The sequence below is a fragment of the Dendrobates tinctorius genome, unplaced genomic scaffold (genome assembly GCF_039654945.1).
Source record: "Dendrobates tinctorius isolate UK_male_01 unplaced genomic scaffold, ASM3965494v1 ptg000158l, whole genome shotgun sequence".
Lineage (NCBI taxonomy): Eukaryota > Metazoa > Chordata > Amphibia > Anura > Dendrobatidae > Dendrobates > Dendrobates tinctorius.
In genome coordinates, this window is record NW_027361825.1 from 42,256,360 (window position 1) to 42,328,448 (window position 72,089).

Sequence of the window (72,089 nt, forward strand, 5' to 3'; positions counted from 1 at the left end):
GATCCATTATTAGCATGGTCTATAGAGCACAGGGTCAGAGTCCCCCAGGAAGCCTGAGAGCCCACTCAACTAGGGCCATGGCCGCATCATGGGCAGAGAGGGGGGGGGAGCCTCGGCAGAACAGATCTGCAGGGCAGCATCTTGGTCCAGTCTCAGTACTTTCTCTAAGCACTATAAACTAGACGTAGCCTCCACACAATTGGCATTTGGGAGAAAAGTACTCCACGCAGTGGTCCCACCCTAGGACCAATATCCTTTGGTACTACTCCAATGAGCTGTCAGGTAGTGACCTAACGGTAATTGTGTTTCCAGGAATCCATCCTGACAGCACTATTCCCTCCCTATGACACTTTCCATACGACTGTGATGTAACATGTGTATGAGAAATGTTGGTTTAAATAAAGTCTATGTTTGCATCCATCCAGATGTGTTACTTTGTGAAATCACTGAAGGGTGGTAGGGGGAGGATCCTTTTAACCCCTTCACCCCCAAGGGTGGTTTGCACGTTCATGACCGGGCCAATTTTTACAATTCTGACCACTGTCCCTTTATGAGGTCATAACTCTGGAACGCTTCCATGGATCCTGGTGATTCTGACATTGTTTTCTCGTGACATATTGTACTTCATGTTAGTGGTAAAATTTCATTCAAATAACTTGCGTTTATTTGTGAGAAAAACGGAAATTTGGCGAAAATTTTGAAAATTTCGCAATTTTCCAACTTTGAATTTTTATGCCCTTAAATCACAGAGATATGGTACCCAAAAAACTTGATAACTAACATTTCCCACATGTTTACTTTACATCAGCACAATTTTGGAACCCAAATTTTTTTTTGTTAGGAAGTTATAAGGGTTAAAAGTTGATTTCTCATTTTTACAACACCATTTTATTTTTACGGACCACATCACATTTGAAGCCACTTTGAGGGGTCTATATGATAGAAAATACCCAAAAGTGACACCATTCTAAAAACTGCACCCCTTAAGGTGCTCAAAATCACATTCAAGAAGTTTATTAACCCTTTAGGTGCGTCACAGGAATTTTTTTGAATATTTAAAAAAAAAATGAACATCTAACTTTTTTTCACAAAAAAAGTACTTCAGGTTCAATTTTTTTTTATTTTACCAAGGGTAACAGGAGAAATTGGACTGCAAAAGTTATTGTGCAATTTGTCCTGAGTACGCTGATACCTGATTTGTGTGGGGGAACCACTGTTTCGGCGCATGGCAGAGCTCAGAATGGAAGGAGCGCCGTTTGACTTTTTCAATGCAAAATTGTCTGGAATTCAGATTGGATTCCATGTCACGTTTGGAGAGTCCCTGATGTACCTAAACAGTGGAAACCCCCTACAAGTGACCCCATTTTGGAAACTAGACCCCCCAAGGAACTTATCTAGATATGCGGTGAGAACTTTGAACCCACAAGGGCTTTACAGAAGTTTATAACGTACAGCGGTACAATTAAAAAATCATATTTTTTCCACAAAAATGATCTTTTCACCCCAATTTTTATTTTCCCAAGGGTAACAGGACCCTAAAAGTTATTGTGCAATTTGTCCTGAGTACGCTGATACCCCACATGTGGGGGTAAACCACTATTTGGGCGCATGGCAGAGCTCGGAAGGGAAGCAGCGCCATTTGACGTTTTTGGCTGGAATTGAGATCGGACATCATGTCGCGATTGGAAAACCCCTGATGTACCAAAACAGTGGAAACCCCCCACAAATGACACCATTTTGGAAACTAGACCCCCTAAGGAACTTATCTAGATGTGTGGTGAGAACTTTGAACCCCCCCCAGTGCTTCACAGAAGTTTATAACGCCCGGGCGTGAAAATAAAAAATTCGTATTTTTTCCACAAACATGATCCTTTAGTCACCATTTTTTATTTTCCCAAGGGTAACAGGAGAAATTGAACTGCAAAAGTTGTTGTCCAATTTGTCCTGAGTACGCTGACGCCCCATATGTGGGAGAAAACTACTGTATGGACACACGTCGGGGCTCGGAAGGGAAGTAGTGACGTTTTGGAATGCAGACTTTGAGGGAATGTTCTGCGGGTGTCATGTTGCATTTGGAGAGCCCCTAATGTACCTAAACAGTGGAAACCCCCCACAAATAACCCCATTTTGGAAACGAGACCCCCTAAGGAACTTATCTAGATGTGTAGTGAGCACTTTGAACCCCCAAGGGCTTCACAGAAGTTTATAATGCCCGGGCATGAAAATAAAAAAACGTATTTTTTCCACAAACATGATCAATTAGTCCCCAATTTTTTCATTTTCCCAAGGGTAATAGGAGAAATTGGACCCTAAAAGTTGTTGTCCAACTTGTCATGAGTACGCTGACACCCCATATGTGGGAGAAAACTACTGTATGGACACACGTCGGGGCTCGGAAGGGAAGTAGTGACGTTTTGGAATGCAGACTTTGATGGAATGGTCTGCGGGTGTCATGTGCGTTTGGAGAGCCCCTGATGTACCTAAACTATTGAAACTCCCCACAAGTGACCCCGTTTTGGACACTAGACCCCCCACGGAACTTATCTAGATGTGTGGTGAGCACTTTGAACCCCCAAGTGCTTCACAGAATTTTATAACGCTCGGACGTGAAAATAAAAAAATCATTTTTTTCCACAAAAATGACATTTTTGCCCCCAATTTTTTATTTTCCTAAGGGTAACAGGAGAAATTGGACCCCAAAAATTGTTTTGCAATTTGTCCTGAGTAGGCTGATACCCTACATGTGGGGGTAAAACACTGTTTGGGCGCATGGCAGAGCTTGGAAGGGAAGGAGCACCATTTGACTTTTTCAACTCAGAATTGGCTGGAATTGAAATCAGACGCCATGTTGCATTTGGAGAGCCCCTGATGTGCCCAAACAGTGGAAACCCCAATTCTAACTCCAACCCGAACCCCAACACACCCCTAACCCTAATCTCAGCCCTAACCCTAGCCCTAACCCTACCCTAACCCTAACCGTAATGGAAAAATGGAAATAAATACATTTTTTTTATTTTATTATTTTTCCCTAACTAAGGGGGTGATAACGGGGGGGTTTGATTTACTATTTATGGCGGTTTTTATATTTGGCAGCTGTCGCACACTAAAAGACGCTTTTTATTGTAAAAATAGTTTTTGCATCACCACATATTGAGAGCTATAATTTTTCCGTATTTTGACCCATCGAGTCATGTGAGGTCTTATTTTTTGCGGGACGAGTTGACGTTTTTATTGGTACCATTTTCGGGCACGTGACATTTTTTGATTGCTTTTTATTCCGATTTTTGGGACGCAGAATGAACAAAAAACAGCGTTTCATGAATTTCTTTTGGGGGGTGCGTTTACACCGTTCCGCATGCGGTAAAATTGATAAAGCGGTTTTATTCTTCGGGTCAGTACGGTTACAGCGATACCTCATTTAGGTCGTTTTTTTATGTTTTGTCGGTTTTATGCAATGAAAACTATTTTATATAAAAAATAATTATTTTTGCATCGCTTTATTCAGCGAGCTATAACTTTTTTATTTTTTCGCTGATGATGCTGTGTGGCTCGTTTTTTGCGGGACAAGATGACGTTTTCAGCGGTACCATGGATATTTATATGCGTCTTTTTGATTGCGCGTTATTGCACTTTTTGTTTGGCGGTATGATAATAAATCATTATTTTTGGCTTTATTTTTATTTTTTTAAGGGGTTCGCTAAAGGGGTTAACTAATGGGACAGTTTTATAGGGCGAGTCGTTACGGACACGGCGATACCTAATATGTACATTGTTTTTTTGTTTTGTTTTTTTATTTCCAAAAAATGGGTTTATTTGGGGGAATATTTTTTTTTTTTTGTAATTTATTTGGCGATTTTTTAAAAATTATTTTAACACTTTATTTTTATTTTTTTTTTACTTTATTAAATAGTCCCAGGTGGGACATCACTGTCCTGTGACAGATCGCTGATCTGTCACATCACAGATCACTGTGACAGATCAGCGGTCTGTCACAGGCAGTGCACAAGGCTTCCTCATGCCTGCGCTTTGCAGGCACTGAGGAAGCCAGCTTCCTGCAGGCCCCCGAAGGCCCCCGTCGCCATCTTGGATTCGGGGGCCTGCAGGAAAGGAGCCCCCGGCAGCAGCGCTGCACATTGCGCTGCCGTGGGGGGCTCAGGGAAGCACGGAGGGAGCCCCCTCCCTGCCGATGCTTCCCTTTAACCCCCGGTACACCACGATCATGTTTGATCGCGGTGTGCAAGGGGTTAACATGTCGGGGGCTGTCCGTGACCGCCCCTGACACATTGTGCCGGGTGTCAGCTGTGATAATCACCTGACACCCGGCCGCGATCAGCGGCGCTCACCACGTGGGCGCCGCTGATCGCGGTAGACATACTATCCCGTCCATGGGCATAGGGGCCCGGGTCCCATGGACAGGATAGTACGTCTGATGTCAGGAAGGGGTTAAGCTCTCGTGGTTTCCTGTCCCACTGCGGATAAGAAGGACGTCCTCCAGTGTGCTGTCAGGATGGATTCCTGGAAACACAATTACTGGTAGGTCTAATTACCATTTTTTTCCAGGAGCCGCCGGCTTTCAGTAATGCAGTCGTGCCCAGAGCAATTATAGTCATCGCTCACGGCACTGAGAATGGCGACTGGAGTACATTTCTGGAGCAAGTTACTAAATTGGATAACGTTTCATGAATTTTATGGGTGGGTGTAGCTGGTGTGTGAATCTGTCAGCAGGTTTTTGCTATCCAAACTGAGAGCAGCATAATGGAGGGTCAGAGATCCTGATTCCAGCGATGTTTCTCTTACTGGGCTATTTACTGTAGTTTTTATAAAAATCACAGTTTTATCACTAGAGGACTAGTAACCTACTGCCAGGTCATCATCCATGTTTATGAGCTCTGTATAACCCCACCTCCACTACTTATTGACATCTTTCTGCCTATGCACAGTGCACATAAAAAGCAGCCAATCAGTGGTGTGGGTGGGTTATACAGAGCTCAGCAGTCAGAGAATTGCAAGATCTGCAGCAGATAAAAAAACTGATTTTATCAAAACTGCAGGAAGCAGTCCAGTAAGTGACATATCGCTGGAATAAGGCTATCTGCCTCTACATTACGCTGCCCTAAGATTTGGTGGCAAAAGCCTGGTGAGAGATTCCCTTTAAATAAACGCCAGTCGACGTGTGTAGGTAGATTTGCTCTAGTTATAGCCAGAAATGTACGCATGTAGGGTAATGGGACCCTTGGGTTTTTCTACCTTGTTTGTTCATATGATTTTGTCTCTAAATGTAGCTGGAAGTGACGCCAGGGCCCCAGTGGTCGGCACTGTTATTGCAGGTCTAGCATACGAATCTAACCAAGACCGGTACCTGTATTTTCTTTGCAGTTTCTCCTTATATTTGTGTGGGTTCTTCTTCATTGATCCACTTTTCTTCTACACCCCAAAACCGTACTTTGTAGAGAAATTAGTTTGTGAGCTCCATATTGGGACAGGGACTAAAGTGAATGGTCATTGTCTGCAAAGCCCTGCGAAATATACTGCGCCCATGTTGTATCTGTTACATAAGCAGCATGAAATAAATGAGAAAGAAACAGAATATATTTAGACGTTCATTCCGGTCATTTTTATTAAAAGACTGTGAAAAATGAGGATAAATGAACTCATGGAGATCAACATCCGACACTGCGGAGACACCATCACGTTTCTCAACGCAGTGATTCTAGAGCACTGCCCCCATCCCTTATGGGAAATATGTTTCCTACTCCACACTGATGAGGGGCAATACCCCGAAACAGCTGTCTGTGGATGGATTCCATGTTTTGGCATAGGTGGTTTCCTTCATTGGAGACTGCCCTTCCCGTGGTTGTTCCTTCTCGGGGAAAGACCTGGCCAGTCATTGCTTGCGTTGAGAAACATGTGATGGTGTCTCCGCGGCTTGTGTATGTTTTACATATTTCCCATAAGGGATGGGGGCATTGCTCTAGCATCACTGCGTTGAGAAACATGTGATGGTGTCTCCGCGGCTTGTGTTTTGCATCATTTTATTAAAAACATATAGTGCTCTTTTCGTTAAACTGATATTACTAATATACAGAAAAGTTCACAGGACATCACATATTTGAGATGACAATCTCACTGAGCAGGCGTTCAAAGTGTTTAAAAAAAAAGTATTCATATTTCTGTCTATATCATCTATTTATAAAAGTAAAAAAAACCCACAAATATTAGACTCCAACTTTCTGTTCTTAACATGAACATTAGCAGCAATACACTGACTCAGAGAGGAGATGACAGTTGGTGCACGCAAGACTCTGACAGGGGAGGAGCTAGAGGCTGGCACCGACATTCTGCTGCAAATTCTGCTGAAGCGGCAGTTACAGTTCTCCATAGAAATTTATGAGCACCAACTGACACCTCGTAATCCAGTAATGGAAAAATCTATAGTCACTGACTGAAGACACATGGTATCCGTGAATGGATGATCCATCTAGAAGAAAAGAAGCAGATTTCTCTAATAATACAAATTATAATCTTGTTTTCACGTGTTCTATTGATTTGTGAAAACAAAAAAATAAAAGGCGGTTACTTTTTACACTGGGTAAAGGTCATTGTGAATGAGGAGGAAGGAGGTGAGCTGTGACTTCACCTATTGTGATTGGTGGATCCTGTGTTATCTACTGTATATGGAGGTGTTATTAGTCATTGTACAGGAGGAGGAGGTGAGCTGTGACATCACCTATTATGAAAGGTAGATCCTGAATTATCTTCAGTATATAGAGGTGTTATCAGTCATTGTACAGGAGGAGGTGAGCTGTGACATCATCTATTGTGAATGGTGAATCCTGTGTTATCTACTGTATATAGAGGTGTTATCAGTCATTGTACAGGAGGAGGTGAGCTGTGATATCATCTATTGTGAATGGTGAATCCTGTGTTATCTACAGTATATAGGGGTGTTATCAGTCATTGTACAGGAGGAGGAGAGCTGTGACATCACCTATTGTGAATGATGGATCCTGTGTTATCTACAGTACTGTGTATAGAGGTGTGATCAGTCATTGTAATCCTGTCTGTGATGATAATGAGACTGCTGAAAAAACACATATACAGACCGGGAAGTGACAGTCTGATATTATAACAAATATAAGTCCAGTTCAGCGTAGAAGACATCCTTTGGTGTTTGGAGCACAGGAAACTCTGTCAGAGCATAGGGCAATAACATAAACTGGAGAAAATCCAACTCAACGGACTTGTGAACATAACTAAGTGTGCACAGTCACCTGAAATGTGTCGATGTCGCATATCATGTAACTTGCATCGCTGATTGTTTCATCTGCTACTGAGCACTTTGGTGAATAAAGAAAAAGTTTTGTTCACAAATCCGATGAGCTGCATTTTGTCCTGTTTATGCGAGTCTAATATGCCTCGTGGCCAGTGTGAAATTGGCTAGATTTTTGTTTTATAGACACAGATATGGAAACTTGAAAAAAAAATATTTAACATAAAAATCTGATTTTAACAAGAAGTCATTTTCTAATGAAGATTTCCAATATTTTTGGATAAAATGAGAATTATTTTTGCTAAAGTGAGAAATTCCACTACTACAAGGCCCTGTACAGTCAGCATGTGTGACCCCCTCATCTTGGGAAGACAGATCTCAGTTCTAAGAAGAGGAAGCCAATAAATGGATGAAGGTGGATGAGAAAGAAAAGACGACCATGAAAAATAAAGCAGATCCATGGAAGAAGGAGGAAAAATTCGAAGGTTAAACTGCTGAGACAAAGCTTGGTAGATAAAGGGCAAGATTTGGGCAGAAACTGGGAAATTGATTGGACTTTTTCAGGTGGAAGAAGAATATAAGAAGTAGGCATGATAATCTAAAGGAACGCTCTAAAGGTAAAGTTTGAAGAACAAACACAAGCCATGATGGATACTTTTACTGATTTCTGAGAAGAGACTTTCCAAGATGATCAAGTAGCTAGACCTCATGGACTACGCCTTATGTGTTGAGGCGTATACAACAGCTGCAGGCTTATGTTAAGGAGGTACCATTCAATCATTAGTAGACAGCAGTTGGCACTGTGTTCTAGACTATATTGTATGATCTCGGCTTGTTTTTTTTCAATGGTCTTCCTGTAACCCTCCATGTTACAATGATGTAGATAATGGTCGTCTTGTGTAAAACAGTTTATTATCCCACGTTGTCTGAATGCTGATGATTCTGCTGAAATCTGAAATTCTGCACCAAGAACAACGATCTTGCATAACGTAGCCTTAATTATTATCCAAGGACCTGATGGAAAATACTGTATAACCAATATAGCTGCACTTACTATTCAGGATAATGTCTCCGCAATAAAACATAAAAATGGCAATATCTCAGAATCAATAAGAAAATATTATTAATTAACCGTGGCTGCCAGAAAAACGTCTCATTTTAAAATAGGTGTCCATTTTTTACATTTTTGGTGGAAATACGCTTTAGGGTTAATTGAATGTCTTTATCAGACTGATGATTTCTATTAGAAATTCAAAGAAAATGTGAAATATTTGGAAGAGAACTTAAGAGAAAATGTCATCATCTGATACATACAGAGATATCTTGCTCTTTTTTAATATATTCTCTTTGGATCCAACCCCAAGTTTTGTAGCTTCTTGTTTGCCAATCACTTGGGCAGTTGCAGGGACGGCAGGAGGTGGAGGAAGAACTCCTAGGAAGTACACACTGAAAAGGGTCCAGTCTCCAAGACCCATACACAACACATCTTTTATCTCATTATTATCGCTGTATACAAGAGCTCTGCCATTTAGGTTGTGGTCCTTAATCTTCTGCTTATAATTTTGGAGGTTCTCATCTCGAAATCCTAGCTTGTTCATCTAAAGAGAAGAAAAGATAAGAGTGTTACATTTGAGTCGACGTGCTCCTCGGGGGCGGGTCATAACTGTTTAATATATTACTTTGAATTTCAGTAAAAGAGAAGACTATCTCCAATATAGGACTGCAGAGTTGTAGGGTGAAACAATCTAGTCCCTTGGGCACCATTTTAGTCCTTAATGTTAAATTGAAAAATAAATATAGAAGGGTATACAAAGATAAAATATAACTAGGTGAGCTTCATTTATGGGCTATTTATGCAATTGGGAACATCAGTGGACTGGATCTCATCAGTAGAGATGCCAAGAGTGTCCTTTTGTTGTCTGCTGGGCTGTTATATAGTGGCCAATGGGCTACATATGCAACTGCATCCCATACAGTTACATAAATATGATGTATGCATCAAGGACACTCCCCAACATATCCGTCAAATAGGTGTCCCAACATTGATGTAAATAAACTCTTCGACAAGTGTGTCTCAACCAAGATTCCTTAGACACCTGTTATTCCTGGGAAGTTGGTAACAGGTCCTCCCTAATACAGTAGCATCAACAGCCACACATTTACAGCAGAGATGACAAATTAACATTAAATGGTTATTCCCACAGTAGAATTTTTTTTTTACGAAATGTAAGTATCTGCATGTCTATCGTTAAAGATTGTTCGACCTTAGGGTACAAGTCCGCGTGCTGAGTATTCTCTGTGATCGGGTGGTCACATGGCCGAAGTATGTGATTTGCATACTTCCAGACACATTCCAACTAGACGTGTCCAGCCTCGCTCAATATATTACGTCTAATCGGCACGTGACCCCATGTGTACTAGCGCATTTCTCTCTGCGCAGGGTATTCCTTTCAGTGCACAGTACATGTGATGTGAAGATTCACAAGTCTGCAGTCACACAGAATGCTTGCAGCTTCGAATCAAAAGGCCGGACAACCTCTATCATACAGTACAAGCCCACTATAAAGTTTCTTTCTTGCACCTTTATCTCCTTCTGCCTCCCTGTGTATCTAGCTTTGTAGAGCTGAATGACTGGTTCTATTCTTATCTGTCAAATCTACATTTCCCAGCAACACCCTGCTGTTCCTCAGTGCTGCAGGCCCGTCCTCTACTTTCATCTGTGCTTCCTGATAGAGATAAATCTCAACATCGGCAGTTCTTATATGCATTAGGCAACAATTAATAGTTTTCAGTGTAGTGACTGCGATCCACTATTTGACTGATATTCATTACTATTTACAAACTCCACATTTCATTGATGGTTCATGGGGATCTTCAGAGCATAGTTATGTTCGGATAGAATAGCTGAGCTGCACTACAATACAGCTGTCATTGCAATGAGGATGCTGTAAGAGAATCTGGAGAATGTTTTATTAGGGTCATAGGTGCATCTGTTTTTCTTGAATTCGGGTCATAAAGTGCATATGCAGCTGGTAGCAGTTTGATCTTCAGCATAGCATAGCTGAACTGTACTACAACCTGGCAGTCAGAGCTTTTGATTTTAGAAAGGGTCAGTAGGTACATCTGAGTATGCTCGACCGACTGCTTGAGCATGGCTAATGAGAGGGCTGAAGGGTCATCATTTGCTAGTTGCAAACCAGTGCAGATTTTCAAAAAAGGTTATATTGGCTCACAGGATTGATTCTATTTGTACAAAAAACTGAGACTACATTATCATTTTTGCAATAATCTTTTAAAGGGATTTTCTAGGAATTTAGTAATGATGCACTTTTACTAGTATGAGTTATCAGTTTCAGATCAGTGGGATTCCAATTCTCGCCACCCTCACAGTGAAATGATTGAATGGGAAAACGCTTGCATTACCACTTATGGCCACTATGCAATTTACAGAACAGTACTTTTCTGGGTGCGCAGCCGCTTTTTCAATCAGTTTGTTTGTGGGGGCGCTAGGAGCTGGATCCCCACCGATCTGACATTTATGTCAGCCTATGGATAGGATAGCAATATTAACCCCTTAATGACAGCCAATACGTCTTTTTACTGACCTGAGATATAAGAGAATATCATCCCCACACAGGTGACAATCCAGCAGCTGTCGGCTGTCCACTATAGCTGACAACTTGCTGTATCACAAACGATCAGTGTTCGCACCGTCCATATCTGTTTAACCCCTTAGTTGCTGTTGTCAAAAGTGACTACATCGGAAAAATGGTTAAAAGATTGTGGGGGCTTGCACTTTAATCTAATTGACACACCGAGATCATGATTGTGTGGTCCTGATGTTTGCCATAGCAGTTCATGGCCAAATAGCGGCCTTAGAGTCTCCCGGCTATAGCGACCGGTTCAGAAGTCAGCAACATTTAGGTGGTAAACAAACATTTTTTCATTCCTGCGATACCACTTTGCAATAATTCCTGAAAATCACCTGAAGGGTTAATAAACTACCTGACAGAAGTTTTCAATATGTCAGGGGGTGCAGTTTTTAAAATGGTATCATGTTTTGGGGTTTTCCAATATATAGCACCCCCAAAGTCATTTCAAGCCTGGATAGGTCCCTTAAAAAATAAATTTTGTAACTTTCCTTGAAAAAATGAAAAATTACTGCTACATTTTTAAACCTAAAAGCCTAACAAAATAAATTAGCGTTTTAAAAATGATGCTGATGTAAAGCAGAAATGTGGGAAATGTTATTTATTAATGTTTTTGTGTAGTATGACTATCTGGATTAAACGGATAATCATTCAAAATTTGAAAATTGCAATTTTTTTTTTTACATTTTTGTCAAGTTTCTGATTATTTTTTATAAATAAACACAAAACTTATCAACCTAAATTTACCATTATCATAAATTATAATGTGCCACGAAAAAACAATCTCAAAATAAATGGGATTTGTTGAAGCGTTCCAGAGTTATCACCACATAAAGTGATATTGGTCAGAATTTTAAAAATTGGCTCCGTCACTAAGGGGTTAAAGAGGAAATCCTTTTAATGATAGTTTGCATTGAAGCAGGTAAAAAAAAAAGTCAGCACCTCTCACTAGGACATGGAATACCTGACCAGCTCACTAAGCTTTTTTGAGGTTTGAATGGGAGGAGGAGTTCCCATGAAATATATTCAAGATTTCACTTGTAAAACAGCCATATTTTTTTGCAATCCCGTACAATTCCCTTTAAAATAAAATGATAGGTACCAGACACAAAACTCCACACTTACCTCTTTGCAAACTTCTTCCACACTCATGTTCAGCAATGACAACATAGTCACTCGGTTGCTTTTCTTTAATTCCCACATATTATTACTGCCTCTTAAAAGCTCCATTTGTCTTTTAATGGAAACATCTAAATTCACAGTGAACGGCACAAAAAAATTGGCATCTTTCACAGTAAAGCTCTCATACAAGAGGTTGTGGAAGATCTCAGGATCTCCATCCAACTCCAGTAGTCGATTGAGACTAGCCTTCATAGCATCCAACTCTTCCAAAGACTTCTCAAAAACATCCCAAAGGAAAGTTCTGGAGTATGAAGCATATTCACCGTTGGGTTCTTGCTCATCCAGGCATCTCCTCTGTTGCTCATCCTCAATGCACTGCAATATCCAGCTGAGACGACACGGCCATTGAGTAGCCAGGAGCACCCATTCGGTCACTTTTCGTGGTTGTATTTGGCTTTTTGGAACCTCCCTGATCATCAGTCTGATGGTTATGGTGATAGTATTTACAATCCTTCTGATATGTACAACGTTGTCAGTGATATAGTCCCTCATGCTCTCGTCAAAAAGATAATCGAAGGCTTCATCTATTAGATTTTTTGTCGTTGGCCCTTTTTCTTGGAAACAGCTGTTGTGCTCATCATTTAAGGTTCTCACTGTCAGTGGGTCGTCACTGGTGTTATGGTCGGTGTTGGGGACAGTTTGTTTGTATAACAGGAAGTCTTTCTCGTTTGAAGCCTCGTTCTCCAACGTGTTACCTTCTTCAGTGTCTCTCACCAACTCGCCTTTGCCGTCAACAATATTTTTCAGTATGGATAATTTAGTGTCACAGTCCATTCTCGGGATGCAAAAAGGTAACGTGATTATTCGATTTAAGATCTGATAGCCGTTGTTGGCCATTCCTTTTAAGACCTGAGAGCTTTCGACACAATCAATGATGATGTGAGGATCCACGGCCAAAATGGAAATAAATGGGGCATTTGGATCAGACAGAAGGATATTCATGGCATTTAGGACCCCTATCACTTTGTCTGGCATGCATCTGTCCAAATTGGTGATCTCAAGTACAACTTTGATTTTTTGTCTTTGGAAGATTTCCATGAGTTGAAGGTAACGGGTGATGATTTTGACCTCCCTTTTCACATCGCTCATGAAACCCAACTGGGAGCTCATATCGGTTCGATTCATTTTTTGTTCCACTTTACCTTTCTGAGTCACAACGGCATTTCTGATCACCACAATCGCTACTCTGATAGCTCCTGCCGCCGAAAGGCCAACCACGGTTGCCCCAACACCTTCAGCGGCAGCCAACATATCTCCGGCGGGATCACCAAATGGAAACCCAAATACCAGGATCAGGACACCCACTGCGATTCCAATGAAGATCACCAGCAAAGTGGCAACCCAAAGCGGGATACAGAGGAACTTCTTACTAACCCATTCCTGCTTGAATGGACCTTCTATAATTTTGGTTTTCCTGCCTACCGCTCGGTAGATACTAATAGGTGCCAGGCCAAAGCAGTTTTCGATACCATCACAGAGCGTGGTAATCAGCCCGGCCCAGAGTTGGTCACTGCCAGCAAATTCCCATGCACTAAAGCGGATAAAGCAGTAATGTATATTCTCTCGATGCTTGTGTTTTTCTGTGATCACCGGATGGTAAAATATCATAAGAAAGATGAGTTTGATGAGATCTTTTCCTTTGCATTTTCTTGTCCGTTGTCCAGTCCTCTCCACTTCTTCCTTCTCTTTCTTCCATGCTTCTAGGCACAAGTATGCTGCAATCACAGTGGAAAATTCATGTCTACATTTATAGGAAATTTTTATTAACCCGTAACCTCTTTTAGCTGTAAAATCTAGTGTAAAATATGTCACTAGTAGTACATTATTTCCCAGGTCAATATGATCACAGTGAAATCAAACTTTTTATATTTATATATTTATTAATTTTTGGGGGGTGTATATGACATTTTAATCGCTTTCCATTGAATTTTTTTTTATAGAAGAAAAGCAATTCTGGCATTATTTTTTTCTTCTCATAATTGTGTTTACTATTTGAGTTACTTACTTTTTTATTTTGAAAAATTAACATTTACAAACTTTTAATGGACTTTTTAAATAGGCTTTTTTAACGTTTTAATCTCTTTATTACACTTTTTATTAATAAAGAACAAATTATTATCCGTAGATGAATCTGAAGACCACTTTGGTCATGAAGGGACCTTTTAGAGACTTTTTTTTTTTTTTAAATGTATTGTTTATTATTATTTTTTTTTATTATTATTAATTTTTTAATAAAACTAGTTTATTTTAGAAATGTGACAATTTCAGAAGGGTTTGATCTTCATCAAGCATTTAGATTACAAGGGTTCGCTGACGCCTCTGTTCTTACGCCCCGTTCTGACATCAGGTGTGGAGAGCTGCTGCAGTATTAGGGCAGGACAGTTGCCGAGGAAACAAGATGGTTGCCGTGGAAATTGCCCCGCCCACATATAGCAGCAGCTCTCCACACCTGATGTTAGAGCTGGAGGAGGATGGAGGCGCCAGATAGCCCCCCTATCATACAAATCATAATGATATATTCTAGAAGATGTGTATTAGACATCTAGAGGAGGTCTGCAGCTTTATGGTGGTCCAGAATCTGTCTTATTGTCAGAATTTAGCGCCGTGGTTGTACGTTGAAATGACTTCTTCCATTATTGTGTCCTGAGATGACAACTTTATGGCAAATTGATAGGAATCGGACTTATAGCCATTTACTCACATTGGACTTTGTTGAGAAGGAAATCTTTGCGTCTTCCCCACGGAGCATAAAACCCGACCGTCACAGGGGATACAACGTAATACAAAGCTTTCGCCAGCGAGTAACAGTAGACGTCATCTTTTGTCTCAAAGCCTTAGGGATGAAAGCAAGAAAGACTATCATTTAGTGCCATGTAAGAGAGCCCACCCAGACAATACGAGCCCATGATACGGCGGTGTGCATGAGGCCTTAGTGTTAGATGCCATGAGTCCAGGTCTGAGGATACCGATGTTGTTTCTACAGTAAATATCCACAAGACAATCCTCTGATAACAGCCGTTCAAGTGATCTGTAGTAATACATGCCTGAAGGTGTAGTAATACATGCAAGATGGCCATACTTAAAGGGAATCTGTCACCAGGTTTTTGCTATCCTTTCGGAGAGTAGGGGCAGAGACCCTGATTCCAGCAATGTGTCACTTAATGGACTGCTTGCTGCGGTTTTGATAAAATTGCAGTTTTCTCTGCTGCAGATCTGTGACAACTCCTGGCGTGGACCCTCTGGGTCGTGATACCAACCCACCCAGGGCAAGCGGACCTAGTGAGGATCACCCCATATACAGGGAGTGTCAGGGGCAGACCCAGGGGGGCAAAGTACCACGACTGCTGGAACCAAGTGGCCGGCTCACAGAAGACACGAGTGAGTGTGTCTAGCAAGGTACAACAGGGAACGCGCAGAATGCAAGAGCGTGCAAAGCATGGATGCACGCAGGGTATAGGATAGTACAGGGTGTGTGCACAGAAGTACGGAGGGTTGAGGACAGTACAGGGCGTGAACATGGGGGTACGCTGGGCACTGGGTAGTGCAAGGCACGTACACGGGAGCACGTATTGCATGCAGTGATAAGCACGCCCGGGTATGGAGCAAAGCAGGGCGCGTGCAGGATGGCACGCCTGAGTACAAGGCTAGACAAGGCACATGCTGGGAAGCACGCCTGGGTGAAAGGCAAGGCAGAGGGTGTGCTAAGAAGCATGACAGGACACAAGGCAGGAGCAGAGCGTGTACTAAGAAGCACGCCAGAGCACAGGGCAGGAGCAGAGCGTGTGCTAAGAAGCACGGCAAGAGCAGAGCGTGTGCTAAGGAGCACGACATGGGCACAGTACAGGAGCAGAGCACATGCTAGGAAGCATGACGGAGCACAGTACAGGAGCAGAGCATGAGCTAAGCACGGCGGAGCACAGGGCAAGGGACCTGAATACAGAGCGCAGACAAGCAGGGATATAGGGCATGAGCACTGGGACTTCCGGGTCAGGTACTCCAGGACCATAAAGATGGCGTGGCTGCAGTCAGGGCAGAGAGGAGAGAGCATGCGCGCTTAGCAACACAGTGCAGCCATAGGATCAAGTGCGAGAGGTACGCATGCGCACCAGACGGGATCCCCGGTGTGGCCACGGCATCAGAAGTAGTGATGTCGAGCGCAGAGTCCCGGCTCAGGGTGAGAGCGGCATAACAAGATCTAGCAGTTCTCTGGATGCTGAGCTCTGTATAACCACGCCCACAATACCGATTCTGTGTACACTGTGCAGAGACAGAAAGCTGCCAATCAGTGGTGGGGGTGTGTTGACTACCTTGCAGCAGGTTTACTGGTCCTCAAGTAATAATCTTCTGCTGATAAAACCATCTTTCTATCAAAACTACAGGAAGCTTCCCAGCAAGTGACACATTGCTGGGATCAGGGACTCTGCCCCTACATTATACTTCTCTCAGCAAAACTCTGGTAACAGATTCCCTTTTACGGCTTCCCACAATGCCTCGTTGAGGAGGTTCCATGAACTGAGATCCTCCTGCCAAGCCACGGTGCATCATCCACAAGGTGGGGTGCATCACACTCTTCTGACAGCAGGGGGCGCCACATTTGTAAAAATGTAGCTGGCCCTGTAGAATGCCTGCCGCTTTGGTAGTCAGATCAGGTAAAGGAACAATGGCATCACAGTCATATGAAGTGAATGGGTCCTCAAAACAGCCACAGCATGGAGACTGGAGTCACTGCAGAGGAGATAAGAGACTGAGAACTCTGCTCATAAACTCCCTCTGATCTCCTCTACGTTGGGCAATTACCCTGTCATTTCTTCTAGAATAAATATGAATAAATTGACAACTGGGTGTTACCAGTTAGAGCTGTGTCCCTATATACACTAAGGCCAGGGTCACATGACCATATATTTTCTCATCCGAGAGAATCGGGTCAATTATGCTAATAACACTCTGATCAAACTCTGATCAGAGTGTCAGCGTCGTGTGATCCGATTCTCTTATATGACATAGTCAGAGCAACCTGTGAGGAGAAGATGGAGAGAAAAAATTCTCCATCCTCTCCATTCTGTCAGTGCGCAGGAATATTTCTCAGATGCCATCCAAGTGCAGTCCTATTTTTTTCACAGGCTCATTGACTTGCATGGCAAAGTGCAATCCGAATTTTGGATCAAATTCGGACATACTGCGATTTTATCCTCATAACGGTTCGGTCTGAGGATAAAATCGGACTTGAGCACAGCCCCATACACTAACATTTGCCCACCATTTTGTTGGATCGCGCTTAGGATGGGTTCACACTTGCGTTGGGCTGGTCTCCGCATGGCTGCGTACGTCCTCCCTTAAGCTCCGCCTACTTCCGCAGGCGTCCTGCGTACCTATCTTTAACATTGGGTACGCAGGGACATGCGTTGTATGCGGAACGCAACGCACGGGAACGCAACGCGGTCGGCGGGCACGTCAAAACGCCGCATGCGGACGCATCCGCATACAACGCATGTCCCTGCGTACCCAATGTTAAAGATAGGTACGAAGGATGCATGCAGAAGTAGTCAGAGCTTAGGTGGAGCTAAAGGGAGGACATACGCAGACCAGCCAAATGCAAGTGTGAACCCGGTCTTAGACCAATAATAAGGTGGTGCGAGCCCTAACACTACCAAATCAGTGCTGGCAGTACATGGACACATCCTCATTAAAATAAGAACAGTAACATAACATCCATTTGTCAAATTGAAGATGCAAATCCCAAAAAGAACTAAAAAATAAAAGTAAAAAAATAATGTTCTTAAAAATAAAAGAATATGAAAGTTTAAATGAATCACCGTCCATTTCCCGGCTTCAAAAATAAAGAATAAAAAAAAAACATACAGTGGGGAAAAAAAGTATTTAGTCAGCCACCAGTTGTGCAAGTTCTCCCACTTAAAAAGATGAGAGGTCTGTAATTGACATCATAGATAGACCACAACTATGAGAGTCAAAATGAGAAAACAAATCCAGAAAATCACCTTGTCTGATTTGGAAAGATTTATTTTTCAAATTATGGTGGAAAATAAGTATTTGGTCATTAACAAAAGTTCATCTCAATATTTTGTTATATATCCTTGGTTGGCAATAACAGAGGTCAAACATTTTCTGTAAGTCTTCACAAGGTTGGCACACAGTGTTGGTGGTATGTTGGCCCATTCCTCCATGCAGATCTCCTCTAGAGCAGTGATGTTTTGGGCCTGTCGCTGGGCAACATGGACTTTCAAATCCCTCCAAAGGTTTTCTATGGGGTTGAGATCTGGAGACTGGCTAGGCCCCTCCAGGACCAGGACCTTCATATGCTTCTTACAAAGCCACTCCTTTGTTGCCCTGTCGGTGTGCTTGGGATCATTATCATGCTGAACGACCCATCCATGTTTCATCTTCAATGCCATTGCTGATGGAAGGAGCTTTGCACTCAAAATCTCATGATACATAGCCCCATTCCTTCTTTCATGTATACGGTTCAGTCGTCCTGGTCTCTTTGAAGAGAAACAACCCCAAAGCATGATGTTGCCACCCCCATTCTTCACAGTAGGTATGGTGTTCTATGGATGCAACTCAGCATTCTGTTTCCTCCAAACACGACAAGTTTTGTTTCTACCAAACAGTTCTACTTTGGTTTCATCAGACCACATGACATTCTTCCAAAACTCTCTTCTGGATAATCCAAATACTCTCTAGCAAACTTCAAATGGGCCCGGACATGTACTGGCTTAAGCAGGGGGATAGGTCTGGCACTGCAGGATCTGAGTCCCTGGCGGCGTAGTGTGTTTCTGATGGTAGCCTTTGTTACGGTGGTCCCAGCTCTATGCAGGTCATTCACTAGGTCCCCCCATGTGGTTCTGGGATTTTTGCTCACTGTTCTTGTGATGATTTTAACCCCACGGGGTGAGATCTTGCATGGACCCCCAGATCGATGGAGATTATCAGTGGTCTTGTATGTCTTCCATTTTCTTATTATTGCTCCCACAATTGATTTCATCACACCAAGTTTCTTGACTATTGCAGATTCATTCTTCCCAGCCTGGTGCAGGGCTACAATTTTGTTTCTGGTGTCCTTTAACAGCTCTTTGGTCTTCACCATAGTGGAGTTTGGAGTCAGACTGTTTGAGGGTGTGCACAGGTGTCTTTTATACTGATAACAAGTTCAAACAGGTGCCATTACTACAGGTAATGAGTGGAGGAAAGAGGAGCCTCTTAAAGAAGAAGTTACAGGTCTGTGAGAGCCAGAAATCTTGCATGTTTTTAGGTGAACAAATACTTATTTTCCACCATAATTTGCAAAATAAATCTCGCCAAATCAGACAAGGTGATTTTCTGGATTTGTTTTCTCATTTTGACTCTCATAGTTGTGGTCTACCTATGATGTCAATTACAGGCCTTTCATCTTTTTTAAGTGGGAGAACTTGCACAATTGGTGGCTGACTAAATACTTTCTTTCCCCACTGTAATTAATATTTCCATATCTGTAAAAGTCCAAGCTATGAAAATATTAAATTAATCCATACTGTACACGCCGAGGTAATAAAAATCGAAATCCCAGAATTAATTTATTTCCATCACTGCACCTACACCTCAAAAAAGTGATCAAAACATCATATTGCATGGGAGTGTGGTATTAATACTTACATCATCTTGCCACGTCACAAATAAACCCTCATACTTGTTAATCAACAGGAAAACTAAAAAGTTATAGAACTCGGAAAACAACGACACTAATTTTTTTTTTTGTTGACCTGTAGAATTATAATGACTGCAGTAAAAAAACGAAAAGCAAGGCGGAATTGTGGGGTTTTTTATCACCATTTCACATCACTTGGAATTTTTTTTTTCTGTTTTTTATTTAGTACATGACATGATGAAGTGAATGATGTCATTCAAAACTACAAATTGTCCTTTAAAAATATAAACCCTCGTACAGCTACATCCGCTAAAAAAGTTATGGCTGTTGGAAGAAGAAGGGAAGGAAATAATGAAAGTGTCAAGAGAAAAAAGTTCCCATTAGGAAGGGGTTAAAGAATGTTCGAAATTCAAACGGCATTATCCATGGATTCGTAGGGAAGACTGGGTGTGTTCTTTTTGCTTACTATATATGTAATGATTGAAGAAGTGCAGATAAGCGGAGGGGCAATATACAGCCAATAAGATAACTCGGATTTAATGGCTGCAGAATATTAACACTGTGTAGGAATTAGTAAGATTGGTGTGGGCGAATATTGGCCAGTGGGGGATATCAGAATAATGATAAGGGATGAAACGTCTCCTTACCAGGACACACCATGTCATCACTTTATAATGGCCGACTTCTCCGGAGATCCTTACACCTGCGGAAAATAGAGGAAATACTTCAGAACGTGAACTCTCGGGCACATTAGGACCAAAGTCCTCAGCAGCCAGATATGTAATCCCCTGTGTGCTCCTCCCTTCTATCATTCTTACTTATCTTAGATAATGATACATATAGGTGTAATATATACAGCTCTGGCAAAAATTAAGAGACCACTGCAAAAGTTTCAGTTTGTCTGGTTTTTCTCTTTATAGGTATATTTTTGAGTAAAATGTAAATTGCTCTTTTATTCTATAAACTACTAACAACATGTCTCCGAATTTCCAAGCACTAAATTTTCTATTTTCAGAAAATGAGAAATGGTCAAAATAACAAAAAAAAATGCAGTGCTTGCAGTCCTCAAATAATGCTAAGAAAACAAGTTCATAATCATTTAGAAACAACAATACTAATGTTTTAACTCAGGAAGAATTCAGAAATCAATGTTTTGTGGAATAGTGTAGTAAGAGTTATTTTTAATGGTTTCAAGACTCCAATTAATTATAATACTAATTATTGATCAATCAGTTATATATATATATATATATATATATATATATATATATACACACATACATACACACACATACATACATACAGTGTATATATATATATCTCATTACTTCCATGGAGTTCGCAGAAGGTCATTGAAGTGTAAATATCCGAACAGATGACCCACCTAACAAAAGAATGTAACTGACCAGTGATTTGTTACTAGTAAAGGTCATTTGTTGTCAGTGACTGACCAGTTTAACCCCTTAGCGACAGAGCCAGTTTGCAGCTTAATGACCAGGCCAATTTTCACAATTGTGACCACTGTCCATTTATGAGGTTATAACTCTGGAACGCTTCCATGGATCCCGCTGATTCTGAGGTTGTTTTTTCGTGACATATTGTACTTCATGTTAGTGGTAAAATTTCTTCGATAAGTCTTGTGTTTATTTATGAAAAAAACGGAAATATGTCGAAAATTTTGCAATTTTAAAACTTTACATTTTTATGCCCTTAAATCAGAGAGATGTGTCACACAAATTTCTTAATAAATAACATATCCCACATGTCTACTTTACATCAGCACAATTTTGGAAGCAAAATTTTTTCTTGTTAGGAAGTTAAAAGGGTTAAAAGTTGACCAGCGATTTCTCATTTTTACAACAAAATTTACAAAACCATTTTTTTTTAGGGACCACATCATATTTAAAGTCATTTTGAGGGGTGTATATGATAGAAAATACCCAAAAGTGGCACCATTCTAAAAACTAGACCCCTCAAGGTGCTCAAAACCACATTCAAGAAGTTTATTAACCCTTTAAGTGCTTCACAGGAACTAAAGCAATGTGGAAGGAAAAAATTAACATTTACATTTTTTTGGAAAAAAATTAAATTCAGAACCAATTTTTTTTATTTTCACAAGTGTTAAAAGAGAAAATCAACCACAAAATTTGTTGTACAATTTCTCCTGAATACGCCGATACCCCATATGTGGGGGTAAACCACTTTTTCTGCACACGGCAGAACTCGCAAGGGATGGAGCGTCGTTTGACTTTTTCAACGCAGAATTGGCTAGAATTGAGATCGGATGCCATGTTGCGTTCGGAGAGCCCTTAATGTGCCTAAACAGTGGAAACCTCCAACAAGTGACCCCATTTTGGAAACTAGACCCATTAAGGAACTTATCTAGATGTGTGGTGAGCACTTTGAACCTTCAAGTGCTTCACAGAAGTTTATAACGTAGAGCCATGAAAATAAGAAATCCATTTTTTTCCCACAAAAATTATCTTTTCGCCCCCAAATTTTTATTTTTACAAGGGTTACAGGAGAAATCATACCCCCACAGTTGTTGTGCGATTAGTCCTGAGTATGCCGATACCCCATATGTGGGGGGAACCACTGTTTGGGCGCATGGGAGAGCTCGGAAGGGAAGGAGTGCCATTTTGGAATGCAGACTTTGATGGAATGGTCTGCGGGCATCATGTTGCGTTTGCAGAGCCCCTGGTGGGCCTAAACAGTGACCCCATTTTGGAAATTAGACCCCCTAAGGAACTTATCTAGATGTGTGGTGAGCACTTTTAACCCCCAAGCACTTCACAGAAGTTTATAAACGCAGAGCCGTGAAAATGAAAAGTCTTTTATATTTCCACAAAAGTGATTTTTAGACCCCAATTTTTAGACCCCCAAAGTTGGTAAATAGTGGAAACCCCTCAATTCTTGCTCCAACCCTAACCCCAACACACCCCTAACCCTAATCCCAACCCTAACCCTAATTCCAACCATAATTCCTAATCCTAATTCTAACCCTATTCCTAGTTCGCCCTAACTCTAATTCTAACCCTAGCACTAATCCGAGCCCTAACCCTAGCCCAACCCTCACCTAGCCAAACCCTAACCCTAAGCCTAACCCTAGCCCAACCCTAACCCTAACCCTAATGGAAAACTGAAAAAAAAAAATATTTTCTTTATTTCATTATATTTGCCTATATAAGGGGGTGATAAACAGGGGGGTTATGTACTATCTTTTTTATTTTGATCACTATGATCGTTTATCATAGTGATCAAAATAATGAATGGAATCTGCCATCTGGAGCCGGCAGATTCCCGGTGGCCGCACTGCGCATGCGCCCGCCATTTTCAAGATGGTGGCGCCCATCGGAGGACGCCGGCGGGACGCGGGACCACCGGGAGGGAAGTGAGGACCACGGAAAGGTACCAGGGAGCGATTGGGGGGATCGGGGACCCTATTTCTCTCTCCTCTGATGTGAGATCACATCAGAGGAAAGAGAAATTTAATGCATAATCACGTTGGGTTTTTTTTGCGGTCGCTGTTATAGGGTTAATAACGGCGATCGCAAAAGCGGGGTTGGTAAAAACCGACCGATTCATGTTCTCTGGGGTCTCGGCTACCCGTCAGCCGAAACCCCGGAGAAAATCCGACACTGGGGGGCGCTATGTACTTTCTCCACAGCGCCGTGAATTAAGGGCGCTGTGGTTTTAGTACCCTTAATTACCGCTGTTAAAAGGCGTATCGGCGGTCGTTAAGGGGTTAAGGAGGTTTCTCCCTGGCACTCCAATGAAGATCAAACGTTTTACTGAGATACATTGGATGTTTTAGGATATAAAAAGAGCACACAGGGACATACAGGACACACACAGAGATTGGAGATGTGACCTACAGAGACACAGAGTTTGATGGATTTCTGCCTTAATAATGTAATGTATGTAATGCTTGTTTTTAAATTCACATGTATTTATTGTTTATTTAATCTTATAATTTATTAAGTAAATCCAATTTAGTTTATTTAATTGTTGTGTGATCATTTTCTTATTCATTACAATCCTTTGAATCCATTACAATACAAATAGCCATGATTTTTAATCACAGCTTTCATGCATCTTGGCATGCTTTCCACCAGTCTTTCACACTGCTTTTGGGTGACCTTATGCCACTCCTGGTACATAAATTTAAGCAGTTCTTCTTTGTTTGATGGCTTGTGACTATCTTCCTCTTAATTACATTCCAGTGGTTTTTCAATGGGGTTCTGGTCAGGAGATTGGGCTGGCCATGACAGGGATTTGATGTGGTGGTCCTTCATCCACACATTGATTGACCAAGCTGTGTGGCATGGCGCATTGTCCCGCTGGAAAAAACAGTCCTCAGAGTTGGGGGACATTGCCTCAGCAGAAGGAATCAACTATTTTTCCAAGATAACCTGGTATGCAGCTTGATTCACACGTCCTTCGCAAAGATTAACCTGACCAATTCCAACCTTGCTGAAGCATCCCCAGATCATCACCGATTCTCCACCAAATTTTACAGTGGGTGCAAGACACTGTGGCTTGTATGCCACGCCAGGACTCCATCTAACCATTAGACGACAAGGTGTTGGGCAAAGCTGAAAATTAGACTCATCAGAGAAGATTACCTTACTCCAGTCCTCTATGGTCCAATCCTTATGGTCTTTGGCAAACTTCAGCCTGGCTCTCCTTTGCTTCTCATTTATGAAAGACTTTTTTCTAGCTTTACATGACTTGAGCCCTGCATCTAGGAGCCTGTTACAAACATTTCTTGCCGTGCACGTCACCCCAGATGCTATTAAGCATTCCTTTTGTAGGCCACTTGATGTCATTCTGCGGTTGCTGAGTGACATTAGAATAAGATGTCGGTCATTCCGGTCAGTGGAGAGTCGTTTTCGTCCTCTGCTGGTCTGTAGCTTTGTTGTCACCAATATCTGCTGCTTGACCTTGTTGTAATGGACTGCCGTCTTAGAAATTTTAAGGATGGACGCAACATGACGCTCACTGCATCCCTCTGCTAGTAAAGCCAGAATCGAGCCCTTCTTTTCCTCACTCAAGACTTTTCAACTCCTTTGGCATGGATAAAAGTTATTTTTTCATTCCTATTACTTTTGGGATATTACTGGCACTTGTTTTGACATCCAGCTTGTCCTATTGCAAGAGGATTGTGAACAGCACAGCAGGGTTTTTTTTATACTTTCCTCCATTAAATAAGATTTGGTTCAGGTGATCACCTAATCAGAAGCACATTAAGCAGAATGAGGTGTCCTCTGGTTGGAATTCAACTGACACTGGAATCGAATGGCTGTCAGACATGTAGAGAAGCTGATTTTTATAAAACTGTGCAGTGGTCTCAATTTTTTGCCAGCACTTTATATATATTGTTAGTTATATGTGTATGTGTGTGTGTGTATATATATATATATATATATATATATATATATATATATATATATATATATATATATATTTATATATATATATACACACACACACACATAGAGAGAGAGAGAGGTGTATGATTTGTATAGATTTATAGTAACACACCACACAAGTATCAGTGGCTTCTTATTCATGGCAGTTTTAGTAAATAATTGTGTACTCCATAAAAAATAAATAAATGAGAGATTTTTTGGATCTTTTATTACACTTCTGTTTCTTTATTAGTTCTCCTGGAAAAGTATAAAGAAATAGACAGCTAGGAATTTGCATTTCCGTTAGGTGGTCTACAATGTGTAATCAGAGCTCACATTATAAGGGCTCATCCAGATGTCCGTTTTTGTAACCATGTTTCTCATGTTTAGGACTCATACCTGTTATAGCAAATGGGGCCGTTCACTTGTCTGTGAGTTTATTGTGGATGGGGTGGACGGGACCGCGCAAATTTGCAAAGACATGTCTGATATTGATCAGAGTGTTGAATCAAAATCAGCAATGCAAATATATGGGCCCATGAAAAAAATTGTGCAGTGCTCGAAAGTAGAGAGAAACTTTTGTTTGTTTGTTTTTTTCTAAAAAAAATTATGAAACTTGGACCAAACTCTGATGGTAAATACTGACATTGTCCAAACTCTGGGGAAACTCTGCTATAAAAACACTGATGAAACTTGGACTGATTTTCTCTTGCAAGAAAAATCACTGGTGTTAATGAGCCCTGTGTACAGATAAGGGAAAATCCAGTTATCAACTTAGTTACACATTTCCAGTAAGATTAGCAAAGGAACATCTCCACTCCGTACACCTCGTACACACGCGGCTCTGCTCCGTACACACACGGCTCCGCTCCGTACACCTCGTACACACACGATTCCGCTCCGTACACCTCGTACACACACGGCTCCGCTCCGTACACCTCGTACACACGCGGCTCCGCTCCGTACACCTCGTACACACGCGGCTCTGCTCCGTACACACGCGGCTCTGCTCCGTACACACGCGGCTCTGCTCCGTACACACGCGGCTCCGCTCCGTACACCTCGTACACACACGATTCCGCTCCGTACACCTCGTACACATACGGCTCCGCTCCGTACACCTCGTACACACACGGCTCCGCTCCGTACACCTCGTACACACACGGCTCCGCTCCGTACACCTCGTACACACACGGCTCCGCTCTGTACACCTCGTACACACACGGCTCCGCTCCGTACACCTCGTACACACACGGCTCCGCTCCGTACACCTCGTACACACACGGCTCCGCTACGTACACCTCGTACACACACGACTCCGCTACGTACACCTCGTACACATACGGCTCCGCTCCGTACACCTCGTACACATGCAGCTCCGCTCCATACACCTCGTACACACGGCTCCGCTCCGTACACCCCGTACACACACAGCTCTGCTACATCCACACTGTAAACCCCTCCTGACCCCACACAAACTTCCCCTCATCCAGCACCATGACAACCAGCACAGCAGAGGCTCCTGATCATGTGACCATTGACTCCTCCCCTCCTGTGACCTCATCACAGGTCCTGTGCGCACAGCCACATTGCAGGCCGCGGTGGGTCTATCTGGGAGGGTGAGGATGGGGGGCGTGGCGGCTCAGTGCAGTGCAGGAAGAATAGACTCCCGGGCGGTCAAAAACGGGACTGTTCCGTGAGAATCGGGACAGATGGGAGAGGTCATGCTCTGACCTGCCGGGCCCGACTCCCCCCGGGCCCGGTCGCAGTGGTGACTGCTGCGACCATGGTAGTTACGCCCCTGCTCGGGGTAACCCTGGACTCTGATCTCTACTTCATCCCACATATCCAAGCCTCCTGCCAACTCCAACTCAAACATACACATTCCTTAATCAAGAATCAGCAAAAAACTCTAGTCCATGCCCTCATCATCTCATGGGCAGGGTCCGCTCTCCTCCTGTACCTGTCGGTGACTCTAGTCCATGCCCTCATGATTGCACGGGCAGGGTCCGCTCTCCTCCTGTACCCGTCGGTGTCGTGTATAGTTTGATTATTCTACTTGACTATGAGAGGATCCCTTTAACTAGAATAGGACATGAACCATACCAGTGGCCATGCACAAAGCTGACCGTTTAATGAGATGTGACAGCTGCCCCTTCACACGTTGTGCTTTGAACTATTTTTACCTTTTCTTACATCTAGCTACTCAGCTCTACTTTACATAATACACAGACTGTGGATCATACAATGCAACACCATGGAATTACCATTGGACATTTTAGTAACAAGCAAAAGGCAAAATATTTTCCGAAATAAATGACTGCAGCTCACAATAACAACAGGTGGTGCACAGACAATATGGCTCCAACTACGGAAGATTGTAATTTTTTTATAATACAAGCCAGAATCATAAATACATTATGTGAATGTGCTACATGGGTACAGAAAGATAGATAGATGGATAGATAATAGATGGATAGATACAGGGGGGGAAATAATTCTTTGATCCCTTGCTGATTTTATAAGTTTGCCCACTGACAAAGACATGAGCAGTCTATAGTTTTAAGGGTAGTTAATTTTAACATTGAGAGATAGAATATCAAAAATAAAATCCAGAAAATCACATTGTAAAAATTATATAAATTTGTATTTTGCAGTGAGAAATAAGTAATTGATCCCCTATCAGCCATTAAGAGTTCTGGCTCCTACAGACCAGTTAGACGCACATTAAGGTCATGGAGTGGCCTAGTCCTTCTCCAGACCTTAACCCATGGAAAACTTATGGAGGGAGTTGAAGCTCCCAGTTGCCAAGCGACAGCCTCAAAATCTTAATTATTTAGAGATGATCTGCAAAGAGGAGTGGACCAGAACTCCTCCTGACATGTGCGCAAACATCATCATCAACTACAAAAAATGTCTGACTGCTGTTCTTGCCAACAAGGGTTTTGCCACATAGTATTAAGTCTTGTTTGCCAGAGGGACCAAATACTTATTTCTCACTGAAAAATGCAAATAAATTTATATAATTTATACAATGTGATTTTTCTGGATTTTATTTTTGATATTCTATCTCTCAATGTTAAAATTAACCTATCCTTAATATTATAGACTGTTCATGCCTTTGTCAGTGGGCAAAATTACAAAATCAGCAAGGGATCAAATAATTGTTTTCCCCACTGTAATAGATAAATAATAGATGATAGATATAGTAGATAGATGATGCATAGATAATAGATATAGGAAAATCAAAAAAGTTAAAGCAGCACAGAAAATTGCAAATGGAGGTGCAAAGCCCCCCAGATAAGCACCAAACCTTACAGAAAGGCTCAGTTTGAGCCAAAACGTCACCGTGATGGGCTATTAAACAGCTCTTCTATTTTTTCACTTTGAATGGTGTGCTGCCTCCATTTTTGAATCTCTAGATGATAGATAGATTGATAGATAGATAAGAGATAGATACAGTGGGGGAAATAAGTATTCGATCTCTTGCTGATTTTGCAAGTTTGCCCACTGACAAAGACATGAACTAATAAATAATTAGAAATAAATGAAATTTTTTTTTTAGGATAGGTTAATTTTAACATTGAGAGATAGAATATCAAAAATAAAATCCAGAAAATCACATTGTATATATTATATAAATTTATTTGCATTTTGCAGTGAGAAATAAGCATTTGATCTCCCAGGCAAAAAAGACTTAATGCTTGGTGGCAAAACCCTTGTTGGCAAGCACAGCAGTCAGATGTTTTTTTGAGTTAATGATGAGGTTGTCGCTTGGCAACTCGGAGCTTCAACTCCCTCCATAAGTTTTCTATGGGATTAAGGTCTGGAGCCCTACTTAACAGTTACTGCAGAAAGCATTATCCTTCGTTTAGACCCCTCCTTTATGCTAAGGTGATCTCGGACTTTCATAGAGGTCAGGATATTGTGCTACCCTCATTCTGCCCAAATCCTTCCAATAAGAAGGAAGAAGCCTTTCACACTCTCGATGTTCGTAGAGTGGTTCTCTACTACCTCCAACAAGTCGAAGGTTGCAGAATTGACCGAACGTATTCATTTAGCCCTCTGGATGGAGAAAGGGCAAGAAGGCGGCTAAGAATACGATCGCCAATTGCATCAAAGTATCTGTCTTGCATATTTATCACAGAATTTATCTCCTCCTGCATCACTAGGAACCTTCCACGACAACACTAATTTCCCTCTCTATCTGATGTTCTAATTGGATGATTCCTGCATTTTGGTGGTAACTATTCATGCTAGTATGTCGGGAAAAACACTGGTGGTTGTAGGAAGGGGAGGGGTATTTAACCTCTTTGTGTTTCCTGTCCTCCATTAGGGCGGGGAGACATCCTCCGATACTGCTGTCATGGAAGGTTCCTAGAAACCAAATTACCGGTAAGACTAATTCTATTTTTGTCTCATCTGACCACAGCACCTTCTCCCAATGATTCACAGAATCATCCAGGTGTTCATTGGCAAACTTCAGACGGGCCTGCACATGTGCCTTCTTGATCTGGGGAACCTTACGGGCACTGCAAGATATTAAACCTTTATGGCGTAATGTGTTACCAATGGTTTTCTTGGTAACTGTGGTCCCAGCTGCCTTGAGATCATTAACAAGTTCCCCCTGTGTAGTTTTAGGCTGATTTCTCACCTTCCTCATGATCAAGGATACCCCACAAGGTGAGATTTTGCATGGTGCCCCAGATCGATGTCGATTGACAGTCATTTTGTATTTCTTCCATTTTCTTACTATTGAATTAACAGTTGTCTCCTTTTCACCTAGCATCTTACTTATGGTTTTGTAGCCCATTCCAGCTTTGTGCAGGTTTATGATCTTGTCCCTGACATCTTTATAAAGCTCTTTGGTCTTGCCCATGTTGTAGAGATTAGAGTCTGAATAATTGAGTTTGTGGACAGGAGTCTTTTTATAAAGGTGACTATGTAAAGCAGCTGTCTTTAATGCAGGTAACAAGTTGATTAGGAATGTCTAACTCAGAGGTCTCAAAAACGCGGCCCATGAGGCAGGCATCTGCGGTGCACATGTCTCTCCCTGAGGCAGGGGGAAGGCGCACATTCAGGAGCGGCGATGGCATTGGCTCTTCTGTGTGCACATACTGCACAGGACATGTGATGAGGTCATATGAGGGGGAGGAGTCAGGGGTCACATGATCAGGGGCCTCAGTGTATGCAGGATGCTGCTGTCTGTGCTGGTTGTCATGGTGCTGGATGAAGGTAAGTTTATGCGTGGGGTCAGGAGGGGGTTACAGGGTGGATGGAGCAGAGCCATGTGTGTACAGGGTGTACAGAGCGGAGCCGCGCGTGTGTACGAGGTGTACGGAGAGGAGCCGCGCGTGTGTACGAGGTGTACGGAGCGGAGCCGCGCGTGTGTACGAGGTGTACGGAGCGGAGCCGCGCGTGTGTACGAGGTGAGCGGAGAGGAGCCACTCGGGTACGAGGTGTGAGGAGAGGAGCAGTGTGTGCACGAGGTGTGAGAGGAGCCGCGTGTGCATGAGGTGTATGGAGCGGAGCCGCGTGTGTATGAGGTGTATTAAGTTTGAAAGGAATGCGGTCCCCCAGCTCAAATTTTTTTTTATGTGCGGCCCATTTACTCTGCCGTGTTTGAGACCCCTGGACTAACTGGTCTGTAAGAGCCAGAATGCTTAATGGTTGGTAGGGGATCAAAGACTTTTCTCACTGCAAAATAAAAATAAATTTATGTAAATTTGTACAATCTGATTTTCTGGATTTTAGTTTTGATATTCTATCTCTCAATGTTAAAATTAACCTACCCTTAAAATTATAGACTGTTCATGTCTTTGTCAGTGGGTAAACTTACAAAATCAGCAAGGGATCAAATACTTATTTCCCCCACTGTACAAGATAGATAGATAGATAGATAGATATAGGATAGATAGATTCTCATCATCACATAAACAGGATTTAGTACAGAAACTTTTGAGCAAATTGTAATAAATTACATTATAAAGGTGTATAACCTTCAGACACTTTTTGGTACAATATGGCATAATTAATAATGCAAATAATTTACAAAAAATATTTTTTTATAGGGAATTGTACAAAAAAGGTCAACATTTTCCCCTGTGACTGTATAACCACACACATACTTTCAGGCAGTTTCAGGACAGAAAAGCCGAGACCCAAGTATCATACACATACTGACCCTTCAGAGCTGATACTATTTCCAGTACTGACCTGAAGTTACAGTTTTCTATATTGCTCCCATTTCCTAATCTTTGGCATCAGCGCTCTACACCACGAATTGCCACACAACACCCGGCCGTTTCTGCTCTGTCCGGACACCCCCACAAGTGTCTTAGCGCTCAGGATAAACTGGAGGTGTTTGAAGTTGGAGCTGTTGTGTTTCGATAAAGTATGTAGATTGGGACTCGGGAAGAAAGAACACTCTTGCCCGTGCCAGTTTTCGGAGGCACTGGCCTCATTCAGACATCCATTTTTCACGTTTGTGCTGTAGCCATCATTTTCACAAATATGTACCCATATCTTTTTTCTTTATAATCTTTATTTTATTTTTATTTTTTTATATAGCGCTAACATATTCCATAGCGCTTTACAGTTTGCACACATTATCATCACTGTCCCCGATGGGGCTCACAATCTAAATTCCCTATCTGTATGTCTTTGGAATGTGGGAGGAAACCGGAGTACCAGGAGGAAACCCACGCAAACACAGGGAGAACATATAGTCTAGAGCTATTCACTTGTCCTTGGTTTTTTGTGGACCGTGTCCGAGCAAAAATCACAAAGATGTTTGTTTTTTTATCAGCATCCAGCACTGCGGAGACACCATCACATGTTTCTCTGCAGTGTTGGATGTTTATCTCCATGAGGTCATTCATCCTCATTTTTCAGTCTTTTACTAGGCATTGCTCCTACTAGCCAGTTTCCTACTCCACACTGATGAGGGGCAATACCCCGAAACAGCTGACTGTATATGGATACCATGTTTTGGCATAGGTGGTTTCCTTCATTGGAGACTGCCCTTCCCGTGGTTGTTCCTTCCCGGTGAAAGACCTGGCTAGTCATTGCTTGCGTTGAGAAACATGTGATGGTGTCTCCGCGGCTTATGTTTTTGCATGTTTTACATATTTCCCATAAGGGATGGGGGCATTGCTCTAGAATCACTGCGTTGAGAAACATGTGATGGTGTCTCCGCAGTGTTGGATGTTGATCTCCATGAGATCATTCATCCTCATTTTTCACAGTCTTTTACTAGGCATTGCTCCTACTGGCCAGTTTCCTACTCCACACTGATGAGGGGCAAATACCCCGAAACAGCTGTCTGTGGATGGATACCATGTTTTGGCATAGGTGGTTTCCTTCATTGGAGACTGCCCTTCCCGTGGTTGTTCCTTCCCGGGGAAAGACCTGGCTGGTCATTGCTTGCGTTGAGAAACGTGATGGTGTCTCCGCGGCTTGTGTTTTGCATGTTTTTTTATCAGCGTCAAAGGTCAAAATCAGCCACACAAGTTTTTGAGTCTTTGAAAGTCACATTGCCATCCGGGTGTAATCAGTGTGTGATCCATTGTTAAGTATGAGTTGGAAGGGTTATACTGTATTTAGAATGCCTTTTATATGACATAACTATCAGTGCCGGACTGGGGTGCCAAGGGCCAACCAGTAACCTTGACTCTGCAGTCAGCTACATGCAAATATCTCATGACCCTCATTCACAAATTTGCCTATGTTTCTATATAATAATAAACGGGGTGGTTTCTTAAATGAAGGCTGAGATGATGCTCTTTTCCATACATCGTGAATTAAATATATTGTGCCACCTACTTCTCATATAGGCGAAGAGGAAAGCCCATTCCTGCATGTGAGGCCCACTGGAGGATCCTCATGTTCTACAGTGGTCCAGTCCGAGCCTGATTACTAAACCAAATGTTGACTGCAGCTCACACATTACTGGAGGTCTTAGAGCCAAAACCCAATACTTACAAACAAAATTCCTACTTGTTTGAGTCTAGCAGGTCAGACCTCCATCTGTCAAAGCATCAAAACTGCATAAAAGTTTTAACGGATGCGGACAGATCATTACAAAACACGATGACACTTCTTGGGGTATTTGGGAAGGTCTCGGGTCTGGTTATTAACTGGGAGAAGTCTGCGCTCCTCCCATTGGACTCAAGCTCCTGCGATGTGGTAGGTGTGCCGGTTGCAACGTCCCTTCAATATTTGGGCATAAAAATATCCAATAAGCTGACAGACTATGAGAGTCTAAATCTTGTCCCGTTGTTGGACAGGATCAAACAGAAGGTTAAGGCCTGGGCAAAGTTACACCTCTCTGTAGTGGGAAGAGTGAATCTGTTGAAGATGGTAGTTATGCCGCAACTCTTATATGTCCTTCATAATTCCCCTGTCTGGCTTCCTCAGAACAGGTTTCATAAAATTAATATGATTTTTAGAGAGCTCGTTTGGCTGAAACAAGGCGCGAGAATTAAACTTGAACACTTGCAAAAACCTAAGGATGAGGGGGGACTTGCGTTGCCCAACCCATGGCTTTATTTTTTGTCTTCCCAGTGCCAGCATGTAGCAGGAGGGATGGAGGGCGAGTTGGCGGATTTGGTGGGAGGTCAGAAGATCCTTCAATTTCTAGTGGGACGGGGATCACTGGTGTCGAGTCTGGAGTCGGGTAGATTTCGATCCCTTGCATTCAGGTTTCCTACGGTGCTTCTAATGGTGAGAGTATGGGATAAGCTGAGGCAGCTGAGAGGAATACGCGGTCTTACAAAGTACTCCCCCATATGGGACAATCAGCATTTGCCATGTATGAAAACGCTCAGAGGCTTTGCTCACTGGAGGCGGATTGGCATATGGTGGGTGTCGCAGCTGGTGGAGGGAGGGGTTTTTAAAACTTTCGAGCAATTGGGACGGGAATTTCCCCTCCAACGCTCTATGTTTTATCAATATTTGCAGCTGCGTCACGCGTATATGGTGCAGAGCAAAAAAGTTGACCTAACCATACACCACGACGTCCTTATCCATAGGCTCAGTATGCAAGGGTCCACCAGAGGACTGATTTCAATGGTGTATGGTGGCTTACTTGGACAGGTCCTGTCAAGGCATCCCATTGGCGCACTGATAAAGTGGGAACAACAGCTGGGTACGATATCAGTGGAGCAGTGGGACTCGATTCTACAGATGATTCCCAGATTGTCTCTTAGTGAGCCTGGCCGCCTGTCTCAGCTATATGTCCTCTATAGGACATACAGGTCTCCCGAATGGTTGTTCAATAGAGGGTTGCGGTCGGATTCAAGGTGCCCCAAGTGCACGACAGATAATGCGGACATTTTACACATGATGTGGACATGTTCTTGCCTGCAGATATTTTGGATCGTGGTCCTTGGCCTTATACACTTGGTCACGGGACAGGATATTCCCAGGGACCCAATGATTTGTGTTCTGGGTTATGTTGATGAGGTGGGAGGGGATCAATATCTTAAAATTGCTGTGGCCAGAATGCTATTTGTGGCCCGAAAGCTGATAGCTTATCACTGGATTTCTGACAAAATCCCCTCAAGAAAAGAATATATTAATAGGTTGAACCAAATATTATATAGGGAAAAGTCTGTGTACCTTAGGAGAGGTGTGCCGCATATTTTTGGGAAAATATGGGAGGGATGGTTGAAGATTCCCAGCCTGGCTGCCTCGAATCTTCTGGATTAGTGGGTGGGCCCTGGAGGTGGTCTCCTGTCGGTTGTTACTTGCCTTTTCTCAAGTGATTTGGTTGTGTGATACAATTGGGTTTATTCGCTATGTACCAGTCCATGCCATCGGACAAAGGGAGGGGGGTGTTATGGGGGAAGGGAATGTTTGACAACATGTTGTAAGTTGTACATGCCTGTCATTTCCAAAACTTTTAATAAAAACTATCTGATTAAAAAAAAAACTGCATAAAAGTGAAAAAAATAAGTGGGACAACCCCATAAGTGCTCTGTGCATACTGCACCTGAGCTTTCCGCTGGTGGCGTATATTAGGGAGATTTCCTCTTTAATGTTTGTTCTCATAGTTTGCATTTGTCCATGTAAACAGAAACCAGTAAACTTACTATATCTTCAATCTTTCGAGACTACTCAGGTCTCTTCATCAGGCATTGACTAATACAAAATCTGAAGAGTCACATATTTATGCACAACACAGCACAGAAAAAAATGCAATAGATAAGACAAGTGACGTGAAGCAGAACTATTGCCTCTAGTAGTCACCTACAATCCAAATCTGGAAGTGCTAAGGGGAGCTGCACGGAATTTACAACCTTTACTACAAAAAGATGCCTGATTACAATCCATTTTTCCAGATCCCCCACTACTGTGCTTTAGGCAGCCCCCAAATCTAAGAAGCATCATTGTCAGAAGCTCCCTGTCCTCCCCAACAGCTGCAGGAACCTTTCCTTGCAACCATAAAAATGTAAAACCTGTCCATTTATAATCACCACGGACAAGATAAAGATCCCCAACTCACATCAGGACTACAAGATCCCAGGTACTCTCAGCTGCATCACATCTAATGGGGTGTACTTAATTATTTGTACTAAATGTCCAACTGGGGGTCTGTATGTGGGGGAGACATGGCAAAAACTGAGAACAAGGATGAATTCTCATCGTCACATAATAAGAGAAAAAAGAATGGATCTACCTGTGGCAAAACATTTTTGTATGCCTGATCACAGCACCATGGACATGAAATTACTGGTATTGAAAGGTAATTTTACATCTCAGAGAGACAGAAAAGTCTGGGAGTACAAACTCATAATGACCCTTGACACTCTCAATGCAGGAATGAATGTGTCGCATGGATTTATGTCTTTTTACATCAATTAAGGAATTTGCTCCTAAGACCTTATGGGGGCATCACAACACATTAGGAGACCCCAATCAGAGGACAATAAAACATCCTGACTCCTTATCTATGAACTGGTCCAATATTTATATTTATCCCCCTCCCATAATGATAGTTCTGCTTCACGTCACTTGTCTTATCTATTGCGTTATTTCTGTGCTGTGTTGTGTATAAATATGTGATTCTTCAGATTTTGTATTAGTCTATGCCCGATGAAGAGACCTGAGTAGTCTCGAAAGCTTGCAATGTGTTACCATCTTTTCAATAAGCCATTAAAAGGTATCAACCACTGAGGACTCTCAATTCTGAATATTCTTCTATCTACTGGCTAACACGGTACAAAGATATACATCTTCCCTGTATCTTCAATCAGCATTCTGCCCCTGTAAATCAACACCTCCTCCTACGTCCCTACAGGTGCATGCTCAGCTTTATGGGGGCCGTCGGGACAACAGATATCTAATTCGTACGGACAACTTAAAGAGGTTGTCCGATTAAAACACGTTATCAAATTAGCGCAAATTGATTTACACAAACTGAATTGGTAATCTGCGGCTATCAGATGGGAGACAAGACAACCGCTTCTTACCTGTTGGCATCCCCAGCTCTTCTTTTGGTAAGTGGCCTGGCACGATGTCATTATTGCGGCGTGACACACGTGACGTTACACCTGGTCGACTAATCAGAAGAAAAGCCGGGTATGCCATCAAGTAAGCGGAGGTTCTCAGAGCTGACGCTGGACATCCACAGATTACTGTCCGCGCCGCTGGACCGCAAGATAGGTGATAACTAGTGCTGGGATCTGCACCGATCATCAGACCAGGGAAGTTTTATTACAAACTGGAATGGCGGGTTAGATGCCTGACCTCGCTCCATTCATTCTTAATGGGACTGACGGAAAAAGCCAATTACAGCGCTTGGCGGCCTCTTAGGGAATGAATGGAGCGGTGTTCGAGCATGTGCGCTGCTGCTCCATTCTGTCCGTTTTTGTAAATTTTTATATACAATTCTAGAGTGTTGTTTAGGAAAAAAAAAAAATCTTTGCATTGGGCCATGCCACTGATATTCCTCCTGGAAATTAATGAATTAATTGAAAATGAGATATTCCTATAGTGACTCCTTGTGTCTGATTATCCTGTCATTGTCCTTGGTCAAGGGAAAATTACTTTGTTTATAACCATGGAACTATTTCCACTTTTCTCCTTCAGAAAGGAAAACTTTGGCCCTGATTACAACCCCTGGCACAAATTATGGAATCACCAGCCTTGGAGGATGTTCATTCAGTTGTTTAATTTTGTAGAAAAAAAAGCAGATCATAGACATGGCACAAAACTAAAGTCAATTCAAATGGCAACTTTCTGGCTTTAAGAAACACTAAAAGAAATCAAGAACAAAAAATGTGGTAGTCAGTAATGGTTACTTTTTTAAACCAAGCATAAGGAAAAAAATTGTATTTGCAGGGTTTTTTAAAAAGACTTTACTTTCCTGTCTTATATTCGCTGCTGTTTTTTTGTGTGTGTATAAAACTTTTCCACATGTAGAATTCAGGTTAAGGAATTTTTGCACAGACTTCTTTTTAAGGATCATTTTTAATATCCGAGTCCTACCCCTCTGCCAGTGCCCTAGGTGCCCCCCACACTACGGACTACATAACAGCTGCCTGTATACATATAGGAAAATCTCTCGGGAAGAGACCGCTGCACTTACCAGACTCACTGCCTTCATATATGCTTCTCCCGGTGTTTCGGAGTACGAGAAGCTGATTCCACGCCTGTTTGGAATAGTATTATGGAATAATAGATATGGCTTACACGGGAATAAGTCAACATGGGCCTGGCTTGGACTTTAAACTTACCAATTACATGATAAAGGGGCAACTGACATCTGACTAATACTACAATATACATTCCTGGGTGGAAATATAAAGCTGCTTTTTATTTCACCAGCAACAAAATGTACACCCAATAATGAAGAAATGACATCCGGAACAAAAAAAATGCCACATTTTTAACATTTAAAAACCTGCAGCATGCTTTGCATTTTTTAAAGTGGATCTGTTATCAGATTTCAAAATACAAACAGCATACATTATTAAATAGATCACTTAGACCTGATGAGATTGGCGTACTTACTTTGAAAATTCATGTCAAGATGGCTGTGTAATCCTGATATTAAGATGAGAATTTTAGGTCCAGCTACTCTTGAATACTATAGGATTAACTTTAAAAAAAAAATTAAAATTATAATGGCAGTGATACAATCATTAACATTAATTAAAAATCTCAAAAGTGTCTCATTCCCCATAATGAAACAAGGTACAAAGGTCAAATCAAAAGGAAAAGGGGGTCAAAGAGTGAGGAGCACTCAGCACAGTGAAAAACCAGGCTGACACAAGTAAATTATGCTGCAGATTTCAGTAAATGTATTCAGTGCTGTATTCACAGCCACACCGCTCAGTACCATGTTTTCCCTGCCGCTACTGCTTCTGCAAAGGAAGAGCTGCAGAAATCCATCTGTGTCGGTACTGTGCATGGGAGATATCATAGCAGGTCGTCTCCAGTCACCAATTGAGAGAATTGAAAATTAGAGAGAGGCGGCTGCAGAGGGGAAAAACTGGTGAAGAATGCAGGAATCAAGTCATAGAAGACCACGAACACACACTAAACTTATTCTGAAAAGTTACCTATAACGACATGAACACCTTAAATGCTCATTGAAAAATCATTAGGGATTTGTGAGCCTTGATCTCAGTCCTCTGGGGTGGGTTTAACACACCTAGATGGTGGTCAGCACAATGGGGAGAGCAGCACAGTCATGTATGCAGCAGCCATCGCTGTGTAGTAAATTCAAACAGTAACAAACTGTGGCTGCTCCCACCATTATGCCCTACACAGAAAACGAATGACTTTGATAAAGCTCTGCCCAAATCAACATGACCGAGCCGTAACTCGACCAGTGCAAACACGACAGCTGGGGACATGCACTGCTCTGTGTGTGCGGAGCCTATACACGCTGCCCCGAAATAGTAGTCCTGTGAATGATGGGTGTAACTGCTCCCGGTCAATGTGATCATGAGGGAAGCTCGTAAGAAATTATCAGATGCCTTCTACCTGGATCTAAATACTAAAATTATCTCCTCATGCAATGGATATAGCAAACATTTACGCCTGCAGAGACATAGATCTGTGGAGGTCCGGGTTTTGAGACCCCCACCTATCGCTCAGAAATTGCACTGATAGGAGGGCACACAGAGCGGGGTATGGATCCTATAGAAAGCTTAGGATAAGAAGCCTGCGCATGCTATTGTATCCATACTGGAAGCTGCGTGTGCGCTCCTGTACCCTGAACTGCGCCCTTTTTTTTTGGGGGGGGGGGGATTTGTCAGCACTAGGTGGGGGTCTTAGGACCTGCACCCCCCCACACACCGATCTGCTAGTAATTGCAATGGCAAAATGTTAAAAGTGTTTGATTAGTCTTTAAAAATAAAATTATCATACTTCCAAAAAATCATTTCTAAGCTCCCGCGGCTAGGTGTATCCCTTCTGCATGTCCAGAGATTATTGTAAAGTAAATCCAGTCTGTAGGGGAAGAAAGACTCAGGGATGGATTACAGGAAGCGAGAGCCGTATTCACCTCTCTGCTCCTACTCTTCTGTCAAACTTTATGCAAACTTAACAGAAAGGAAGTTCCAGTATCTATAGTGCTGGCAGAATGCTAATGAACAGGAACTGTCCACTGAAAGAGCCCTTAGTAAGTATCTGTATGGTCGCAATGTAACGCTGGTCTCACACTGATATTTGGAGTCTCTGGCGGCACTTTCATCATCATTACAAACCATTAAAATAGAGGCCATGGTATTACAGTAAACTGATGAAGTCATGGGTTATTTTTTGCACTCAGTTTTTTCAGACTTCTTTTTCCACGAGCCATAGCCCGATATGAGGACTTGTTTTTTGAGGGCTGAGTTGCCGTTTTGAAGAAAATCATTAGTCACCATATAATGTACTGAAAAAGGAGAAAAAAACCCACAATTCCACCATTCATTGTGTCAGTAATGACCTGCAAATATGATTCTCCAGGACGCTACGATTACAGGACTGCACCACTGAAATACTGATGCATCGCAATGAGATGGCTGAAGACCCCCATGAATTTCACACTGGGGCAATATGGTAAATTCTGCAGCTTCCTGAGAAGGTGGCATATAAAGGTAGACACTGTCCTGAAAAATTTGACAAGGTGTGGAAACTTTAATTTGGTTTTTCTTTGACTCACATTAGTCCCCAGGCGATGAGGAGCATTCTCTCATGATAAAGTATGTGATAGTCAGTGCCTGACATGGGGGGGGCTCAGGGTTTTGGTTGAGATATTAGGCCCATTGTATGATAACTTTGCCAGACAGCAATAATGAGCAATGAGAAATACTGTTTGTTCTATGACGTAACCTTGTTATATTGTATAATCTTCAATAAAACAAGTTTATTCAAATAATCTGACCATGAGTAAGGCATTTTGCCGAAACACGTCGGTCTGTTTTTATCTGCGATTCCTTCCGTGTCTACCTTCTTTGCTTTTGGACCTCTATGGAGATTTTATATAATGGAATAAATGGTAAGTTTTTGTTTTTTTAAATAAAACTTTTGACAATTTTTGGGATTTTTTCCTTTCCCTTATTGAAACCTATGTTGATCTTCACATGTCCGTGTGTCCGTCTGAACCACACGGAGACTTGTCCTTTTTCTACCAGCAGCACCGATGACAATGGCCAATACAAGCCTGTCTACAGGTCCGTGTAAAACACATACAGCACACGGATGACATCCGTGTGTCATCCATCAGCGGTACTTGTTTAACACTGAAAAGTACAGAAGCTTTGAAATTGATTTTTCTTAAGCCATACCTGAAAAACAGATTGCACGCTAATCCAAAATACTGATGACACTGGTAATCTATGGATGTGTGAAGGGGGCCTCAGGTTGTTTTTACATGTTCATGAAACCCGGCCTGTCGACTGCATCTCCTATCCTTTGACCCAAAAATGCCTACAAGACAGCTAGGTCACAATGGGAAGCCATACTCACTCCTGAAATTCACCCTTTACTGCCGCCTTGATGGACTCTGCCAGAAGCCACGAAGTCCTAGCCACCAGTCATTTGACCTTGTACCAATCAGTGGCCTTAGGAATGCGATAGAGACCGACAAAGCAGCCGATGCAATTTTTGGGGTAACCATGGCGTGTGAGCAGAAAACCCCTTAAACTGTATGGCAGAGGACTATAAACTCCTATACAGACGGCCACTGCAAGCAAAAAAAAAAAAAAAAACCAGCACGTGTTTGCCCACAGCTTTGATTTTTTGATTGGTGACGGATGCATTAATCACAGACCTCTGGTCTGAATTATATATCCCAGGTGTCCACAGGCCAAATAGACTGTAAAAGTCTGATGCAATCCCACAGACAACAATGATGCGGAAATCGGCCAGACGCACCAGCGGGCCGCCCACGATGGGGATGCATAGCCCTATTCCTAGGGTTTCCAGAACACAGCTCTCCGGTTTGCTGGAGTCAATGCAGGGAGACCTCCCACTGATTAGCAATTTATCCCCACCCCCAAGGATTTTGCACACAACCCTTTAGCTTTTTATCTCCCATCTAAATTACAGCAGAGAAAAAAAATCTCCAGCGCTCATTGGTAATATTCAGTATATACCACCATCTGGTTTCTCCATATGTTCCATCACATCCTTAAATGCAAAAAAAAAAAAAAAAATCAGCTTGCTTTATTTAACGGCCTCGGGATTTACACAAACTGTATGAAGAAAGCAGTTTTGCTTTGTAGCTTAGGGCAATGATAAAACAAAACACTGCTGCGTAAGTATAGAAAAAAAAAAAAAGGAGGGGGAAAAGAAAAATTATGTAGGGCTTAAAATGAGGTTAGAAAGAAAAGTGATCAGTAAAAATGGTGGAGAGCAGGAACGTGCAAGTGACAAATCCCCGGTATCTTGCAATGACAAAAGAAAAAAAAAATAAATTAGTCAAAACACATTCTAAACACTTGGTCATGGAGACGACACGACGGTCCAAACAATATTAGAGAAGTCACATAATAGCCTTATGTACAGTGAAGTCTGTGAGTGTCCGAGCTTTGGGATCAGATCGGTAGTCATTAATTTCATGGGCTACTTTATATTAAGAATCGGACATTCCATAGGAATTCTTCTCCAGAAAAGCTCCGGCTCTGGAGAATAGGCAGCAACAAGCCCATGGCATCTTGAATTTCATGCTACAAAACGTCCTGTTTGGCAGAGGGTCTATGAGGACTGGTGGTCCCCCATAGATATGTCCCATCAAATACCAGGTACAGGCATCCTATGTGTTGATCAGTTTTTTGATGCATTGATTCCCTTCTTGCCACATCGATCAATACATCAGCACTGTTAGGGGATCCGGAACCATAGCGCCAACGTTTTGAAAGCAAAAAAAAAAAAAACAGTAGAAAGTTCAAGCATTGGCTAAATGCTAAGGAAAAAAAAATCATAAAAAAAAAAAAAACTATGAGAGTCACGAGGTTATTACACTAAATGGAACATGGTGGTGAAGCTTGGAGTTTGTACATCGAGGAGGCACCGAGAAGTTAAAGTGTTGCTGGGCTGTCACATTTCGTCATCCAGACCGTAATCTTCTTCTGGGAAGTCGCCGACGACCACAAATTGGGGTTTGACGAACGCACCATACTTTGGAGAACAGGTGAAGTATCGCTTGCCCTCGACACTGGACAAAATAGTAATAAAAAATATATGAATATAAAATATCATAAAAAAGCCAATATCAACTAACGCCAGATGTAGTGAAATTACCTGATATTCTGGCAGGAATACAGAGGTGCCAGATTGTCAGATATTCCATGTCACAAATATATAGGTCATAAAAAGTAAATCTGTCACCAGGTTTTTGCTACCAAATCTGAGAGCAGCATAATGTAGTAGGGGCAGTCACCCTGATTCCAGTGATGTCACTTACTGGGCTGCTTGTTGTAGTTTTTATAAAAATCAGTTTTATTAGCAGGAGATTATCACTAGAGGACTAGTAAACCTGCTGCCATGTAGTCTGCCATATTCATGATCTCTGTATAACTCTACCCCCACTATTGATTGGCAGCTTTCTTCCTATGCACAGTGTACACAGAAAGCTGCCAATCAGTGGGGGGAAGGGGGTTATACTGAGCTTGGCATTCAGAGAAGTGGGAGATCTGCAGCAGAGAAAACGGTGATTTCATTAAAATTGCAGCAAGCAGAGTTAGTGACATCGTTGGAATCAGGGTCTCCGTCTCTATATTATGCAACACTCAGATGAGATGGCAGAAAACTGGTGACAGATTCCATTTAAATGCTCTTTGACAGATCACACAGATGGAGCTTGACAGGACATCTCCGGCTGGATGCAAGAACTGTGCACAGCTCCATACAAGTGGACAAGTCCTTTAAAAAGGTGGTAGGGATTACATCAAAACCTTGTAAATTTACCATAGAACCAAGAAATAGCAGATTATCAGGTACATTCCTCTTAATCTGGCAATGATTACAGGTAAAAGGCGGTTAAACTTATATTTTAGGGCCACAAAGAGCTCAGATTACAGGATTTTAACTGGAGATTGTCAGAACAAAAGCTATGGCAATGTAAAAACACACATAACCGACTTGTCTCCGTGGATGGCGGCACCCCCCGACTCCTCCCCAACAGATGATGGGGAAGGGGAAAAGGATTGGGCTTGTTGATTTTCAGCCCCGAAACCTGTCGTTTTCACTAGGAGATAAAGTGCCACCTAGTGTCTGGCAGCATATTAGTCCACTCCGAAATAGAATGAAGGCTCGACCAAGCCAAGATTATGAAGAAGGGGATAGACTCAGAGCGAGTTTACTGCTGACAACTATCTAAGATGTATGAGCATATTAAAAAAAAAAAAAAAGTCAGGGAGGGCAGATTTAGTTTCTGGATCAGGTCTCACTACCCTCAGGCCCATTTAGAGTAGCCGATAATCACGAACAAGAATTTGTTACAACGCTTGTTCCCGATTATTTGATGGGTGGACTGGATGGCTCATTATCCGGGATACTGGATCGCTATTGCTGACAACAACAATCGTTCCCGACAGCACATTTTCTTGTTTAAACAGGGGGACGTGATGTCGATAATTAGAATATTCGATGCGCACATTGTATTAACAATCGTTCTGCGTGGATAGAATTCTTGTGCGTCTGTATAAAAAGTACATTTAAAAGCAGTCAATCGACTTGTCAAAAATGGGCCATAACTCGCCCCTAAGTAAAATAAGGAAGGTTTCAGGTTTGGGTCCCCCTTTTTTTAAAAAAAAAAAAATATAATAATATTCTGAACTTTGCTTGACCTGCTCCAAGTAACTTCCAGTATATTTAGCAATGGATAAAAGAACACTGACCATTCAGCCCTGTCTTGGTTGTTAGGACAATGTGTCACTCACCTTCCATCATGTTTTCCTAGAGGCTCGTCATACTTTACACCAACCCAGACTCCAGGCTTAAAGTCTGTTAAACCTAAAAGACACAAATACAAATGTTGGAAGCAGAAGATCTACAAAGTTTTCCCATCACGATGACAGTCTAAATGGCTCATCTCATGGAAAAAAAAAAAACAAACAAAAAAAAAAAAAAACACCACAACCCCTGTCCATATGTTCCATTTTCTATCATTTAAATGGGTCCTTCTCTTTGACAATCCCTATTTGGGCCCAGTGACAAACTCATTGGAAAGTGTTGTCTTACATGGATCTACAGCATTTAGCTGCCACGTATCGGGGAATCTGGAAGCAAAGATAAACACGCACATTAGGCTGAAGATTCAGATTTTGGTGGGACCAGTTGTGTCTAATGTGCTTTTTACCTAAGTCGGAGAAGCAATCTAGCTTGTGACTAGTTTTCCCAGCAGTGTCATCATACAGGATATTACGCATTATACAGAGACTAATCAAATCAATAGGCTGTCCAAGTAGCACAGAAAAGGACAAGTCCTCCAAAGCGAGATGCTCTTTGTGACCGCTCCCCAACCACACTGTATAGGAGACCTCCTCCTCTATTAACTCTGAGTTTTCTACCAAATCATACGAGAATGGATTCTGGAGACCGGTCCACCTCTGTATGATCTGACTGTACGTGGGCGTCTTTCAGTTGGATTAATAAGGAACTGCACTCCAAAATGGACAGTGTTAAACCATGTGTATGCAGCATTCATGGGAGCCGAACACAAACGGCCATCTATACAACTAAAAGACAATGGAGTGGCGAAAACGACAAGTCAATAGTGTGACTCACCCACATACATAACGGTGCCTCGTTTAGTGGGCTGACCAACCACCCGCACCTCACATCGGGACCCAGGGGTGACTGCCTCTGCTGCCAGCTTCTCTTCCTCCAGTTTGCGTTGCTGTTCTGCAGCCTTTTCAGCTGCTTCTTCTTCATTGAATTTCCCCAATTTATTCTTCTTCAGGAAGGAACGTACCGAGTCTGCAGGAAGAGGATGAAATATTAAAGAAGAGCCACAAGCAGGTCAAAAGTGAACAGTTCTTGCTCTTCTTTTATTCCCGCTGCTACTCTGAATATCAGGGGTTTTTTTCTAAAAAATAATTAGTGATAGTATTTATGATATTTACGAACAGGCGTAACTCACAGGATCCTCTGGGGTGTGTCTCTAAACTGCTCTGCATAATTACCCTGGGAGCTCCGCCCATTTGCTAAAGACCAAGCTCCCATCCAGGGTGCTCGTCCAAATAACTAGACAGAAGTGTAATAAACATAGCAAACTTGACCGGTTTTTTTTCTTTCAGATTGCAAATAAATAAATATAGGAATTTTGTATAGTTGTACTCTTTCCTGACACCTGTGACCTTATTATTTTTCCTTCAATGGACCTATGCGAGGGCTTCGTTTTTTGAGCGGTATGTTAATGTTTTTAGTGATACCAATTTGAGGTACATGCGAGGTTTTCCTTGCATATTTGTTTTAGGAAGGTGACAAAAAAAAAAAAAAAAAAATGTGGTGTTTCAATTTTTTATCTCTTTATGATTATATCTAGCGTACAGGTTAACTTTATATTTTGACAGATCGATTTTTTAACAGATGCAACGATATCCAATATGGGGCAGTTTTTTAGAACTTTTTTTACATTAACTTTTAGTCCTCTTGGGGGTTTAACTTTCCTTTGTTTATACTGCAAGACTCTGATGATCAAAAGTAAAAAATCACGGTCTTCTGAGGCTGAACAGGAATATCAGGATGGCAGTAATGGGGGCCTTCATCATGCCCCCAGCTGTCAAAATAAACCATTAATGCCAAGCAATCAAGTTGCGGGGGAAGCCAGGGGTCACAATCACCAGCAACCGTTCCATTTAAACACTGATGTCTGATAATGACAGCCGCATCTAAATGACTAACAGCCACGACCAGGGCTCAGCTCTGGCTATTAGGTTAGTGCAAATACAAACCTGATCTTTTTTCATAGGCACCTTGTGACAACTCATATTTTTCCACCCTGGACAAGTCCTCGTACTCGCCGGCCCTAGCACCGCTCTTATCGATCACCTGGAGGGAAATATTTATTTTGTTAGTTTCAACGGAATATTCTCCCAGACCCTTCACAATATAGGTCCATCCCAACCACACACCCCTGAAATAAGGTTACTGACGTGTATCCTGCAGCCGTTATCCACGGGGTAGGAGCCCAGCAGTGCATCATCCTGATCCAGGTTCTGGATAAATGCATTATCGGCGCTGTATAACTGCAGGTCCATACATGATGCGGGAGACCCGACCACCAGCTCCAGCTTACACTGAAAAAAAAAAAAATAATTACAATATATGCACATACACACACACAAAGCATGTAAGTAGCTATCATTCAGAGCAGATGCATCAAGATATCAGTGGTCACTGCTGTACGATGCTATGCTGCTGCCAGACGTTGCTAACATCACGGGGATGAAGCAGGTTGTCACCAGCTGAAAAGTGGGCAGTGTTTGCTCTGATTCTATTCCCACTGCTTCCCGGAGCGGTCAGATTTTAGTTTTTTTCTTCAATCTGCCATACGATTCCCGAGATGTGGGCCTCTTTATGATCTTTTCCAAGCAGGTGAATATACAAATCAACTGGGTGTGGTGAAACACTTCGGTAGGAGTGTTCATTTCATGAGGACCACGCCCAGTTGGCTGAAAAGACTAGATAGGGAGGGGGGGGGGGGGGACAGATCTCAGGAACGAAGAGGCGTAAGAATAAAAAAAGAAATAAACACCAACGTCGGTGAACAGCGGCATTTTCAACAGGCAAAAATATGCCATATTTATGGCAAATAACAGGTTATTTTCTCCTATTTTAATCCCGCCGCTTCCCAGAGGGTTCACTTTTTCTTTTTAATCCGCCATATGGCTCTAGAGATATGGGTCTTTTAATTTAGCGCTAATTTTTATGGCTTTTCTTTTCCCACGGGGGCGTGGATCACAAGGTAATAATGCAGTTGCCTAGAGACACGCCCCCGAGGATCCTGAGACGCACCTCCACAGTAGTGACCAAGTAACGCAGCAGCACTAAATAAAAAATACGCCTGTCTCTGAAACTGTATGGTGGATCTAAAAAATATATTTTTTTTTAAAAAAAGTGTAGTATTTGGGAGCATGGAGGAAAAAGAAAAACCGGCCACCGCAGAAATGACAAATGCAAACTCGGCCGCCATCAGCAGCGCATCACCCAGGAGCCTGCATGTCACAGCTGGCCATGTGACTACACGGGATGGAGCCTCATCTATGGTCAGCCCTGGATGGCACCGACCTCTGCGATCAGCCCCAGCACCCACACATGGCAGCATTTATCCACACTGACTACAATCACCCTGGCAGCACCACTCCCACACCTGTCACGTGTTTCACCCCAGGCCACCATTTTTTTTCCTCCCAACCTTTAGTTCTGCCAAAGTGAGCCCTCTGTCCAGTCTCTTCTCTGCTGTGAACGTGTTAAGGCTGCTGCTGACCATTACGGTCACGACCGGGGCCGTCCTGACAATAACGGAGCTCATGGCTGAATCGACGTTCGCCGCTGCTTGCTGCGCCTCCAAATCCCCGTTTATGACCGAGACAAAAGAAACAGCCAATCAGAGAGCACATAGCTGCTCGAACAACCAATCATAAGAATCGATATAAAATCCACCATACCCAATAAGAAACGGAAGATGGCGTATGTATTGCAGCCAATCGCTGTCTGGTTCTTGTCAATGAAACCTATCACTTCTGAGATTTTTTCTTTTCATGGGGCTCGCCTTTAGATGAACCAATGGGAATACTCGCTGATTTTATGAAGGCAGAGTAACAAACCAATAGGAGTCTCAATGCCGCACAAACTTCAGCCAATCAGAAGAGAAAGGCGGGAACTTTCAGCCAATGGTATACTGGAACGCAGCTTATGAGACGCAAACGAGTATGGCGTTCTGCTTTGTGAACGTTAGCCCTTAGTAACCCATAGCAACTGATAAAAGGCCACGGTTTGCTGTTTGTCTACCCCATTAGCATGTATAGGGGGATCCGTGATAATAATGCTCACGCCCCAGCAATGCGAGATTTCTTGTGCAGAGTTGTTTCTTACATTAGCATCTTTCTGCTGAGCCACCATATTTTGATTGTGGCACCAATGTTTTAATGAAGCAAAAAAAGCTATTGTGGTGTTTAGAATTACGGCATGTACGGACGGATTAGATAATTTTAGATTTTGAAAGAACAGACTTGCAAACGCTGTGAAAGGAAAGCAGATTCACACTTTATTCACTTTTTTACTTTCATACTTTTTTTTTAATACTTTTTACTTGAACGTGCAATCGATTGATCGTGTGTGCTATTAATTGCAATACAGTAAATTTAAAGGGGTTTTCCAGTTTTGCAATACCCCTGTCTGCAGATTTTTTATCTTAAAGGGAATCTGTCACCCATATTTAGTGATATCATGTAAATATATCACCCAATTGTGCGTCCCATAAGGATTCTAGTCGGGCTTTTAACTCTCCCCTGACCCCACACCTTTGAGGCATAAATACCTTTTTTATCTTGTTGGAGATGTATGCAAATTGCCGCGGTCCGGTCCGATGGGCGTGGATTAGTCGCCTCCCCCCCCCACCTCCTCGGCTTGCTGCACATAATCTTCATCTGTGAATAGCACAGATAATGTTGGTTTCCACACTTGCACATTGTAAAGGCCTCCGGCGCCTGCGCAGTATGCTTTGCCCATCTGTGGGCGAAGCATACAATCGCTACTGCGCAAGCGCCGGTATTTTCCAGCGCGGTCTATGCCCCGGAAGTGTGTCCTGCATGTGAAGACTTCCGGGGCATAGACCGCGCTGGAAAATAGCGGCGCATGCGCAGTAGCGATTGTATGCTTTGCAGGCACCGGAGGCCTTTACAATGCGCAAGCGCGGAAACCAACATTATCTGTGATATTCACAGATGAAGATTACGTTTAGCAAGCCGAGGAAGGGGGGGGGAGAAGGCGACTAAGCCACGCCCATCGGACCGGACCGCGGCGATTTGCATGCATCTCCAACAAGATAAAAAAGGTATTTATGCCTCAAAGGTGTGGGGTCAGGGGAGTCAAAAGCCCTAATAGAATCCTTATGGGATGCGCAATTGGGTGATATCTTTACATGATATCACTAAAAGTGGGTGACAGATTCCCTTTAAACAGTTTTTTACTCCCACTCCCTTCCTTGGTCCAGCATGGAGTCCCGCTGCCCTGCAGAACTAACATCATGTCAACAGTGCTGCAGCCAATCAGTGATCTCAGTGGCTCTTCATAAGTTGACGGCACCAGCCGCTCAGATCTACTGATTGGCTGCAGCGCTGTCGACGTTACGTCAGCACTGCAGATTCTAACAGACACCAGTAGCTGCGGCAGATACTCCACGCTGGACTCAGGTTGGATAAGTAAAGTGCAGTTTGTTTTAAGCAAACTATGACCAGGGAACTGGAGTTTTCAAAAAAACCCTGTATAGCATTTAATATAAAAGATGACAATCTATGTACAGCGCTGTGGAATATGTTGGTGCTATATAAACAACATTTGCCAACCTTTTTTACCTGTTGACCACAAGGTGGCAACATCAGAGAGCTGTGTACTATAGCAGAGGGCATGGCGTGACCTCAGAAAGGCTCCTACTTCCCTGGATTGCTAACCTATATACAGTTAGGTCCATATATATTTGGACACAGACAACATTTTTCTAATTTTGGTTCTAGACATTACCACAATGAATTTTAAACAAAACAATTCAGATGCAGTTGAAGTTCAGCCTTTCAGCTTTCATTTGAGGGTATCCACATTAAAATTGGATGAAGGGTTTAGGAGTTTCAGCTCCTTAACATGTGCCACCCTGTTTTTAAAGGGACCAAAAGTAATTGGATAATTGACTCCAAGGCTATTTCATGGGCAAGTGTGGGCAATCCCTTCGTTATGTCATTCTCAATTAAGCAGATAAAAGGCCTGGAGTTGATTTGAGGTGTGGTGCTTGCATTTGGAAGGTTTTGCTATGAAGGAAACATGCGGTCAAAGGAGCTCTCCATGCAGGTGAAACAAGCCATCCTTAAGCTGCAAAAACAGAAAAAACCCATCCGAGAAATTGCTACAACATTAGGAGTGGCAAAATCTACAGTTTGGTACATCCTGAGAAAGAAAGCACTGGTGAACTCATCAATGCAAAAAGACCTGGGCGCCCACGGAAGACAACAGTGGTGGATGATCGCAGAATAGTCTCCATGGTGAAGAGAAACCCCTTCACAACAGCCAACCAAGTGAACAACACTCTCCAGGAGGTAGGCGTATCAATATCCAAATCTACCATAAAGAGAAGACTGCATGAAAGTAAATACAGAGGGTTCACTGCACGGTGCAAGCCACTCATAAGCATCAAGAATCAAAAGGCTAGACTGGACTTGGCTGAAAAACATCTAAAAAAGCCAGCACAGTTCTGGAAGAACATTCTTTGGACAGATGAAACCAAGATCAACCTCTACCAGAATGATGGAAAGAAAAAAGTATGGCGAAAGCATGGTACAGCTCATGATCCAAAGCATACCACATCATCTGTAAAACACGGCGGAGGCAGTGTGATGGCTTGGGCATGCATGGCTGCCAGTGGCACTGGGTCACTAGTGTTTATTGATGATGTGACACAGGACAGAAGCAGCCGAATAAATTCTGAGGTATTCAGAGCCATACTGTGTGCTTAGATCCAGCCAAATGCAGCCAAACTGATTGGTCGTCGTTTCATACTACAGATGGACAATGACCCAAAACATAAAGCCAAAGCAACCCAGGAGTTTATTAAAGCAAAGAAGTGGAATATTCTTGAATGGCCAAGTCAGTCACCTGATCTCAACCCAATTGAGCATGCATTTCACTTGTTAAAGACTAAACTTCAGACAGAAAGGCCCACAAACAAACAGCAACTGAAAACCACCGCAGTGAAGGCCTGGCAGAGCATCACAGAGGAGGAAACACAGCGTCTGGTGATGTCCATGAGTTCAAGACTTCAGGCAGTCATTGCCAACAAAGGGTTTTCAACCAAGTATTAGAAATGAACATTTTATTTACAATTATTTAATCTGTCCAATTACTTTTGGTCCCTTTAAAAACAGGGTGGCACATGTTAAGGAGCTGAAACTCCTAAACCCTTCATCCAATTTTAATGTGGATACCCTCAAATGAAAGCTGAAAGTCTGAACTTCAGCTGCATCTGAATTGTTTTGATTAAAATTCATTGTGGTAATGTCTAAAACCAAAATTAGAAAAATGTTGTCTCTGTTCAAATATATATGGACCTAACTGTAAGGCTAAGTTCACACGTAGCGGAACTCTTGCGGAAATTACCGCGAGAGTTCCGGAATTCCATTCCACGGGAAAATCGCATTTTAAATTCCCATGATTTTCCCGCGGAAAAACTAGCATTTTGCAAGCGTAATTAGCTTGCAAAATGCTAGCGTTTTCCAAGCGATCTGTAGCATCGCTTGGAGAACTGATTGACAGGTTGGTCACACTCGTCAAACATAGTGTTTGACAAGTGTGAGCAACTTTTTACTGCTGAGGCCGCCTATGCCGCATCAGTAGTAAAAGATAAAATGTAAAAAATAATAAAAAAAATACAAAATGGTGTTATTCTTACCTTCCGACGTCCTGCGCAGCCTTCCCGCCTCTCTCCACACTCTCGTTCCCAGTAATCCTTTGCTAAAATGCCCGCGATGACGTCCCTTCTCGCGGGATTGCGACGTCTCGCGGTAATTCGCGATGACGTTGCGCGAATGACCGCGAGAACGGACGTCATCGCGGGCATTTTCGCAAAGGATTACTGGGAACGAGAGTGTGGAGAGAGGCGGGAAGGCTGCGCAGGACGTCGGAAGGTAAGAATAACACCATTTTTTATTTTAAATTCTATTTTTTACAGGGATATGGTACCCAAAGCCTGGAGGAAAGTCTCCTCTCCTCCGGACCGTGGGTACCATCTGCAATTGTTCTGCTTACTTTTCGCATGGTGTGCACAGCCACATGCGGGAAGTAAGCGGAACATTGCATTCCTATGGGTGCGGGATCGCTGCGATTCTGCAAAATTAATGAGCAAAATTAATGAGCTAAGCGATTGCGCCGCGGTAAAAACCGCAGCATTAGCACAGCATTGCGGAATCCCATAGGAATGCATGGGATGCTTATTTTTTGCGGCAAAATTGCGCAGTTAAAACTGCCGCGGAAACGCGAAAAAAAAAACGCCACGTGTGAACTCAGCCTAAGCCAAAATAGGTGGTATAAAGGGAAAATGATAATAATATAGAATGTTAACTACTAATCTACAATTGTAAAAAAAAAAAAGCTATACATAAGTAGTGAAAAACCTATAAACAAAATTATATAGTCAAAAATAGTAAATATTAAAAATCTTTAGAAGAAATGTAAAAATTATTTAATACATAGGTACGGTGAGCTAGCTAGGGCGACAAAGTAGCAGGAGGGGATGAGCAAATTTGTGTACACAGAGCTGCAAAACAGGAAACTGTAAGGGTAATGGGCTCAAAGGAAGAGATGCATGTGTCATCAAAGAAATAGGTCTAGGTACAAAAGCATATGCAAAGGACAATAAACATAGACAAAGTAATACCTGTGGTCACCTCCTTCTGTGCTGGCGCCAGATCAGCAGGAGAAGATAACATTTCAGGTTTGAGGTTATTACATGGGATCTCTTCTTTTGAGCCCATTACCCTGAACAGTTTCCTGTTTTGTCACCCTAGCTTAGTGTACCTAAATATTAAATACTTTTTACATTTCTTCTAAATAAAGATTTATAGGTTTTTTTTGCTAGTTTTCCCTATATAATTGTGTTTATAGGTTTTCCCCTGGATTGTTGTTGATGGATCTATTGTTCATGTGGTGCTGCTTTTGCCTCTGCTTTTCCAAAGACATAGGAATAGATTGTCCAAAGAATTGCTTGGCCCTCTAAACTTCCACGGGGTTAAAGAGGTTGTCCAAGTTGGGTCATTAAGATGCTGTAATGAAGAGTCTCTGTAACGAGTGGCCAACCCTAGATGAGCTGTACTGACCACCAAGCCATTCACCGTGTATGGGAGCTGTTGTCTCGTGAGCACTACTTTTCCTGTAAACCAATTGAATTGAATGGATGCCCTCACATGAGACACCTCGGAATCAGTAAAGGTCCAAGGACTCCTGAGGTCTTATGGATAAATGCTGTTTGTGGGATAACTCCTCTTTGTGGTCCCAAAACCAGAGATCACAAGTAGTGTGTTTTATCAGGAGTACAGAATGGCTCAGGCTGCTACACTAGTGACATTATTTGCGAGGATTTTTTTTTTAGGTCACTTTTTTTTAAACAAACTCATCAAAATGACACTCTTAGTTCAGTGTATCTTGTGCAAAATCAAAAATGCTCTTTTTCTGCAACGATTTAACATAAAACAAAGCCACTGTAAAAAAATGAGGCTTAGGCCGGGGTCACACTAACCGACGCAAAATACGGTCCGTAGTTTACAGGCGTAATACGGATGAATGTCCCCTAAATAGTGCTCCGTATGTCATCCGTAATCAAGGTGTGGTCGCGTATTTTGCGCATGTCAGCATCCGTATGGCATCCGTATGGTGAGATTTTCTAGCAGGCTTGCAAAATGGACATATAATGGAGCCCTATGACAGGGTTTCTAACAGAAACCAAAGAATAGATATAGACACATAGAATGCATGTGTATATATATATATATATATATATATACACTCACTGGCCACTTTATTAGGTACACCTGTCCAACTGTGTGTTAAGACTTAATTTCTAATCAGCCAATCACATGGCGGCAACTCAGTGCATTTAGGCATGTAGACATGGTCAAGACAATCTCCTGCAGTTCAAACCGAGCATCAGTATGGGGAAGAAAGGTGATTTGAGTGCCTTTGAACGTGGCATGATTGTTGGTGCCAGAAGGGCTGGTCTGAGTATTTCAGAAACTGCTGATCTACTGGGATTTTCACGCACAACCATCTCTAGGGTTTACAGAGAATGGTCCGAAAAAGAAAAAAAATCCAGTGAGCGGCAGTTCTGTGGCCGGAAATGCCTTGTTGATGCCAGAGGTCAGAGGAGAATGGGCATACTGGTTCGAGCTGATAGAAAGGCAACAGTGACTCAAATTGCCACCCGTTACAACCAAGGTAGGCAGAAGAGCATCTCTGAACGCACAGTGCGTCGAACTTTGAGGCAGATGGGCTACAGCAGCAGAAGACCACACTGGGTACCACTCCTCTCAGCTAAGAACAGGAAACTGAGGCTACAATTTGCACAAGCTCATCGAAATTGGACAGTAGAAGATTGGAAAAACGTTGCCTGGTCTGATGAGTCTCGATTTCTGCTGCGACATTCGGATGGTAGGGTCAGAATTTGGCGTAAACAACATGAAAGCATGGATCCATCCAGCCTTGTATCAACGGTTCAGGCTGGTGGTGGTGGTGTCATGGTGTGGGGAATTTTTTCTTGGCACTCTTTGGGCCCCTTGGTACCAATTGAGCATCGTTGCAACGCCACAGCCTACCTGAGTATTGTTGCTGACCATGTCCATCCCTTTATGACCACAATGTACCCAACATCTGATGGCTACTTTCAGCAGGATAATGCGCCATGTCATAAAGCTCGAATCATCTCAGATTGGTTTCTTGAACATGACAATGAGTTCACTGTACTCAAATGGCCTCCTCAGTCACCAGATCTCAATCCAATAGAGCATCTTTGGGATGTGGTGGAACGGGAGATTCGCATCAGGGATGTGCAGCCGACAAATCTGCGCCAACTGTGTGATGCCATCATGTCAATATGGTCCAAAATCTCTGAGGAATGCTTCCAGCACCTTGTTGAATCTCTGCCACGAAGAATTGAGGCAGTTCTGAAGGCAAAAGGGGGTCCAACCCGTTACTAGCATGGTGTACCTAATAAAGTGGCCAGTGAGTGTATATATGTGTGTATTCTATGTGTCTATATCTATTCTTTCGTTTCTTTATTAAACCTGTCAGTGTGAGTTTACTGTATAGGCACTGAATTGTCTAAAAGACACCGGGTGCGTATTTCTCGCAAGTCACATGTGTGGTCCGTGTGTAATCCGTATTTTTTGCGCACCCATAGACCTGCATTGGTGTACTACAGGCCGTAGTACGCTGACAATCGCAGCATGCTGCGATTGGCACGGAGCGTAGAATACGCCCGAGAAATATACGGCTGGTGCGAGGGACCCCATAGAGAATCATTGGTCCGTGTGTAATGCGTGCTTTTAGCGCCTCTCACTCAGCCGTATTCCTCGCCAGTGTGAGCCCGGCCTTAAGGAAAAACTATACCTTTTTCTCAGGCAGCTTCTACTTCAAAAATATTATGGCTACACTGGTGTGTGCACATACCGTATTTAGGACTATATAGTAGAATACTGCTGTAGTGAAGTATAGAGAGCAAGTCACCTATAGGGCCAAAAAACAAGTGAAAAGTAAAAAAAAAAAAAAGGAGACAGATATTAAAAGAGATGAAACCAACTAATTTGAATCACAAAAACTGTTTCCCAATTAAAAAAAGGAGATATACTTTACATACTTATTACCACTGCATAGGAAAAAGTCAGGTCTATAAAAATGTTAATCCGTACAGTAAGCATCATCAATAATCTAAGTGTTAAAACTGCCAGTTTTTGGTCACTGCACCTCTCACAAAAACAAATATCACAACATAGTGTACAACCCCTGTCAAAAATTATGGAATCACCGGCCTTGGAGGATGTTCATTCAGTTGTTTAATTTTGTAGAAAAAAAGCAGATCATAGACATGGCACAAAACTAAAGTCAATTCAAATTGCAGATTTTTGGTGTTGCATAATTTGCATGATACCATTGTTCTGGGGTTTCCCTGGTTGCAAATCCATAATCCAGTTCTGGATTGGAAATCTTTGTCTGTGGTGAGTTGGGGTTGTCGGTGTGCCCTTAGTGATGCTCCTGTTTTCTCCACCTCTCCCCAGTCGCATGATGTTCCTGACTATTTGGCTGACTTTTATGATGTATTTAGTGAGAATGAGTCTGCGTCTTTGCCTCCTCATAGGAGTTATCACTGTGCAATTGAGCTGAACCCAGGGTGTAAATTCCCCAAGGGTCGGCTTTTCAATTTATCTGTACCCGAGCACGAGGCTGTGCGATCCTATATTAAGGAGTCGTTGGAGAAGGGTCATATTAGACCATCCTCTTCACCCTTAGGTGCTGGGTTTTTTTTCGTGGCTAAAAAGGATGGTTCATTAAGGCCTTGTATTGACTATTGTGCCCTCAACAAAATTACTGTTAAATATCAGTATCCGTTACCCCTGATTTCTGATCTATTCTCCAGAGTTAAAGGTGCTTGCTGGTTTACCAAGCTTGACCTCAGGGGGGCGTATAATTTTATTCGCATTAAGCATGGGGATGAATGGAAGACGGCGTTTAATACTCCGGAGGGACATTTTGAGTACCTGGTGATGCCTTTTGGGCTCACTAATGCCCCTTCTGTCTTCCAGTGCTTCATGAACGATATATTCCGAGACTTTGTGAATAAATTTTTGATTATCTATCTGGATGATATTTTGATCTTCTCCAAGAATTGGGACTCTCATGTGGAATATGTTCGGACTGTGTTCCGGATTTTGAGGGAGAATTCCCTGTATGTCAAGGGATCGAAATGCCTTTTTGGGGTACAGAGGATTTCATTTTTGGGATTTATTTTGTCTCCGTCAACTATTGAAATGGACCCGGCCAAGGTACAGGCCATTTATGATTGGGTTCAGCCCACCTCTTTGAAGGCCCTCCAGAAGTTTTTGGGTTTTGCTAATTTTTATCGGAAATTTATAGCTAATTTTTCTGGTATTGCCAAGCCATTGACTGATTTGACTAGGAAGGGTGCTGATGTGCTGAATTGGTCTCCAGAGGCTGTTTCTTCCTTTCAGGAGCTGAAGCGAAGATTCACTTCTGTTCCGGTTTTGCGGCAACCTGATGTCTCACTCCCGTTTCAGGTGGAGGTGGACGCTTCTGAGATTGGTGCAGGAGTGGTGTTGTCCCAAAAAGATCCTGTGACATCTAAAATGAATCCTTGTGCTTTCTTTTCCCGAAAGTTCTCCCCATCCGAACGTAACTATGATGTGGGGAATCGGGAACTGTTGGCCATGAAATCGGCATTTGAGGAGTGGAGACATTGTTTGGAGGGAGCCAAACACCAAGTCGTGGTCCTTACTGACCACAAGAATTTGATTTACCTGGAGTCGGCCAAGCTCTTGAATCCTAGACAGGCTAGGTGGGCCTTGTTTTTCACACGTTTTGATTTTGTGGTCTCTTTTCTTCCGGGCACTAAGAATGTCAAGGCAGACGCCCTCTCTAGGAGTTTCCTTGCTGATTCTCCTGTTGTGACTAAACCTGCTACCATCTTAGGCGAGGGGGTAGTTCTTTCTGCCATCTCGCCTGATTTGAGACGTGCTCTGGAAGAGTTTCAGGAGGACAAACCTGAGCATTATCCCAGTGGAAAGTTGTATGTTCCTGACCAGTGGAGGAAGAGAGTGATGTCTGAAGTTCATTGCTCTGCATTGGCTGGTCATCCAGGTATTTTTGGTACTAGAGATCTGGTGAGTCGGTCTTTTTGGTGGCCCGCCTTGTCTCATGATGTCAGGAATTTTGTGCAGTCCTGTGGGACTTGCTCCCGGTCTAAACCTTGTTCTCGCTCTAGTGGCTTGTTGATGCCTTTGCCGGTGCCCTGGAGGCCATGGACCCATATTTCAATGGATTTTATCTCTGATATGCCTGTCTCTCAGAGAATGACTGTTATTTGGGTGATTTGTGATAGATTCTCTAAGATGGTCCATCTTGTACCACTCCCTAAGTTGCCATCTTCCTCTGAGTTGGTGCCCTTGTTTTTGCAACAGGTGGTTTGCTTGCATGGGATTCCTGAGAACATTGTATCTGACAGAGGAGTTCAGTTTGTGTCTAGATTTTGGAGGACTTTCTGTTCCAAGCTGGGAATTCAGTTGTCCTTCTCTGCGTTTTACCCTCAGACCAATGGGCAGACGGAGAGAACAAACCAGACTTTGGAGTCGTATTCGTTTTATTTCTGCCGATCAGAATGATTGGGTCTCATTTTTGCCCTAGCCGAATTTGCTTTAAATAATAGAGCTAGTTCTGCCACTTTGATGTCACCTTTTTTTTGTAACTTTGGGTTTCACCCTCGATTTTCTTCAGGGCAGGTGGAGCCTTCTGTCTGCCAGGTGTTGACACTGTGGTGGAGAGAATGCACCAGATCTGGGACCAAGTAGTGGATAAGTTGTCTCTCTCCCAGGAAAAGGCCCAGCAGTTTTCCAACCGGCGTAGGACCGTTGGTCCCCAGTTTAAGGTGGGTGATATGGTTTGGTTGTCATCAAAAAATATCGCTATGAAGGTGGCTTCTCTTAAGTTTAAGCCTAGATTTATTGGACCTTACAAGATTTTGGAGATTATTAAGCCGGTCTCTTTTCGGTTGGCTCTTCCTGTCACATTTAAAATTCATAATGTGTTTCATAAGTCCTTGTTGAAGAGGTTTGTTGAACCAGTAGTTCCTGTGGTGGCACCTCCTGACCCTGTATTGGTTGAAGGTAACATGGAATATGAGGTAGAGAAGATACTGGATTCCCGTCTGGCTAGACGGAGACTCCAGTATTTGGTTAAGTGGAAGGGTTATGGTCAGGAGGATAATTCCTGGGTCTCTGCCTCTGATATTCATGCCGAAAGATTGGTGCGTGCCTTTCATCGGGTTCACCCGGATCGCCCTGGTGGCATGGATGAGGGTTCGGTGACCCCTCCTCAAGGGGGAGGTACTGTTGTGAGTTCATTTTTCCCTTCACCGTTGAGGTCTGATGAACTCCCTCCTCTGGTGAAGGAAGGTAGGCTGATTACCAAACACCTGGGCAGCTAGATGATGACTGGGTGGCTGGAATTGAGGACTGGATATAAGGCAGCCGACGCCCTTCTGCCTTGCTGGTGATCCTGCTGGATTCTTGGAGACCAGTCTGATTCCTGCGTCTCAAAGCTAAGTTTTTCTGCTCTGCTTTGTACACTTCAGTTTTGTTTTTGTTTTGCCTTGTTTTTTGGGAGTTCTGCCATCCCCGGCCGGGGGTGAGCTGAATTCCATTTTTGTCTCTGATCTGTTGATCTTTTGCTCTGTCTTCAGAATATACCTGAGTGCTGATATAGTCTTTTGAAGCCTAGCGACTTCAGGGCCAGTTTTTCCTATCAGTCGGTTGGCACATTTTGGATAGGGTTTTTGCGGATGGCAGACAGCGGCTTTCCTATCCTGTCCTATTTAGTTAGCTTGGGCCCCATCATTTGCTCAACCTATCTTTGTATCTGTGTTAGTGTTTTCATCCTGCTTCACCGTCATTATATGTTGGGGGCTGCCTATTGCTTTGGGGTCTGCTCTGGGGCAGTTTAGTTTTTCCCCTTTCTGTCTTTAGGCTATGTAGTTCTCCGGCTGTGATCGAGGGGTCTAGGGCACCGTAGGAACCCCCCATGGCTACTGCTAGTTGTTGTGGATAGGTTCAGGGGTCTGCAATCCGATAGCTGCCAACCTCTCTGGTTTTTCTGGACTTAGCTAGTATTTTGTTTTTTCCTCCTTCGGTGAGTCATCATAACACGGGTGCCAGAAAAAGCAGGGGCTACTTGATCCTAACAAACCAAGATCAATTCTGCTGTGCACCCAAGAGGTTAAATCTATTTGCTCTGAAACGCTACCTAATATGGCAGCCCCAGGTACAGGGGAAATGTATACCTATATAGTTCTGGTATGACCTTATGGGAGCCATAATGTGTGAAACAAAAAAAAAATAAATAAATGAAAGCAAGAAAAAAAGGTAATTAAAAAAGAAAACCGCTGCCGGTCCAATTCACTGTTTCTAGCCCTGCCCTATAGGGAAAAAAACGTGTCAGATATATAAAAATGATTGCTATGGGATGGGGAGCAAAATTAAAATGATATTTTGTCATCATAAAAGATGAATTAACACACAATTTTTACTTTATATTTCTCCTGATATCTGAAAAAAACCCATAATAATTAGTCCCTGTGCATCATGAAAAAAAGAGGCAAAAATGAGTTGAATATCCAAGTGAGAATTTTTTTTTAGAGCTCTTAAAACTGCACGTGTCTCCCCGAACATGAGCCTCGTCATGAATAGGGGAAAATTGCTCCGTTTTGCACTGGTTGAAGAGAGCAGCTAAGTTTGGACTAGTACAAGCAATGTTCTATGGATGAAATGTATGCAAATTAGCTCTCTGTGCTCCAGGCTACTCCACACTGATGAGGTGCAAATACCCCGAAACAGGCTGTCTGGAGATGAAGTCCTGGCTTGGCATTTACCCCTGGTCATATTCCAAGAAGAGTTGAGCAAATTTATTCGGATTTTGGCCCCAAATCTGATTTTGACATATTCGTGCCATATTTGTGCTGAATGTATGTTTGATGATCGGTTCTGAACATATTCGGTAATTTCTACTCCCGTTGACTCTAATGATGTTCGGCTGCGTTCGACGAGTATTGCAAAAACAATATTCGATTCCGATCGTATTCAGAACCGAATCCGAACAAATTCGCTCAACTCTAGTTCAAGGCTCGGTAAAGAGTCAAACATTGACTTATATGGTAAATACCTATCCAAGGTGGAACTTTTTGTTCTGCTAGAGAGTTAAAAGGGTTTTCCAGTTTTGGAAATACTTTTTATTTATAATGCTTTGCTTATATAGCACTACTGTATTATATTCCGCACGCTTTGCAGACATCATCTCTGTCCCCATTGGGGCTCACAGTCTAAGTTCCCTATCAGTATGTTTTTGAAGCGTGGCAGAAACCCGGAGAACCATGAGGAAACCCTCGCAAACACAGGGAGAACATACAAACTCCTTGCAGATGTTGTCCTTGGTGGGATTTGAATCCGGGACCCTAGTGCTGCAATGCTAACCACTGAGCCACTGTGCTGCCCTAGTTTGTCCTTCATCTGCAGTTTCTACAGTTTCTATTAAAACAAACTGGGCTTAACTCACCATCCTCAAGTCCAGTGCTTAGTCTCCACTGCTGCCCCAGATGTCGGTCATTATCTGCAGCACTGATGTCACGTCGACTACATTGCCGCCAGTCAGTATCTGAGTGGCTCGTGCTGTTAACTTGGGCAGAGCCGCAGACTTCATTGATTGTCCGCAGCGGAGTCGAGTCAGTGTTAACCCGGGGAGGATGAGTAAAGCACATTTTGTTTTCTTTAATACAAACTGCAGCCAGAGGACAGGGATCTTAGAAAACCAGAAAACCCTTGTAATTTGTATAATTTTCTCCAATTGAGGGTTGCCTGGAAGACTCCGTACTCGGCTGGTCTCTGCAATCGTGGATCCAGGCCGTGATTGGTGCTGCCCACGGTTTGGGCTCCAAGAATTAGGTGAGGGGATCCCTTCTCAAATTTATTTGTGGAACTCAAGATTTATTCAGAAGTTTCCTGTCGGTTTGTGACCTGACATCTGTTGGCCGCACGGGGGGGTAGAGAAGGTGCCATCCTGTATCTCATAACCTGTTTTGTATCCGCTGATGACAGGTTGCCAGAGCTTTGCCAAGGTAAATATTTACACGGTAAACACCACGTACTAAGCACACACACACTGCACAGGGTTAGGGCGAGCAGTAATTAATGCGTGCTATATGGCAGCAGTAAAAAATATTATTGCATGGGATGTGTAACATGGAGATGAACTGTCCAGATTCTACATATTGTGTGCCAAAATACAGATAATGGCAGTGGTATAGCGTGGGTTGCCTGGGACGGGGCACATATTGCCCCCTCTAACAGTATGAGTGCCCCTTTCATACAATGTTTTACATTATTTTGCAGCAGATATACATGTACAGCCGTGGCGGGAAGTTTGAGATCGTCTCACATTTTGGTTTTCACAGTTTGCAACTTCAGTGTTTTTAGATCTTTTGTCAGCTGTGTCTGAAGTACGATTATCAGCATTGCTATGTGCCCACGTTGCGTGTTAAAACGCACACAGAAAACCGGACTCCTTCCCAGAAATCGCACGTTTTTTTCCGCGCGATTTTGCCACGATTATGATTGCGATTTTGCCGCGATTTTCGCGTGCGATATTCAAGCACTTTCCAAGCGATTTGAAGCATCGCTTGGAAAGTGATTGACAGGTTGGTCACACTCGTCAAACATAGTGTTTGACAAGTGTGACCAGGTTTTTACTATTGAGGCCGCCTATGCGGCATCAATAGTAAAAGATAGAATGTTAAAAATGATAAAAAAAAAAAAAAAAATCGGGGTATATTTACCTTCCGGCGTCCCGCGCTGCCATCCCGGGCCTCAGCGTTCCCAGCGATGCCTTGCGAGACCTGTGATGACGTAGTCTCGCGTTGCTATAGCGATCCCGCGAGACCGCTAGAGTCACGCGAGACTACGTCATCACAGTGCCTTGCCGCAAGTCATTACTGGGAACGCTAGGCCGGGAATATACCCCGATTTTTTTATTCTTTTTTTACAGGGGTATGGTACCCAGGGCCTGGAGGACAGTCTCCTCTCCTCCACACCGTGGGTACCAACCGCACATGAGACGCTTAACTTCCCGCATGGTGGGCATAGCCACATGCGGGAAGTAAGCGATTCTCATGCATTCCTATGGGTGCGGAATCGCGGCAATTCTTTGCGATTCCGCACAAAAGAATGAGCATGCTGCGATTTTTTCCGCGATGCGATTCCGCCGCGGAAAAAAGCGCAGCATTAGCACAGCATGTGCAGAATGCCATAGGAATGCATGGGGTGCGTTCTGTACACGATTTTTAAACGTTTTCGCGCCGAAAATCGTGGCAAAAACGCTTAAAAATCACTACGTGGGCACACAGCCTTAATACGTTTTCAAACTTTATTGACAAATACGTAAAGTTAATGAAAAGACTCAATATTTACAGAGTTGTCCCTAAATTTGTGCAAGACTTCTCTTCACCCCGGCGGATGGATATCAATTTCTGGGCCAAATCTTGACTGATGACCATCCATTGTTGTCAAATCGGTGGTTGAAGTTAATCCACAATTTCTGTGTTTTTGTTTGACCTCCAACTTTTTGAGTTTTGACCACAGGTTCTCAATGGGATTGAGATCTGAGAAGTGTCTTGGCCGTGGAACCAATATTTCGATATTATCTTCAGTGAGTCACTTATCATATTTGCCTTGTGACATGGTCTCCATCATCATAGAGACTTCACCAACAACACAACTGACAAACCGATACCAAGGCCTTGCGGAGAATGATGATGGTACACCTAAGCATGAGGCACTACCAGCAAGCAAAGAAGAAAAGGGCACACAGCAACACCCAGAAGTGACAACAAAAAGTACAGCCAAAAAGCGAAGAGTGGTAGTGGTGGGAGACTCACTACTGAGAGGCACAGAAGCAGCCATCTGCAGACCGGATATAACCGCAAGAGAAGTATGCTGCCTCCCAGGTGTGAAGATCAAGGATGTGACCGATAGGATACCAAAGCTCATCAGTTCTAAGGACGTCCACCCATTTCTTCTGATACATGTTGGCACCAATGACACGGCAAGGAAGGACCTACCGAAAATCTGCAAGGACTTTGAAGAGTTGGGGAAGAAAGTAAAGGAACTGGATGCACAGGTAGTTTTTTCTTCTATCCTTCCAGTAGACGGGCATGGCACCAGGAGATGGAACAGGATCCTTGATGCGAACAACTGGCTAAGACGATGGTGCAGACAACAAGGATTCGGATTCCTGCACCATAGTGTGAATTACCTGTACGATGGACTCCTCGCCAGAGACGGACTACACCTCAACAAACCTGGGAAACCCACATTCGCCAGAAAACTCGCTACACTCATCAGGAGAGCATTAAACTAGAAGAAGAGGGGATGGGAAGAAAAACGTTAGACACGAACATGAAACCAGATATTATACTGATGAATGATATGAGGTGTGGCAAAGAAGATCCAAGACATCATACTCCGAAGGGAGGTAAGAAAATTTCTAAAACAATCAACAGGGAGGAGATTGGAACAAAGCAAAATTCTCTACAATGCATGCTCGCAAACGCCAGAAGCCTGACAAACAAGATGGAAGAACTAGAAGCAGAAATATCTACAGGTAACTATGACATAGTGGGAATAACCGAGACATGGTGAGATGAAAGCTATGACTGGGCAGTTAACTTACAGGGTTACAGTTTGTTTAGAAAGGATCGTAAAAATCGGAGTGGAGGAGGGGTTTGTCTTTACGTAAAGTCTTGTCTAAAGTCCACTTTAAGGGAAGATATTAGCGAAGGGAATGAGGATGTCGACTCCATAAGGGTCGAAATACATGGAGGGAAAAATAGTAACAAAATTCTCTAAGGCACATAGATGAAGCTGCAACCCATAATGAGGTCCTTGTTATGGGGGACTTTAACTACCCGGATATTAACTGGGAAACAGAGACCTGCGAAACCCATAAAGGCAACAGGTTTCTGCTAATAGCCAAGAATAATTATCTTTCACAATTGGTGCAGAATCTAACCAGAGGAGCAGCACTTTTAGACCTAATACTATCTAACAGACCTGACAGAATAACAAATCTGTAGGTTGTTGGGCATCTAGGAAATAGTGACCACAATATTGTACAGTTTCACTTGTCTTTCGCTAGGGGGACATGTCAGGGAGTCACAAAAACACTGAACTTTAGGAAGGCAAAGTTTGACCAGCTTAGAGATGCCCTTAATATGGTTGACTGGGACAATGTCCTCAGAAATAAGAATACAGAAAATAAATGGGAAATGTTTAAGAACATCCTTAATAGGCACTGTGGCTGAACAAAAAAGTAAGAGGGTCAATTAACAGAAAAAAGGAAGCATTTAAACTACTAAAGCAGGATGGCACCGTTGAAGCTCTAAAAAACTATAAGGAGAAAAATTCTTTATCTAAAAAAATAATTAAAGCTGCCAAAAAGGAAACAGAGAAGCACATTGCTAAGCAGGGGTTGGCTGGCAAATTTTAGCCTGGGGGGCAAGCACACAGCAGTGGCCCATGAGTAGAGGCCCATCCTTAAGGGGTTGTCGGATTTTAAAGGGAACCTTTCAGCAGTTTGGGCCGCTATAACATGCGGCCACCGCCTTTCAGGGCTTATCTACAGCATTCTATAATGCTGTAGATAATGCCGGTCCGATGGGTGTCGCAGGTCCAGCGCCTCCCATCTTCTTGTGGTGCCGTCCTCCTGCTTGCTTCCTCATCTCTTTCCGGCGCAGGCGTACTTTTCTGCCCTGTTGAGGGTAGAGCAAAGTACCGCAGTGCACAGGCATCGGGAAAGGTCAGAGAGGCCCAGCGCCTGTGCACTGCAGGAATCTGCTCTGCCCTCAACAGTGCAAATCAGTACACCTGCGCAGGAGCGCGACACAAAGCAAGCAGGAGGACGACATCGCATGAAGATGGGTGGCGTCGGACCCGGACCTGCGACACACATCGGACTCAACCGCATAGGACCGCCCCCCGAGTGAGTATAATAAAACTTATTTACTTTATCTTTCAGGTCGTATTGGGGGCTTATCTACAGCGTTATAGAATGCTGTAGATAAGCCCTGAAAGGCGGTGGCCGCATGTTATACTGGCCAAAACAGGTGACAGGATCCCTTTAAGCTACATGTCTACAGTCACTATGTGTGAATCCTCACATCGTGCACACTGTGCGCTGTGAGGCTTCTCTGGTGCCGGCATCGGGAACAGGTGGTCTTGTGGCCGCAAGCATGATATACAATACAGACCAAAAGTTTGGACACACCTCATTCAAAGAGTTTTCTTTATTTTCATGACTATGAAAATTGTAGATTCACTCTGAAGGCATCAAAACTATGAATTAACACATGTGGAATTATATAATTAACAAAAAAGTGTGAAACAACTGAAAATATGTCTTATATTCTAGGTTCTTCAAAGTAGCCACTTTTTGCTTTGATTACTGCTTAGCACACTCTTGGCATTCCTTGATGAGCTTCAAGAGGTAGTCACCGGAAATGGTTTTCACTTCACAGGTGTGCCCTGTCAGGTTTAATAAGCGGGATTTCTTGCCTTATAAATGGGGTTGGGACCATCAGTTGTGATGTGCAGAAGTCTGGTGGATACACAGCTGATAGAATGTAAGTCCGCAAGGACAGGGTCCTCTCCCCTCTGTACCAGTCTGTCATTGTAAATTTTGTTTACTGTTAACGATATCTACAACTTTGTATGTAACCCCCCTTCTCATGTACAGCACCATGGAATTAATGGCCCTAAATAAATAATAATAATAATAATAATAGTCCTACTGAATAGACTGTTAGAATTTGTATTATGGCAAGAAAAAAGCAGCTAAGTAAAGAAAAACGAGTGGCCATCATTACTTTAAGAAATGAAGGTCAGTCAGTCTGAAAAATTGGGAAAACTTTGAAAGTGTCCTCAAGTGCAGTGGCAAAAACCATCAAGCGCTAGAAAGAAACTGGCTCACATGAGGACCGCCCCAGGAAAGGAAGACCAAGAGTCACCTCTGCTGCGGATGATAAGTTCATCCAAGTCACCAGCCTCAGAAATTGCAGGTTAGCAGCAGCTCAGATTAAAGACCAGGTCAATGCCACACAGAGTTCTAGCAGCAGACACATCTCTACAACAACTGTAAAGAGGAGACTTTGTGCAGCAGGCCTTCATGGTAAAATAGCTGCTAGGAAACCACTGCTAAGGACAGGCAACAAGCAGAAGAGACTTGTTTGGGCTAAAGAACACAACGAATGGACAATAGACCAGTGGAAATCTGTGCTTTGGTCTGATGATGAGTCTAAATTTGAGATCTTTGGTTCCAACCACCGTGTCTTTGTGCGACGCAGAAAAGGTGAACGAATGGACTCTACATGTCTGGTTCCCACCGTGAAGCATGGAGGAGGAGGTGTGATGGGTGATGGTGTGGGGGTGCTTTGCTGGTGACACTGTTGGGGATTTATTCAAAATTGAAGGCATACTGAACCAGCATGGCTACCACAGCATCTTGCAGCGGCATGCTATTCCATTCGGTTTGCGTTTAGTTGGACCATCATTTATTTTTCAACAGGACAATGACCCCAAACACACCTCCAGGCTGTGTAAGGACTATTTGACCAAGAAGGAAAGTGATGGGGTGCTACGCCAGATGACCTGGCCTCCACAGTCACCAGACCTGAACCCAATCGAGATGGTTTGGGGTGAGCTGGATTGCAGAGTGAAGGCAAAAGGGCCAACAAATGTTAAGCATCTCTGGGAACTCCTTCAAGACTGTTGGAAGACCATTTCCGGTGACTACCTCTTGAAGCTCATCAAGAGAATGCCAAGAGTGTGCAAAGCAGTAATCAAAGCAAAGGGTGGCTACTTTGAAGAACCTAGAATATAATACATATTTTCAGTTGTTTCACACTTTTTTGTTAATTATATAATTCCACATGTGTTAATTCATAGTTTTGATGCCTTCAGAGTGAATCTACAATTTTCAAAGTCATGAAAATAAAGAAAACTCTTTGAATGAGAAGGTGTGTCCAAACTTATGGTCTAACTAATATATATATATATATATATATATATATAGTTGTGGCCAAAAGTATTGACACCCCTGCAATTTTGTCAGGTAATACTTTGTTTCTTCCTGAAAATGATTGCAAACACAAATTCTTTGTTATTATTATCTTCATTTAATTTGTCTTAAATGAAAAAACACAAAAAGAATTGTCCTAAAGCCAAATTGGATATAATTCCACACCAAGCATAAAAAAGAGGGTGGACAAAAGTATTGGCACTGTTCGAAAAATCATGTGATGCTTCTCTAATTTGTGTAATTAACAGCACCTGTAACTTACCTGTGGCATCTCACAGGCGTTGGCAATAACTAAATCACACTTGCAGCCAGTTGACATGGATTAAAGTTGACTCAACCTCTGTCCTGTGGCCTTGTGTGTACCACATTGAGCATGGAGAAAAGAAAGAAGACCAAAGAACTGTCTGAGGACTTGAGAAACCAAATTGTGAGGAAGCATGAGCAATCTCAAGGCTACAAGTCCATCTCCAAAGACCTGAATGGCACTGTGGCTAACCTCCCTAGATGTGGACAGAAAAGAAAAATTGACAAGAGATTTCAACGCAAGATTGTGCGGATGTTGGATAAAGAACCTCAACTAACATCCAAACAAGTTCAAGCTGCACTGCAGTCCAAGGGTACAACAGTGTCAACCCGTACTATCCGTCGGCGTCTGAATGAAAAGGGACTGTATGGTAGGAGACCCAGGAAGACCCCACTTCTTACCCCGAGACATAAAAAAGTCAGGCTGGAGTTTGCCAAAACTTACCTGAAAAAGCCTAAAACGTTTTGGAAGAATGTTCTCTGGTCAGATGAGACAAAAGTAGAGCTTTTTGGGCAAAGGCATCAACATAAAGTTTACAGGAGAAAAAAAGAGGCTGTCATGCTCGCTATGTCTGTCATGTCTGTTTTGTCTCAAGAACTCCTGGAGTGATGTGCATGCGCATCTCATGTCTGCTATCCTGCTTGTTCCCTAGAGCAGTGTGCACACTCACCTCATGTCTGCTGAGCAGCGACAGACGGGTTCGCTGGAGTCTTGCCCGTCTGTCAGTGCCGCAGCCTGATCAGCTAGCCAGTGCCCCAGCCGTGCCCTCTGTGCTCCCTTGCACTTCACGCTGTTTCCGCACTGTGCTCTGCGTGCTCTCTAAAGCACGCGCAGGCCCTCGTCTGCCCATGGCATACCTCCCCGTGCTTCTGTAAAAGTATGCGCAGGCTTTGCCATGTCCCCTGTCGTGCCCTCTTGCACGCACAGGCCCTAACCCTGTCCTGGAACCTTGAGTCTGACGTGCCTCTCTGCACGCGCAGGACTCTGCCTCTCCTGACCCTGGCGTGCCCCTTTGCACGCGCAGGACTCTGTCTAGTATCTAGTATCTTGTGCCCTGGCGTGTCTCTACACACGCACTCTGTCTTACCTTGTGCTTTGGCGTGGCTCCAAGCACGCACCCTGCCTTGAACCCTGGCGTGGCTCCAAGCACGCACCCTGCCTTGAACCCTGGCGTGGCTCCAAGCACGCACCCTGCCTTGAACCCTGGCGTGGCCCCAAGCACGCACCCTGCCTTGAACCCTGGCGTGGCTCCAAGCACGCACCCTGCCTTGAACCCTGGCGTGGCTCCAAGCACGCACCCTGCCTTGAACCCTGGCGTGGCTCCAAGCACGCACCCTGCCTTGAACCCTGGCGTGGCTCCAAGCACGCACCCTGCCTTGAACCCTGGCGTGGCTCCAAGCACGCACCCTGCCTTGAACCCTGGCGTGGCTCCAAGCACGCACCCTGCCTTGAACCCTGGCGTGGCTCCAAACACGCACCCTGCCTTGAACCCTGGCGTGTCTCCAAGCACGCACCCTGCCTTGAACCTTGGCTTGCCTGCCGGATTCCCGAAACCTGCCGACCATTGCCAGAGGTCCGGAACCAGATGACTGCGCCTGATGTCCGGAGCTGATGTCCGCAGCCTGATGCCTGGACCCTGTCGGTCATTGCCAGTAGTCCGGAGTCCGATGCCATCGCACCCCGTCTTGGATCCTGGCGTGTCTTAGCATGCATCCCTTCTAGGAACTCTTGTGTGATCCCTATCACGTATCATGTCTTGGACCCTGGTATGTTTTCGTGCACGTGTTATGCCTGGAACATTTGGCGTGCCCTTGCATGCATCCTGCCGTGTTTCACTGTTTGTGCCCTGCACCTGATTCCCTGTTATGCCTTGCACCTGAATAAAGTGTGAATCCACGTTTGAGGAAGAAACTGTGTGACTTCGCTTTATGTTTGGTATCCTGTTGTCAGACACTCAATAGTGTCTCCTTGAGCCGGCCGTCTGGTCCAGCTGCCGTGGTGGCTCACCCCCTTGGTCTTGCCCCTGACACTCCCTGTACAGGGGGTGGGTTCTCACTAGATCAGCTCGCCCTAGGTGGGTGGGTGCCACGGCACAGAGGGTCCACTCTAAAAAGGAATGGGCTCAGCAGAAGCCGAGTCCGTCACAGAGGCATTCAAAGAAAAGAACATGGTCCCTACAGTCAAACATGGCGGAGGAGGTTCCCTGATGTTTTGGGGTTGCTTTGCTGCCTCTGGCACTGGACTGCTTGACCGTATGCATGGCATTATGAACTCCAAAGACTACCAACAAATTTTGCAGCATAATGTAGCGCCCAGTGTGAGAAAGCTGGGTCTCCCTCAGAGGTCATGGGTCTTCCAGCAGGACAATGACCCAAAACACACTTCGAACAGCACTAGAAAATGGTTTGAGAGAAAGCACTGGAGACTTCTAAGGTGGCCAGCAATGAGTCCAGACCTGAATCCCATAGAACACCTGTGGAGAGATCTAAAAATGGCAGTTTGGAGAAGACACCCTTCAAATATCAGGGACCTGTAGCAGTTTGCCAAAGAAGAATGGTTTAAAATTCCAGCAGAGCATTGTAAGAAACTCATTGATGGTTACCGGAAGCGGTTGGTCGCAGTTATTTTGGCTAAAGGTTGTGCAACCAAGTATTAGGCTGAGGGTGCCAATACTTTTGTCTGGCCCATTTTTGGAGTTTTGTGTGAAATGATCAATGTTTTGCTTTTTGCTTCATTCTCTTTTGTGTTTTATCATTTAAGACAAATTAAATGAAGATAATAATACCAAAGAATTTGTGTTTGCAATCATTTTCAGAAAGAAACTGAGTATTATCTGACAGAATTGCAGGGGTGTCAATACTTTTGGCCACAACTGTATACCCGACATTGCCATTTCTGTGTGTGGTTCCGCTATTACTCCCCAGTAACATGCCCGCTGTCTTGGGGTCATACTTGACTCCGAGCTTTCCTTTGCCCCCCCCCATTCGATCACTAGCTCGCTCTTGTCATCTGCACCTCAAAAACATTTCTAGAATTCGACCTTTTCTTACTTTTGACTTTGCAAAAACTCTCACATGTTTCTCTGATTCATTCTCGTCTCGACTATTGTAACTCTCTTCTAACCGGTCTCCCTCTTACAAAACTCTCCCCTCTCCAATCTGTCTTGAATGCTGCAGCCAGGATCATATTCCTCACCAATCGTTACACCGATGCCTCTTACCTTGTGCCACTCATTACACTGGCTACCCATCCACTCCAGAATTCAGTATAAACTTATTACCCTCACCCACAAAGCCCTCCATGGCTCAGCACCACCCTACATCTCCTCCCTTCTTTTAGTATACCATCTTACCCTCACCCTCCTTTCTGCTGATGACCTGAGGTTAGCATCCTCAATAATCAAAACCTCCCACTCCCGTCTCCAAGACTTTACACATGCTGCGCCAATTCTTTGGAATGCACTTCCCAGGTCAATACGATTAGTCCCCAATCCCCACAATTTTAAGTGTGCCCTGAAAACGCATTTATT

General features: G+C 43.1%; 2 protein-coding genes across 2 annotated transcripts; both read right to left on the reverse strand.

The window, feature by feature from the left end:
* Nucleotides 1-8,370: 8,370 nt before the first annotated feature.
* On the reverse strand, nt 8,371-41,662 carry LOC141052145 (NTPase KAP family P-loop domain-containing protein 1-like). Its single transcript, XM_073549378.1, has 5 exons — nt 37,745-41,662; nt 20,389-20,444; nt 14,804-14,935; nt 12,046-13,817; nt 8,371-8,868 (listed from the first exon to the last, which is right to left on the reverse strand). The coding sequence occupies exons 2-5, from the start codon at nt 20,399-20,401 to the stop codon at nt 8,554-8,556; spliced, it is 2,232 nt and encodes a 743-aa protein (XP_073405479.1). The 5' UTR covers nt 20,402-20,444; nt 37,745-41,662; the 3' UTR covers nt 8,371-8,553.
* Nucleotides 41,663-41,797: 135 nt separating this feature from the next.
* Nucleotides 41,798-48,230, reverse strand: TBCB (tubulin folding cofactor B). The gene is made up of 6 exons (XM_073549379.1): nt 48,014-48,230; nt 46,752-46,895; nt 46,551-46,647; nt 45,382-45,573; nt 44,535-44,607; nt 41,798-42,808 (listed from the first exon to the last, which is right to left on the reverse strand). The coding sequence occupies exons 1-6, from the start codon at nt 48,128-48,130 to the stop codon at nt 42,691-42,693; spliced, it is 741 nt and encodes a 246-aa protein (XP_073405480.1). The 5' UTR covers nt 48,131-48,230; the 3' UTR covers nt 41,798-42,690.
* Between the last annotated feature and the right edge of the window lie 23,859 nt (nt 48,231-72,089).

What these genes read in the sequence shown, in the direction of transcription:
- LOC141052145 (XM_073549378.1), bottom strand. An exon ending in CCTTCTCAACAAAGTCCAAT is followed by an intron (nt 13,818 to 14,803) that starts GTGAGTAAATGG and finishes CTGTGATTGCAG; the next exon opens with CATACTTGTGCCTAGAAGCA. An exon ending in TGGAAGAAGTTTGCAAAGAG is followed by an intron (nt 8,869 to 12,045) that starts GTAAGTGTGGAG and finishes TCTTCTCTTTAG; the next exon opens with ATGAACAAGCTAGGATTTCG.
- TBCB (XM_073549379.1), bottom strand. Translation starts at nt 48,130, where the DNA reads ATGAGCTCCGTTATTGTCAGGACGGCCCCGGTCGTGACCGTAATGGTC. An exon ending in ATAACGGCTGCAGGATACAC is followed by an intron (nt 46,648 to 46,751) that starts GTCAGTAACCTT and finishes ATTTCCCTCCAG; the next exon opens with GTGATCGATAAGAGCGGTGC. An exon ending in AGGCACCGTTATGTATGTGG is followed by an intron (nt 44,608 to 45,381) that starts GTGAGTCACACT and finishes TGTGTCTTTTAG; the next exon opens with GTTTAACAGACTTTAAGCCT.